A 60,757-nucleotide genomic window follows, 5' to 3' on the forward strand; every position below is an offset into this window, starting at 1 on the left:
TATCGCATTCTGTAGCATGAACAGATGAGTCTGTGACTCCCCCTGGACAGGATGCCAGTCAGACTCAGGTTCCTTCCCCAGCCAAGATCATACCCATTTACAGCTGGGTGAACTGGGGCACCCATGACAAGGTCCCGGATAAGTGGTTGAACATGAGTGAGTGAACCAGGGCAATGCTGATTAAATATCTTGGCCTAGAACACAGACAGGAAGCATGAGTGGGACTCAAACCCAGATCTACATATTGCCAGCCCAACTCCTTATCCCACCTATCTACCTGCTCTGCACCTGACATGATTAAAGTAGAAAAAAAAAAAAAGAATCTACAGAATGACTCAAAGTCCTACACATAAAAACTGACAGTGTGAGGCCAAGAATATGTGAAGAATTTGGGCATTTATTTTTCTATGTCACTAACATGACTACGTTCATATGAACGGTCATATTTTAAGGGTAAATCAGTACTTTTTGGTAAACATTCATAATTACACATTCAACATTATTTATGCAACAAGAAGTTGCCAGGATAGCCGAATATGCAATAGAATATTGTCCTTACTTGCTAACATTGGCTGGCCCAACACATAGACTTTGGAGAGTCACAGTTTAGTGTGGATTTCTTTTTATCCTGTTGGATTGTTTTGGCAAAGTCAGTCTTCACTCAGATTTAAGATGCTGCTCCTCCACCTGATGCTCAGGTTCAATCAGTGAGACGGGGGATTGCGCTACAGTGAGCATCTCTTTGGAATCCACACCCTCAGAGTCACCCATCGGCTTATCAGTGGGATCAGAGACCGCGTCCGTAGGAACAGGAGATGAGGAACTGGGTACAGATGACTCTGTCAATTCCTTTTCAGAAGAATCTTCAATAATCATTTCTTCAGAAGTGGCATCCTGATTCTCAGCTACTGATGACTTTTCTGGCTGATCAACAATACGAGCAAGTGTATCACTTCCAGGTGTAACCGTTTCAACCGGTGTCGCGTTGATTTCAGTTGCAGACTCACCCAATGTCTCAGCATCCAACTCTATTGGTTGGTGCTCCACAATGACATACCTGCAAGAACGTGCCAGTAAACACTGTAAAAGTCTATTTTACATTTGTATCCATCATTTAGCCAGATGTAAAACAATTTGCTACATGACAATATCTGGAACTGGAACTAAAGCAATTTTTACTTGGTCCCCAAGGTTTAACACAATAAAAACAAAATGAGTGCTTTTATCTGGTCCATTGTCAAGTGTTTTTTTTTTTTTTTTTTTTAACAGCTCAGAGTGTGTGTGTGTTCTGTGTTGGGGGGTTGAGAGAGTATGGACAGCAGTTTCTACTTACTGAGGTTTGGTTTTAGCACCTGGTGGGTCAGGAGACAAAAGACAATAAAAAATAAATACATTTAAAAGAATAGCAACAACAAAAACTTTTCAAACATTTGTTGCTAACTCAAATACAGTGGGGGGGAACCAATACCTTTCTCGTGAATGACTCTGCATTGGTGATTTGGTCTCTCAGTTAAATGTTTGGTCATCACGTCACCACCTGATGCTTTCACACGGAGCTTACAGTTAAGACACATTAGGGTACACCTGAAGAAAATTGGTGAAAGTTACCTCAAGAGCTTGAATTTAGTAACAATACTGTACTAAAATGGCAATTCATTCAGCTTGCTTACTTGAATGTTGATGGATTTCTCCGATTTTTTACTTTTAAAAATCTGTTTTTAGGTAGCGTATTATGAAACCTAATGAAGAAGAAAGAGTTAGTGAACAGGTAACAAAACGCGCACGCACGCACACACACACACACACACACACACACACACACACACACACACACACACACACACACACACACAATGTTTAACTCACCTTATCATGTGATTCCCAATGGAAATTTTGCAACTGGTGCGATATTTGCATGCACCACAATTTGAAAGAATTGGAAAATGAGAAAAGAAGTCATCAATGCGTGTGTCACACTCTACACATGTGTAACGTCCACTTTCGATTCTGAAAATTGAAAATGAGACATGTTACATCTTCTGGCACAAACACAGAACTAGCAAAATTTGTTCAATAATGAGCTTTTTTAGGTTTTCTTTTTTTAACCATTACATTCTGGTTAGCTGCATCATGGTGGATGTTTGTATTGTTTTTTTGTTTTTTTTTTAAAAGTGCAAGTCACTGACTGAACTTAATGTAACTTAAAGAAAATTGCCTGCTGACAGACTCACAGACTACCGACAGTTTTGAATTAGTGTGAAAGACAAAACAATCTTGAATTTTTAATTAGAGTACACTTAATAGCAGATCATGTAAGTGCATATTTCAGGGAATAGCTCAAAAACAAAAACTGGCATGATAATGCTACTCCTCTGGTATAAATTTGGGGAAAAAAAAAAAAAAAAAAAATCACACTAGAAAACTAAAAACACAAGACAATTCCACAATTTTGTCACGATGACCACAATTTCAGTCCAAAAATATTTTGTCAATAAAGTTTGACAGGGAAACCTGATTAAGTTACATTGACATCACAGAGACAGAGCAGACTTTGGAAAAAAAAGACAAGAGTACTCTGACAGCACAATATCCCCTGCTGGCAAATGCTACTTTTGTACAAGTGCTTGCTACATTCTGAGAATATTTCAATGAAACTGGCAGTGTCTAGGTTTGTTAATCAAGGCTATAACTCTTGCCAAAATGTGTCAATCTTGCAAAATATTACAATATACGTATTACCAACCTATAACAAGGAATTTGTAGAAAGTTTCTCAAAATGTGAGAGATGATTTCAGAACGCAGGCATCCACTCATGAAACTGGCAGTCTAGATTTGCTTATCAAGGGCCATAACTGGTAAAAATGGGCCCAACTTGAATGATATCATAATAAGTGGATTACCAATCTATAACAAGGACTTGTACCAAGTTTCACAAGATTCCTCCTAAAAGTGTGAGAGTTGATTTCATAATGCTTATACCCTGGGAGGGACGGACGGACTGACATAATCATGACATAATTCCCCTTCAGGCCTTCGGCCAGTGGGGGATAAAAAGTTTAAAAATATATGTTTGTACAACTTGACACTCTGCTCTTTGCTCACTGTGTTGTCACCGTGCTGTGAGACATCTGCACTCACACACACCAGGATGACCCACCACCCCCGCTCCCCTTCTGCAGAGTGCAGACAGGACACAGAAAAACAGACATATGGACTTGCTGCGGGGTGACAACAAAACAGACATTCTAAAAATCAATTTTTGAAAGTGGCACACATGTATCCCGGGGATGCGGTAAATACTATTTATCTTGCATCCAGCCTTAATTTTGCATCAGGACGGTGTCAGCGCAAACCCCAACTTTTGGCAGCCCAATTGACGGAAATCGGTCACAGCAACAGCAACTTTAATCCCTGGCTATATCAAACCTCTCCATACACCCCTTTGACATTTGCTTCATTCCCAGGAAAGCCTTTTTTGAACAATTAGTTTGAAAAAGAATGAAAGCATCAAAAGAAGTAAGATTAATAATTGGGCATATTAAACATTGTGTCAAATGTACTCAACAACATGAAAATTAAAGGCGGTGATAATCTGAACAATGGGCAGCTAGTGTCTATGAAATCTGGGCCAATTATGCAAGTCTGCATAATGGAGGTGCCATCCTAGTTTAAGCTGTTTTGACTACTTAAGTATATATGATTATTTTTGTGCAAAAAACCCAGGAAATGTAGTCACCAATCTTAAAAATGTATCTCGCCTAATAGTCAGTGAGTGCAGTGTAGAAAACCTGAGATCCTTGAGTGACAGGTTGTGCACTTTCGATCTGGATGCGCTGTTGAGAAGGATCTTGGATTTTCTTGCTCCAGAGGTTTCTGATTTTGCCTTTGATACACCCATCAGAGAGGACTTTGCCTTTCCTGCTCCAGACTTCAGAAGATTTATTGGAGGAAATACTTTTGGACTACACTGCATCATTTCTTGACTGACAAAACCAGAACGATCAGGAGAGTTGGGAAATGTAGGCATCTTTCCTATGAAAGAGGCTCGGATTGTCACCTAAAAAGGCAAAGGGAAAACAAAATGTTCAAGGTGAAATACCTTTCAAATGATGTTGCAATAGCGAAAATGTGTAAATAGTAAAGCAGAGTATATGCCTCCATCAAAGTACAAAATAATTAGTGTTGGAATAAAAATATTTCTATTAACATATCTAATCCAGCTTTTTATCCACATTTGCCCCAAAACAAAAATAATTAGACTTTTTTTTTTTTTTTAACTGGTTCAGTGATTATTGTGGATCCTGTGAAGACAGATGTGGGTGAAATCATAACGTTCTTTTGGACGTAATGAATTTGTAATGACAGGGTCGGACCTTTGTTCCTGGTGGAAGGCCCTCTAGGGCTTTGGGTTTTCTGAACGTCTTGTGGACATTATTATGTTCCACTTTTTCCCGGTACGTAAGGAAATTCAGTCTGCACTTTCCACATCGATGAATCCCTTTTTTCTGAAACACACACCCCAAAACATGATTAAGTGGCATATCTACAGGCTAACAGCCAAACTGTTTCATTAGGATTCACAGAAAACTACCGCAGCATCTACTGCTATTAAACCATATAGCATTTAATGTTACATACATCAAGCCCCTAAACATTGTCAGCATATTAGATAGTTTATTATTATTTTTATGTTCACATGAAAACGAAATCGTTTCACACATCCACCGCTAGTAGATCAGTGCACAGTAGAAAAAAAGTGCCCTAATGTTGCATATTGCAGTTACATATTCAGCAATCTAACAAATCAATCTAACCCCGAGGTTGTACCTCAGTGAAAAACGAGTTGAAACGTACAAACATACAGTGTAACATCTAAAGAAGTCAATCAGAAGTCACAAGAAGAAAAACTTCGACAGACACGTAACATTCGAAACGCAGCCGGAGTGTACCTGATGTTTCATGTAATGCTGCATGTACATATGACCACTTCTAATAACTTTGAGACAGAAAGGACACAGGAGATCTTTTGTGTTGTCATGAACACTCCGGAAATGTGTCTCAACATCAGAGAAGAAAGAGGACCTGTAATTGCACACCTGTGAAATCAGTAAGAAAAATACTTCCATTAGTCCTTGAGATCCAAACCAAATGTACCAGAGCTGCAAGTGAAACATGTGACAGACCTGGCAGACGTAAGGCATTTCCCCAGGCTTGTGGGTATCTTTCATGTGTTCCAACAGGACATGCTCCGACTCAAATGCTAATTCACATATCTTGCAGTTGGCTGGGGAGGAAAATGTGAAAAATTTCTAACAGACACTCAGAAAGAGTCACATAAAATTTATTAGCTTGGATGACTATGCTATACTTGAAGATTCAATTGGACTGTGAGCGCTCTCAATGTGGCACTGCAGCTGGAATGGAGTCAGGTACTGTCGGTAACAATGCTGGCAAGTTGTGTGGCTTTCCCAGCTTTCGCTATTCTGTTTTTCCAGCTCCAGATGGTGCTTCATATGGTTCATGAATCTGCAAAAACATATAGGACAACAAAAATGTAATTTCACGCTTTAAAAAAACATTCCCAAACACAAGTTCTTGGACCAGCACCAGGCCACAGTCAGGTCGGGCTTATAGTGCAGCAGATAACTGAAACAATCATGCAAATGGTGATAAAAGCATTGAATTCAGCAGAAATACTCCTTAGACACCCCTCTTTTGAAAAAAAACAAACAAACAAACAAAAAAAAAAACGACTGGCCACTTGAATTTTCAATCGGTGGTCAGGTGAGTGGTCAATTGAAGAATTACACAAAGGTCAAAATTAAAAGATGCTCCAATCATATTGAAAAATATTCCACATTATTTGCCTGATCATAAAGATTCCAAAAAGGTATAGTTTAGACAGTCTGTAACTGTCTGAAGTCTATGGAGTTATTGGATAAAAACAGCAAGAATGGTGACAAAGGTCAGTGTCAGTTTGTACAGGGTCAAAAGTTAAAACTGCTCCAATTTTGGTAAAAAGTGATGCAAATTATTGGTTGAGCTAATAGGATTAATAAATGGAATAATTTTGACAGTGTTGAATGCTTGGTCTCCAAAGTAAAGGTCAAACAAGGTCTACATCCATTGGATTCTATGACGTGACATATGTTACCCCATAACGTGATAACTAAGCATAATACATGGTCCAAACTATTCCTTTTTAAAACTGTGTTAACTCAACTAGTAATATGCATCACGTTTTACCCTCTCTCCTCTGTGGAGAGAGAAGGGCAAGCATCTCTACAACAATCCACCAATCAGACCTGCATCGTAAAGTGGCCAGACCGAAGCCACTCCTTAGTAAAAGACATATGCCAGCCTGCCTGGAGTTTGCCAAAAGGCACCTGAAGGACACCCAGACCACGAGAAACAAAATTCTCTGGCAAAGATTGAACTCTTTCGCGTGAATGCCAGATTTCATGTTTGGAGGAAACCAGGCACCATCCCTACAGTGAAGTATGGTGGTGGCAGCATTATGCTGTGGGGACTGGGGATGTTTTTCAGTAGTAGAACTGGGAGACTAGTCAGGATTGAGGGAAAGATAAATGCAACAATGTACAGAGACATGATGGAGCTCTGACAGAGTGACTATTGGGTTCTTAGTCATCTCTCTGATGGGTCGGTCACAATCAAGGCTATAGATACAAAATACAGATGTTATCATATCAGAAACACTAAATCGTATGTCATGAAGATGTACTTTTGCTTTCATCATTTGCATATGAAAAAAACTTCATGTTGCCAAAAAAAATGGTTTGATTAATCCTAATATTTAACAAGTTATGACCAGAAATGTGGTGCACTTTTAAATGAAATTAGACGTTATTCTGTCACTTTAAAATTGATGCAGCATGTTTTATTGTATAACAATAAAGGTGTGGTAGTCTTTTATGCAAATGTTTTTCTATGATATAAACAAATATCTGTTTTCTATTTTCAGAAAATTTCATCAATTTCGGGTGATCCGAGAGACAGCTACATAGTTTTACAGAAATGAGTTACACCGTTGTAAAATTTCATTTTCACGACAATATTGAATGGAAATGCTGAATGAAAACAATAAAAAGTCATCCTTTGGTCTTTAAATAATGTTATTTGAAGTCTCAAGGGTGTCTAAAAAAAAATAAACAAAAAGATTTAATGCGGCCAGAACAATATTTTGTTTTTGGCGATGATCGCACTGCATGGTCTCAGATGTTCAGAAAATCCTGTAGAGTCTGTGACATACCTATATTTAAAAATAATAGCATGGTGAATGTAACTTAGGTAGTTTTATTGTCCTATGTTAGGATAATTAGAGGATATAAGTTGAATGGAATAAATAATTAGGTCCTATACCTGTTATGATGAAGGCTATAGTTAGCACCGTGTCACGGACTCACCCCGATCACTCAGTTAATGGTCCAGTCACACGGCACAAGGGTGACGAAGCCCTGACGAAACAAGAAATCTGGACTTTCGTTGACTGTCGTTGGCATCGTTTAACCTTCGCGCAGCCTCGTTCCTGCAGCTGGCGCTTCGTCAGGATTTTTAAACTGTTGAAAAATTTGAACGAAGGGCAATGAAAACCTCAGTTCGTCTGTGTTTCGTTTTGCTGTCGTTCTTGACATTTTTTTTAATCGTTTGTGTAGTTTTTGTAATGTTATTGTTTAATTTGACTTCGTTGGAGCAGCTGAACGTTTTCACACAGCACAGAAGCCAGTTTGTGAGCGCTGAGCCTGCTGCTGCGTTCATGTACCGTCGGAAATTACAAGGCAAACTCAGCCTGCTTGCTTGGATTTTTTTTTATCTGTGTGTGTGGGGGGGGGGGGGGCAGCTTCAATGGGCTCAGGCACCTTACATAGGCCAGAATTAATCTTTTGTGTGGATATAATTAATTATTTTGCCACAAACTGTTGAATTTGAAACAATGAAAAAGTTGTGTAATTTCCGACAGTACTTGAATGCAGCATCAGCGGCAGCAGGAGCTCCTGCATGCGCTTATTATTTTGTATTAAATATAACAATATGAGTGTAGGAATGACAATCCAGTCCTTCTGTACATGTGGCAACGGGTAGATGAATCAAAATGATTATATAAAGAGCTGTTCTGGAAGGAAGAATTCACGTTGTGGATCAGTGATCAGCTGGTGGAATAACCGCACATGAGAGTCAATGCACGCATTCACACGCACTGATTAATTACTGCTCTGATATATTCAATCAACTTTACACTTATATTTATATTTATTCTCCCTTTTGACAGTTTTCTGTTATAAATCAATATATATGGCTTAGAACATAATACAGTGATACAGCAGTGACCACGGCACACTTTTTTTTTTTTTTTTTTTAAATTGGAGCACGACGGAGCGCGCAGAGTGTCGACAGACAGTGTGGATTCTGATGATGATCCCTCTTTTGTTCTGGACGAGGAACCAGAGCAAGTGGTCCATCGACATGCACACAGATCTCCACAGATTCTGTTTGCAGTTTCTCCAGGACTCAGGCGCTATGAGCTCCGTCCCAGCGCCGAGTGCTGGAGCTGACACACACTGCTCCAGCTGTGGCTCCAGGCGCGTTTCGTCGAGATCGTGAGCTTCGGTTTTGTTAAGTTCCTCTTTCGTCCCTTTTGTGCTCTTGCTTCACAGACTGTTCGGTGATAAAAGCTCTTTCGTCCACCTTTTCTCAATAAATTGTGACTTTTTTTTACTTTTTCCCTTCATTCAGGAATCGTTGTGTGCCGTGTGACCGGGCCATTAGATGGGTGACCAGCTCTAGGAAGAATCCTGGTTTTTTCACATTGTCATTATGGGGTATTGTGTGGAGAATTTTGAAGGAAAAAAAAAAAAAGAATTTCATCCATTTTGGAGTAAGGCTGTAACATATCAAAATGTGGAAAAAGTGTTAAGCACTGTCAATACCTTCCGGATGTACTGTAGATATAAGGTACATTTACCTGGCACGTGTGTCCATCACACAGCAGGTAAATGTACCATATACACTCTTGCTATGGTGGCCAAGTGGTTAGTGCACTTAGTTTCAGTGTGGAAGGTTCCTGGTTCAAACCCCACCCCTGCCACATTTCTCCATGTAACATGGAGTTGCTTCATGAAGGGCATTCAGCGTAAAACTTGTGCCAAATCAACATGCAGATCCACCTTAGACTTGCTGTGATGAGTGAAAACAAGGGAACAGTCCAAGGGATTTTCTTACACTCTTGCCATGGCTGGATGCACAAGTAAAAATATTAAGTCCTGTATTTTGCAGAGTACAGAGTGAATTTTATTTTTTATTTTCTTATTTTTAAATTGGGATGTTCTGCGACTTGCATTTAAAGCACCTTTTGTCAAAATAGAGGTGTAACATACACAAAACCCATGGTACGCTTTTAGTACAGCGGAAGATTAAGAACTTTTTTATTATTATTCTGAAATGTTAAAAAAAATAAATAAATGTGACTTAAGACTCTGGTGTGACATATACGTTTTTCCCTATTCCTGATGCATGTTATGACAGATGTGACTTATACACTTGAAAATATGGTCATGACACTTTTTTTTGTAGAGCTACTGATTAAAAAGCCTGTGGATGGTGCATGCAGACTGCAGTCTAACTCCTACAGGGTATTAAGACAGATGAAGTACTCTTCTTACACCTCACTTCCTAACCATGCATAATGGCTGCCATAATATCAGCAATTAGCAGATTTATTTTCCTAATGATTAAGTTCTCTGTAGCTGCAATAATCACCTCCATAGATACCTGCCATTGTTGCCCTGACATGGCATGGCCCATTTTTCAGACTATACGTTCTGCTACCTCAGCTCCCCTAACAGAAAATTTTATGTGGCTGCACTATGAACTCTGCTGTGAGTACAGCTGCAGTACAAATGTGCTTCCCCATTAAAAGCGGCTTACAGCTGGGCATGTTTATTTTTTTTATTTTTTGTGTGCAATGTTCTGAAGCAGCATTACTTAATCAAAGGAGCAGTTCTTACGCCGCATAAACTACTAGTCATTTTTCATTTTTAGACCCATGAGAGAAAAGTGTCTGATAGTGTCATCCATCTGAGATCTGAGAAGACCACAGATGACATGCAGTTTCTTTATCAGGAATGGACACATTCCGTCTCCGCAAGATGTACAAGTGTAGCTCCGTATGCGTAAAAAAGGAAGTGTTTTCAGGGCAATGAAATAATGGCACAGCAATGAAGCTGCACAATATTGGAAAAAAACTGACATCGCATTATTTATTTATTTATTTTTGCCAACTGTGATGTCTGAATATCTTGCAGGATTTTTCAGGATGCACTGAAAACGGCTCAAAACTCTGTATATAGTAAGTAAGTAAAGTTCATTTATATTGCACCTTTCAAGAAACAATCAAAGTGCTTCACAGTAAGATTAAAATAAAGACAAATAATAACAATAAAAACACAACACTAAGTAAAGTAAAGTAAGTAAAGTAAAGCAATCTTGTATAGTTGAGTCTTGAGCTTCTTAAAGCTCCAACAGAGTCTGCCGAGTGGAGATACAAAGGCAGTGCATTCCATAGCTTTGGGGTTATCACTCCAAATGTACAGTCTCCCTTGGTTTTCAAACTTGACCTCAGCACGACCAGCAAGTTCCGGTGTCGCAGACCAAACGGCCCCCCCTAAAAATCGGTCCACCCTGCCTTCACTGCGCATGCGCCATCAACCACAGATCACGGATTATCACCTCGTTTCTACTTCAAACTGCACATCAGTCGTCATCTGTCTCAGCGACAGATATCTGAAGGTTTTGCATCCACAATCATTTCCACATATATTCAGCATTATTTCATCATAGAAGATGGAGGAAGTGATCAGAGGGCCACGGCTACACAAGCTGCTAGCTGTTGCGTTCACTGCGCGTCAGTCTTTTCAAAGCATCACCGATTATCACCTCGTCTGTCTCCTCCAGGTGTGAGGAGACAAAGGCATGGACAATCATCTCCAGCTCGACTCTGGACACAATACTACTAAGGCGAGTAATATTCTGAAGGTGGAAGATACAGGATAGAACAAGACGAGTGACCAAATTGAGAGCATGGTTACACGTAACACTCAAATTTCTGACTACTGAACGAACAAAGGAGGACAAAAGACCAAAGTTCCGAATCACTAAGGGACAAAATCCTCAGGGGCAGGACTGCAGGATGTATACCCTGGTAACATTTTGAGGAGAAAATGAAATCTACAACTGGATGTCATCTGCATAACAATGATATGAGACTTCATCAAATGATCTCAAAACGTGTTAGAGTGGGAGCAAATACAAAGCAAATAAAATAGGTCCCACAACATAACCCTGGGGCACACCACAGGACAGGAAGGTAGAAGAGGACATATAAGTTGCTGCAGCAACTGAGAAACTCCTGTTTGAAAGATAAAAACCAATCTTGGGTCCACCCAGAGATGCTCACCCATGACCTTATTCTCTCAATTAAGACAGCATGATCAACTGCATTGAAAGCTACAGATATTGATATTCTGATGACATCTGAATGCAAAAACTCTTACTTGTTCACTCAGAACAGCTTCAAGAATTTTGGCCAGCACTGACAGATAAGATATTAGTTTATAATATTTCATACCAGGGGGATTTAAATGAAGATGACGAGTGTAAGCTATTCAACATAGCAGCAAACGCTACAACTTCCCAAAGTGGCACACTGAATAAAATAAATCCTTTTAAAAGAAAGAGGGTCTCCGCTGATCACCTGAAGCAGACTTATTGCATATTTAAAGTGAAGCAGTGTGTTCATATATTGAAAAAACAAACAACAATAACAACATGTTGATGTGTGTTAATCCACTGCCTGATCAACTCACAGAAGATAAAGGATGTGCACATTAAGTGAATCAAGTTTAACTATTAAGTAATGTGAGTGCTGCTTGGGGAGGAAAAAAAACTGAAATTTTTTTTTTCATGATGTCAGGTCTATAGCACAAAACACAATTCATCAAGAAAAGGTCGATGACTGAGCTTTTGACTTTTCCCATCACCGAACAGCCTGCGAATCGAGAGCGCAAAAGGGACGAAAGAGGTACATAAAGAAACCGAAGCGAACGTTGATCTCCGTGCTGCTGGAACACTGTGTGTCTGCATCTCTGCGTTCCAGGACTCGGCGCTGGGACGGAGCTCAGCTGCAAACAGAAGCGCGTGATCCGACCCACTGTGAAGGGTGGATCCACCTGCTCTAGTTTCTTGTCCAGAACAAAAGAGGGATCATCTCCATTGTCAGAATCCTCACTGTCTGACGACACGCTGGGCTCAATTTTGCTCCCATTTAAAAAAACAAAACAAAAAAAAAAAAAACCCTGAAGCGCTTGTATAACATTCATACAAAAAACAACAAAAAACCACCACCACACCACATACTAAATATGCCACCAAAATTATACACACTGCAAAAAGGACTGCTTTTTTGCATTTACGCAATATCTCTAAAATCAGAAAGGTCTTGTCTCAGAGTGATGCTGAAAAACTAATTCATGCATTTATTTCCTCTAGGCTGGACTATTGTAATTCATTATTATCAGGTTGTCCTAAAAGTTCCCTAAAAAGCCTTCAGTTAATTCAAAATGCTGCAGCTAGAGTGCTGACGGGGACTAGAAGGAGAGAGCATATCTCACCCATATTGGCCTCTCTTCATTGGCTTCCTGTTAATTCTAGAATAGAATTTAAAATTCTTCTTCTTACTTATAAGGTTTTGAATAATCAGGTCCCATCTTATCTTAGGGACCTCGTAGTACCATATCACCCCAATAGAGCACTTCGCTCTCAGACTGCAGGCTTACTTGTAGTTCCTAGGGTTTGTAAGAGTAGAATGGGAGGCAGAGCCTTCAGCTTTCAGGCTCCTCTCCTGTGGAACCAGCTCCCAATTCAGATCAGGGAGACAGACACCCTCTCTACTTTTAAGATTAGGCTTAAAACTTTCCTTTTTGCTAAAGCTTATAGTTAGGGCTGGATCAGGTGACCCTGAACCATCCCTTAGTTATGCTGCTATAGACGTAGACTGCTGGGGGGTTCCCATGATGCACTGTTTCTTTCTCTTTTTGCTCTGTATGCACCACTCTGCATTTAATCATTAGTGATCGATCTCTGCTCCCCTCCACAGCATGTCTTTTTCCTGGTTCTCTCCCTCAGCCCCAACCAGTCCCAGCAGAAGACTGCCCCTCCCTGAGCCTGGTTCTGCTGGAGGTTTCTTCCTGTTAAAAGGGAGTTTTTCCTTCCCACTGTAGCCAAGTGCTTGCTCACAGGGGGTCGTTTTGACCGTTGGGGTTTTACATCATTATTGTATGGCCTTGCCTTACAATATAAAGCGCCTTGGGGCAACTGTTTGTTGTGATTTGGCGCTATATAAAAAAAAAATTGATTGATTGATTGACATGCCAAATATTTCTCAAATACCAAAACTCTAATCGCTGTCTGTACACCCGAAATACGCACGTACTCCTACACATTTGATACAGTATATTGATATCGACAACATTCTACTGAAAAATGTGATTATGCTAAAGGGTTAAATGAAAAACTTTCTGAATAGGTTTCAGTTTCCTTTCCGTGGTGCACTCTAGCTGCCTGCTCCCCCCTCTCTCTCTCTCCCTTTGTCTCACTCTCAATCATGCTCCAGACACTGAATGGGGCACCAGGCTCTTCTGTCTGCAGAGATTTGAGGACAGCAAGCCCTTCAGATCTCATGGACAGAATGCTGCAGCTCCGGCCGGACTTTTTGTGCAGCAACTCTCCTCATGTGCGCAGCACTGGCCAACACCACAATCACGGGCTGCCATGCACAGGCGGAGAGGCCGACAAATTCTTCCTGGCCAGCCAGCACCATGGCATGACCGGCAGCACTCACCACATCACATGCAGCCCCACACCGCACACACAGCAGCACCACCGTGCTCCTCCGCAAAAGCACCCACAAACCGGCTTTTGTACTGTGTGAAATCATTCAGCTGGTTGAATGAAGTCAAATTAAACGCTAATGTTACAAAAACTAAGCAAACCGTCAAGAACTACAGCAAAACAAAATACCTACGAATTTAAGTTTTCGGTGGCATTCGTTCAAATTTTTCAACAATTTAAAAATCCTGACAAAGTGAGAGCTACAGGAATGAAGCTGCGCGAAGGTTAAAGGATGCCAATAAAAGTCAACGAAAGTCCAGATTTCTTGTTTCGTTTGGGCTTCGTTGCCCTTCGTTAAGTGCCGTGTGACTGGGCCTTTAGTCATAAATAGCATATTTTCCCACATTGGCAAGATGACAACTATAATCCACAGTCTGTCACATGGATGAGAATACAGTTTTATTACTATTTCATAAAACCACATTTTTGCATTGGATGGTTACTGTTCTATTGCAACATTTATCTAAATATTTGACTTCAGCAATTTGTGCTGAAGCGTCTTAACATTATTTGATACAACGAAAGCCTTGTTATAGTTCATTAAGTCACCAATATGACTAAGTTCTCAGTAACACTGACAAGGGTTGAAAGTGGATTCTTATACCCTTCTATAAATGGGAATGTTGCGACATCTCTGGTTCTGGACATCACAGCTGCAGAACACGTGCTGTGTTTTGACGGACACGCGTGTGTGCTTGCTGTCCTCACGTGGAAATGCATAAAAACATATATTGCTTTTGTGAGAAACGGACTGTCAGTTCATGTGGACATGCAGCAGGCGATCTGAATGTCACAAGCCAACAGTGTGACAAGTACACCACTTTCAGTCACGTATCGGCAGAAATATGCCGTAATAAACACCATTTGGCCAGTTATCACAGCGCTTTCCACTTTTTAAAAAAAAAATGTTTATCTGCTTGTTGATTTTAGCTATTTCACGCTCCTGTTATAAGACAGTGATTGTAGCGCAGTGGTAAAGTTTCTGTCTGGTAATCAGAGCTTTTGTAAATCACAGGTTCGAATCCCGCAAATGGCATTTATTTTTTAATTAACCAGGGTTATTTAACCGCTGGGTTCTGTATTGCCTCCCCTCTTATTTATTGTTTGTCAACCCAGTGACACTGACTAATTATACAGCTGGTTTTTATTTTATTGTTCTCCACATCAGTGGCGCGATGTGGTGCACCACGTCCCAGCTGTTTGCACTGTGTTCCTGCGTGCACGACACCGTCGCAGCGGGTTCGTTCACACCTGCCCGTTGGCTTGATGTTTTCGTGGTTCGCTCATACAAGCTGTTCCGCCTTGATTCGCCCTGATGTGTACTATGTCTGAAGGGGCCCTTAGCATGTTCTTCATGGAGGTGAGGCAAACAGGTCTCTGACTACGAGCCCAAAACCATCAGCAGCTTTCCTAATCGGGTGAAACCGTAAGAGAGAGAGAGTGTGTGTGTGTGTGTATATATATATATATATATACATATACACATATACAATCATACAATCAATCAATCAATCAATCAATTTTTTTATATAGCGCCAAATCACAACAAACAGTTGCCCCAAGGCGCTTTATATTGTAAGGCAAGGCCATACAATAATTATGTAAAACCCCAACGGTCAAAACGACCCCCTGTGAGCAAGCACTTGGCTACAGTGGGAAGGAAAAACTCCCTTTTAACAGGAAGAAACCTCCAGCAGAACCAGGCTCAGGGAGGGGCAGTCTTCTGCTGGGACTGGTTGGGGCTGAGGGAGAGAACCAGGAAAAAGACATGCTGTGGAGGGGAGCAGAGATCGATCACTAATGATTAAATGCAGAGTGGTGCATACAGAGCAAAAAGAGAAAGAAACAGTGCATCATGGGAACCCCCCAGCAGTCTACGTCTATAGCAGCATAACTAAGGGATGGTTCAGGGTCACCTGATCCAGCCCTAACTATAAGCTTTAGCAAAAAGGAAAGTTTTAAGCCTAATCTTAAAAGTAGAGAGGGTGTCTGTCTCCCTGATCTGAATTGGGAGCTGGTTCCACAGGAGAGGAGCCTGAAAGCTGAAGGCTCTGCCTCCCATTCTACTCTTACAAACCCTAGGAACTACAAGTAAGCCTGCAGTCTGAGAGCGAAGCGCTCTATTGGGGTGATATGGTACTATGAGGTCCCTAAGATAAGATGGGACCTGATTATTCAAAACCTTATAAGTAAGAAGAAGAATTTTAAATTCTATTCTAGAATTAACAGGAAGCCAATGAAGAGAGGCCAATATGGGTGAGATATGCTCTCTCCTTCTAGTCCCCGTCAGTACTCTAGCTGCAGCATTTTGAATTAACTGAAGGCTTTTTAGGGAACTTTTAGGACAACCTGATAATAATGAATTACAATAGTCCAGCCTAGAGGAAATAAATGCATGAATTAGTTTTTCAGCATCACTCAGACAAGACCTTTCTGATTTTAGAGATATTGCGTAAATGCAAAAAAGCAGTCCTACATATTTGTTTAATATGCGCTTTGAATGACATATCCTGATCAAAAATGACTCCAAGATTTCTCACAGTATGACTAGAGGTCAGGGTAATGCCATCCAGAGTAAGGATCTGGTTAGACACCATGTTTCTAAGATTTGTGGGGCCAAGTACAATAACTTCAGTTTTATCTGAGTTTAAAAGCAGGAAATTAGAGGTCATCCATGTCTTTATGTCTGTAAGACAATCCTGCAGTTTAGCTAATTGGTGTGTGTCCTCTGGCTTCATGGATAGATAAAGCTGGGTATCATCTGCGTAACAATGAAAATTTAAGCAATACCGTCTAATAATACTGCCTAAGGGAAGCATGTATAAAGTGAATAAAATTGGTCCTAGCACAGAACCTTGTGGAACTCCATAATTAACTTTAGTCTGTGAAGAAGATTCCCCATTTACATGAACAAATTGTAATCTATTAGACAAATATGATTCAAACCACCGCAGCGCAGTGCCTTTAATACCTATGGCATGCTCTAATCTCTGTAATAAAATTTTATGGTCAACAGTATCAAAAGCAGCACTGAGGTCTAACAGAACAAGCACAGAGATGAGTCCACTGTCCGAGGCCATAAGAAGATCATTTGTAACCTTCACTAATGCTGTTTCTGTACTATGATGAATTCTAAAACCTGACTGAAACTCTTCAAATAGACCATTCCTCTGCAGATGATCAGTTAGCTGTTTTACAACTACCCTTTCAAGAATTTTTGAGAGAAAAGGAAGGTTGGAGATTGGCCTATAATTAGCTAAGATAGCTGGGTCAAGTGATGGCTTTTTAAGTAATGGTTTAATTACTGCCACCTTAAAAGCCTGTGGTACATAGCCAACTAACAAAGATAGATTGATCATATTTAAGATCGAAGCATTAAATAATGGTAGGGCTTCCTTGAGCAGCCTGGTAGGAATGGGGTCTAATAAACATGTTGATGGTTTGGATGAAGTAACTAATGAAAATAACTCAGACAGAACAATCGGAGAGAAAGAGTCTAACCAAATACCGGCATCACTGAAAGCAGCCAAAGATACACACACACATACACACAGTGGTCCCTCGTTTATCGCGGGAGTTACGTTTTAAAAGTAGCCCGCGATAGGCGAAATACGCGAAGTGGCCAGCGTTATTTTTTACAATTATTATAGACGTTTTAAAGCTGTAAAACCCCTCACTACACACTTTATACACTTTTCTCAATCAGGCATGAACATTTTCTCACTTTTCTCTCGTGTGTAAACACTCTCAAAGTTCAAACCTGAGTAGAAAAATAAGACAAACCTGTTTTCAGGCCCAAACATTTGTCTGATAAATAAAAATAGAATGTTTTCCTATAAATAATTATGATGGCTTTTAGAACTAATGAATTTAATTTTAACGATCAACGTACGAGGTTGGACACATAAGAAATTATTAATAGTGACTGACCAGTATTTCACAGTTCCTCTGATCGCGCCTCTTCGTCCTGGCACCGCTGCGCTGTCACGTCTTTTTCCACTGACTCACACCTCGCTGCAGGTGTCTTTTTCCGAGTGTAGAACACAGTTATGGGTAGTTGTTGGCGCTTTTTTTTCTTCTGAGCGAGAAGATTCTTATAAACAGACACGCAGAACACAATGCGCGTGCTCTCCCTTCGCGGTGTCGCGACCGGCTGCTTGATGAGGCCGCGGAACACAATGCACTGTAAAAAAAAGCATGCAAAATTGGACTAAAAAAAATCCGCGAAACAGCGAGGCCGCGAAAGGTGAACCGCGTTATAGCGAGGGACCACTGTGTGTGTGTGTATGTGTGTATATTATATATATATATATATATATATATATATGGGAATATCAGACCTCTGTGTTTTTCGCACTGATCTCACAAGCACTCAGTCCGTACTTATACAGTAGTGTTCAGAATAATAGTAGTGCTATGTGACTAAAAAGATTAATCCAGGTTTTGAGTATATTTCTTATTGTTACATGGGAAACAAGGTACCAGTAGATTCAGTAGATTCTCACAAATCCAACAAGACCAAGCATTCATCATATGCACTCTTAAGGCTATGAAACTGGGCTATTAGTTAAAAAAAAAAAAAAAAAGTAGAAAAGGGGGTGTTCACAATAATAGCAGCATCTGCTGTTGACGCTACAAACTCAAAAGTATTACGTTCAAACTGCTTTTTTAGCAATCCTGCAAATCACTAAACTAGTATTTAGTTGTATAACCAGTTTTTCATGATTTCTTCACATCTGCGAGGCATTAATTTTGTTGGTTTGGAACCAAGATTTTGCTCGTTTACTAGTGTGCTTGGGGTCATTGTCTTGTTGAAACACCCATTTCAAGGGCATGTCCTCTTCAGCATAAGGCAACATGACCTCTTCAAGTATTTTGACATATCCAAACTGAACCATGATACCTGGTATGTGATATATAGGCCCAACACCATAGTAGGAGAAACATGCCCATATCATGATGCTTGCACCACCATGTTTCACTGTCTTCACTGTGAACTGTGGCTTGAATTCAGAGTTTGGGGGTCGTCTCACAAACTGTCTTGGACCCTTGGACCCAAAAAGAACAATTTTACTCTCATCAGTCCACAAAATATTCCTCCATTTCTCTTTAGGCCGGTTGATGTGTTCTTTGGCAAATTGTAGCCTCTTCTGCACGTCTTTTATTTAACAGAGGGACTTTGCGGGGGATTCTTACAAATAAATTAGCTTCACACAGGCGTCTTCTAACTGTCACAGCACTTACAGGTAACTCCAGACTGTCTTTGATCATCCTGGAGCTGATCAATGGGTGAGCCTTTGCCATTCTGGTTATTCTTCTATCCATTTTGATGGTTGTTTTCCATTTTCTTCCACGCGTCTGTTTTTTTGTGTGTCTATTTTAAAGCATTGGAGATCACTGTAGATGAACAGCCTATAATTTTTTGCACCTGCGTATAAGTTTTCCCCTCTCCAATCAACTTTTTAATCAAACTACGCTGTTCTTCTGAACAACGTCTTGAACGTCCCATTTTCCTCAGACTTTCAAAGAGAAAAGCATGTTCAACAGGTGCTGGCTTTATCCTTAAATAGGGGACACCTGATTCACACCTGTTTGTTCCACAAAATTGACAAACTCACTGACTGAATGCCACACTACTATTATTGTGAACACCCCCTTTTCTACTTTTTTTTTTACTAATAGCCCAATTTCATAGCCTTAAGAGTGTGCATATCATGAATGCTTGGTCTTGTTGGATTTGTGAGAATCTACTGGTACCTTGTTTCCCATATAACAATAAGAAATATACTCAAAACCTGGATTAATCTTTTAAGTCACATAGCACTACTATTATTCTGAACACTACTGTACCTCAGTCTGATATTTTCCCATACAAATCTCAGTCGATTAACAGTCCTTTATTATTCTGAACACTTGTATTTTCAGCTGGATTGATCATCACAGCCCGCAGAAAACGGTTAACAAAAGATGCCCTTGTTTTGGAAGACACCGTGTGGAAATACTTTAATTCCTTATCTTGGAAATTGCTTAAGAATAAACACAGTGTTTTTAAAGAAGTCCCCCGGTGTTACAGTGCATCCGGAAAGTATTCACAGCGCTTCACTTTTTCCATATTTTGTTATGCTGCAGCCTTATTCCCAAATGGACGAAATTCATTTTTTTCCTCAAAGTTCTACATAATACCTCATAATGGAAATGTGAAAACAGCACGAGACTTTTGCAAATTTATTGAAAATAAAAACAGGAAATCAGATGTACATGTACAGTATTCACAGCCATGAAGCTCAAAACTGAGCTTGGGTGCAACCCGTTTCCACAGATCATCCTTGAGATGTTTCTACAGCTTACTTGGAGACCACCTGGGGTAAATTCATTTGATTGGACATGATTCGGAAAGGCACACACCTGTCTACATATAAGGTCCCACAGCTGACAGTGCATGTCTGAGACAGGATTGTCTTGAGGCACAAATTTAGGGAAAGGTACAGAACATTTCTGCTGCTTTGAAGGTCCCAATGAGCACAGTGGCCTCCATCTTTCATAAATGGAAGATGTTTGGATCCACCAGGACTCTTCCTAGAGCTGGCCGCCCATCTAAACTGAGCGATCAGGGAAAAAGGGCCTTCTGTCAAGGACATGACCAACAACCCGATGGTCACTCTGTCAGAGCCCCAGCATTCCTCTGTGGACAGGAGAACCTTCCAGAAGGACAACCATCTGTGCAGCAATACACCAATCAGGCTTGTATGGTAGAATGACCAGACGGAAGCCACTCCTTAGCAAAAGAAGCATGGCAGGCCATGAGAAACAAAATTCTCTGGCTTGAGGATACAAAGATTCAACTCTTTGGCGTGAATGCCAGGCATCATGTTTGGAGGAAACTAAGCACCATTCCTACAGTGAAGCATGGTGGTGGCAGCATCATGCTGTGAGGATGTTTTTCAGCGACAGGAACTGGGAGACTAGTCAGGATTGAGGGAAAGTTGAATGCAGCAATGTACAGAGCCATCCTGGATGAAAACCTGCTCCAGAGCACTCATGACCTCAGATTGGGGCGACAGTTCATCTTTCAGCAGGACAGTGACCCTAAGCACACAGCCAAGATATCAAAGGAGTGGCTTCAGGACAACTCTGTGAATGCCCTTGAGTGGCCCAGCCAGGGCACAGACCTGGAGAGATCTGAAAATGGCTGTGCACTGTCGCTCCCCATTCAACCTGGTGGAACTTGAGGGGTGCTGCAAAGAGGTGATGTCTTAGTCTGTTGTGTTTAATAAAAAAAATAAATAAATAAAAAAAATAAAGTTTTGCAAGTTGTCATTATGGGGTGTTGTGAGAAGAATTTTGAAGTGGAAAAAAATTAATGTACTACATTTTTAAATAAGGCTGTAACTTAAGATGTGGAAGAAGTGAAGCGCTGTGAGTACTTTCCAGATGCACTGTAAATAATCTTGACACAGAGCTTGTTCCAAATGAAGGACCAAATGTTTGCCCTTTACTGTGCATGACTACTTGTACGCAGCAGAACAGAGATCATTTGTGCTCGTGTAGAACTACTGCTGATTACTGCTCTCATGGATGGACGTCACTGTTCTCATTTTAACATGTTTCCAGAAAAGATGACATAAAATGCTGAGCTTCTGTTATGTGAACAGAGGAGATGGATCTGCACTGGGTTCTATTGTGATATACGGCTGCTCCCGCAAAAAGTTGCAGACCAGCTCATTAATTCAATACAGCTGCTTGCTTATGCCTGGTTCACACAGCAAGATTTTAAAATTGTGAGTAGGTTTTCAATACCTGAGAGAACACAGACACGGTGATAAAAAAAAAAAAAAATCATAGCTATAGCAGTTTTGGTCGTACAGTATGTTGTGTGCAGCCACATAGTAAAAACACCACACCAGACACGGACAGATTTCACTCACAAACCCTCTCGAGATCAAAAATGACTTTGGAGTAAACAATTTTGGATTCCCCGCCATGCTTCTGTAACCCCACTTTCTGATTGACTACACTTCACACTCAACAGGTTGTGTGCTCGTTTGTGCTCGGGGAACACCCCACATGCTGGGATATTGGGCCAAGACAATCCAACATGCTGAATATTCATGATTTGAGGTAAGAGGGGTGCCGATGTCGTTCCAAGCAGACTAGAGCGCTCTTAACACACCGCAGGAATACGTGATAAGATTATCTTTAGCGCCATCACGATAGTCGTGCTGTCCTTAAGATTGTCGGAAGGGGAAGATCGGGTCAAAAAGCAGAATAATTATCTTGCTGTGTGAACTAGACAATGTGTGATACACAGATTATAATATTCCAATTCCGTGTCTCACCGAGATTTTTTTAAAGTATGTAGTAAAATACTACCAGACAGTGAATTAAGCATAAATAATTTCATATTAAGACAGTAACATTAAAACTTAAAATGCCACACACACTGTATTACATGCAATGCTGAATTTTTTGTGACAGCCTGCTATAAAATTAAACACTGTCGAATATGAATTTTCTATTTTTACCCAAGGCGAAAATATGGCCATCGGGTATTGCGTAGACTTTTCATCTGTCCGTCCATCTGTGCTCAGCACAAGTCCAGTCCTACTACTGTCACAGTCTTCAAATTCACAGGGAACATTCTTGGGACACAGACCGTAAACAAGCTCAAAGAATGTCAGTGCAGAAATGCACTAACAGTACACATCTATGCTATTCTATTCCAAATCTAATCTAACTTTTTATGGAGTTAAATTTGTCTCAGTCCCTGCAAATGCACAGCGGGTAATCTACAATTATTTCTTGATTTGCACAATGCCCGGCATCCGATCTTAAAACGTAAATTTTGTTTTATATTGATTGACAGAGGGGCTTTATTGAACATGGACAAATTGTACGTAAGACAATAGGATCTTAATTAAATGACTGCAAATTATAAAGAGCACAATGCTCATACGGCCGAGGGTATTTTAACATTGCGTTATTTTTGTAAACTATTAAAGACAGGCACAATTGTATTTTAAATGAGCCATGTCCATCGTAGAGTTGCTTAGCCACACCCTATTCCTCTCCCTCTAATAAACACATTTACAACACACCAAGAAGTGCACTGCATGTAAGAAGAATGCGAGCAATAATTTTATTTGTAATTTCTATTTCTTTCAGTGGATTAACTTTGTTTTGATGTCATCCTATTGCTGTTGCTGAGAAACCATAACTGTCCCAGGAGTTTCATCATGTCATCATTTCAACAGACATTGAAGCATAAAACACTTTTGAGGCATCAAAGAATGACACCTAGCTTAGAGGTTTAAATACAGCAGTGGGCCTAGCGTAACAGGAAAATGTGGCATACCTGACATTGTTTTTCAGTACTTTTAAACAGCTCTGGCACTTGAAAGTGGTGTTGGTCTTCTGCATGTCTTTTTTACTGGCATCGCCCTCAAATCGGCCATAGTAGAAGTCTGAGACCAGCATGACATGCTTGTTTGCACCAATATTCACGACTGATGGAAGGGTTGCCCGGCAACTCTAAAATACAGACGTTTTAAATTAATAGACAATCTACATCTCCTATGTATTTACACAAAGACACAAACATATCAAGCAAGGATCTCCATAATAATAAATGCATGATGTGAGAAGTCTATTTTGGCTGAATCACTACAGTAACAAATGTAAAAATAACCCTTAAAAATTCCTATAGTATTACTACCAAAAACTATGATTTCTGTCCTTTGTTGATGAGTGGTAAAGACTACTTTGTGCTACACTCTGAATTCCATTATTTTCAAACGTGTTGCGTGCTGTGCTGCAGCATTCTTTATTAAAAAATTGGGCATATTTATCAAGTTAATAGTTTACTTCACGCATGTTTGGTTCACTTTAGTTTGTATAAAGTTGTTAAGGTAGTCCAGTGCTTAAACAAGCATTTTGCTACAATAAGGCAGAAAATTCAGTAAACCTCACAAAGACATTTACCAGTCTTCATAAATTCATGAAAACATGCATAAATTCCACAGGATCCCAAGGAAGTGATGACTCTGCATTTTGACCACCTTAAACATTAGTAAATGTCCCTTTAGCTGAAACAACTTATCAGCCAATATGGTGCAAGGGTTGTGTTTTAGTAAAGAATCAAGTGGTTCAATTCTTAATGTAACTGATCAAGCATCTAGACCAATGGTGAGCAGCTTGTTCCAGAAAGGGCCAAGCGGGTGCAGGTTTTCTTTGCAGCCACTGATTCCACCAGGTGATTTCACTGATTAATAGATTCCATCTGCTCAAAGTGATAATCAGTGAAATCACCTGGTGGAATCAGTGGCTGCAAAGAAAACCTGCACCCACTTGGCCCTTTCTGGAACAAGCTGCTCACCCCTGATCTAGACCACATAGAACCAGATATTTTAAAAACAATCACAAATAATTAATTTGTGCCAAAAATATTTGTGAGATTTGTGTATAAACAAACGTAAAAACAATAAGCAATAATTAAGTTCAGCAAAAAAAAAAAAAATCTGTCCAGTCTACATGTTGTACGATAGCTCTGTCATGACAGTTGCTGTAAGCAGTGGAGGGCACGGCTAACCTAAAGGTTAGCTTCGATAACCACTAATCCGCTAACTGAAAAGTTAGCTTTTATGGCGCCAAACCAATAAACCGCTAAAAAATTTAGCAGAAGTTAGAGCTAACTGATAAGTCTTAGTATTGACTCGGTACACTGTCAGCTGCTGATAAGCCAGTTGAGTTTAAGCACTGCCGAGGCTTCTGAGTAAAATCAAATGCGAATACAAACCCAAAACAAACAACGAGCCAGAGCTTCTCTCTTTATGCGCCCTGTCTGCTGCTGTGAGGAAGTGACACTTACTTTTCATACACAACACAGACGTGTGGCAGGAGGCATGAAAAGCAAGGCACTTTTCACTTATGGTTTCATTTATAAACAAAACTATTTCCAGACAGTTTATCGACATTAACGCTGTCATTTTTACAAAGTGAAAATAAAGCACATATCTTTTAAAGTAATGTGCTAATTCTGAAGGTTTGAGCATTAACAGAAAAGCGCAGCAAAAGGCATTATAGGAAATGAGTCTCTCTCTGGCCATTTTTTTTTTTTTTTGACATGGGAAGATACCTAAAGCAGACCAGCCTCAGTGTGGTGAACATGCTTTGGCCAAACTAACAAAACAGAACAATACAAAAGTGCAACAAGGAAATGTCAAAGATGCAGAGATAAATATGCTGCAGCCAAGTAACCGTATACAGTCCAGTGATCACAAAACCATTGACTCAAAAGGAAACTAAGAGGTGAAGAGCAAAGCTCAAGTATAATGAACTACAACTGGCTACACAGTTTAAAAAAAGCAATCAAATTCACAAATGTTTTATTAAGGATAGTCTACTACATAACATTGTACTATCAAGTTTTCCTGATCACACATCTTTACTTGACCCAATAATTGCAGTAACCTACCATCATATGACTTTTCAAGTCCTCTTGTTGAAGAAACTCTAATTGGCACCTTGGGCACTTTTTCCTTATGATCCCATTTTCCACTGGTGCAGTTACTTTTCCTAGCTCTGCAGAAATACAATGTATACATGTTATAATAAACTAGCTAAAGCACAGAAACAATTATAACAACACCAACAAGACCACGAGTTCCCACCACCAACTGAGACAGCAGATTTAGGAGAGCGTAGAGACCTGTGATCAAGATCATAAAATGATATCCCCATCACCAACTCTGCCATAACAGTGACTTGCGTGTATCAGATATCAGTGGTAGTAAATCTTTTGTGAATTACCTGAATTACACTGGTCAACCTCTTTACATTTAATTGAAAAATATAAGTGAAATTTTTGCCTCTTGAAGATGCTGGACTACAAAAAAACATAGCATACATAGGCTTTAGTCTCCCATGTGTCTTCTAGCAAACTGCATGTGAAATTTCACATCTAATGTAAAACATACGAGGGCTGTCAAAGTATAGGTCCTTTTTTTTTTTTCAAAAACTATATGGATTTCATTCATATGTTTTTACGTCAGACATGCTTGAACCCTCGTGTGCATGCGTGAGTTTTTCCACGCCTGTTGGTAAGTCATTCGCCTGTGAGCACTCCTTGTGGGAGGAGTCGTCCTGCCCCTTGTCGGAATTCCTTTGAGAAGTTGCTGAGAGACTGGCGCTTTGTTTGATCAAAATTTTTTCTAAACCTGTGAGACACATCGAAGTGGACACGGTTCGAAAAATTAAGCTGGTTTTCAGTGAAAATTTTAACGGCTGATGAGAGATTTTAGTTTTAGTTAGTTTTAGTTTTTGAAAAAAATAAAGAGGACCTATACTTTATTGACAGACCTCATATAAGATCTATTACAGCAAAACATTCTAAGTTTTTTTTTATTTTTTTATTTCTGGTTGTCCTGATTAGTCATGACCAATAGGTAGAAATGGAACTGGTTTTTCATTTATTTTCTATACGCGCTTACTCCAATCAAGGGTCACAGGGAGGGGCTAGACCAGGCAGTCAGGGTGAAATGCAGGGTACACCCTGAACAGAATCCCAATCTATTGCAGGACCACACAGGCAGACAAGCACATTCATACACTCACACAAATTAGTCAAATTAGTCACAAACCACCTAATCTGCATGTCTTTTGGCTGTGGGATGAAGCTGGAGGACCCGGAGTGAACCTACGCAAAAAAATGAAAGCATGCAAACTCCACACAGAAATGACAGGAAAAGGGCCTTCCTGTTGTGAGGCAACAGTGCAAACCACTAATGCACCATTACAGTATAACTGCTACTAAAATAATGTGCATACAAAGACAACTAAAATGACACTCAAAATGCATCAGAAGTCACCAAATAGCACCCCTTTTTCAAAGTTTTCTGGGGCTGCATTACCCTGGACCCCCTTAAATCTGCTGTAGCTTCACTGCATGTGCCATCACGACTCATTTCAAAATGTTAGTTCAAAAAAACTAAAATCACATATACATAAGTATTCATGCCCTTTGCTCAACACTTTGTTGGTGCACCTTTGGCACCAATTACAGCCTCAAGTCTTCTTGAAAATGATGCCATAAGCTTGGTGCAACCATCTTTGTGTAGTTTTGCCCATTCCTCTTTGCAGCACCTCTCAAGCTCCATCAGGTTGGAAGGAGAGCACAGCCATTTTTAGATTTCGCCAGAGATGTTCAATCGGATTCAGGTCTGGGCTCTGGCTGGGACACTCAAGGACATTCACAGAGTTGTCCTGAAGCCACTCCTTTGATAATTTGGCTGTGTGCTTAGGGTCACTGTCCTGCTGAAAGATCAACAGTCGCCCCAGTCTGAGGTCAAGAGTGCTATGGAACAGGTTTTCATCCAGGATGTCTCTGTACATTGCTGCATTCATCTTTCCCTCAATCCTGATTAGTCTCACAGTTCCTGCTGCTGAAAAACATCCCCACAGCATGATGCTGCCCCCACTATGCTTCACTGTAGGGATGGTGCCTGGTTTCCTCCAAACATGACAACTGGTACTCACGCCAAAGACTTAAATCTTTGTCTCATCAGACCAGAGAATTTTGTTTCTCATGGTATGAGTGCTTCAGGTGCCTTTTGGCAAACTCCAGGTGAGCTGCCATATGCCTTTTAACAAGGAGTGGCTTCCGTCTGGCCACTACCATACAGGTCTGATTGGTGGATTGCTGCAGAGATGGTTGTCCTTCTGGAAGGCTCTCCTCTCTCCACATCCACAGAGGAATGCTGGAAGTCTGACAGAGTGACAATCGCGTTCTTGGCCACCTTCATAAGGCCTATCTCCCCTGATTGCGCAATTTAGACAGGCGGACAGCTCTAGGAAGAGTCCTGTGCCTCATGACAATGCACTTTTATGAAAATATTTTAATGAATCTTTATTGAATCTACCTTTTCATTTATCTGCTGGTATGGATTTTTAACTTTAAATAAAAAAAACGTCTGCATTGTATTATAAATGAGTGTAGCATGACCTGTCATCCATCCATAGAAACATAGCCATCAAGAAGGTGTGGTCGATCCTGGATGAGCCCAGTCACTCCTTGCGCCCAGAGTTCAAACTGTTTTCATGTTATATTTAAGTTTATGTACAACCCCAATTCCCATGAAGCTGGGACATTGTGTGAAATGTAAATAAAAACAGAATACAATGATTTGCCAATCCTCTTCAACCTATATTCAGTTGAATACACCACAAAGACAAGATATTTAATGTTCAAACTGATAAACTATTGTTTTTGTACAAATATTTGTTAATTTTGAAATGGATGCCTGCAACACATTTCAAAAAAGCTGGAACAGGGGCAACAAAAGACTGGGAAAATTGATGAATGCTGAAGAACACCTGTTTGGAACATTCCATAGGTGAAAAGGTTAACTGGAAACAGGTTAGTGCCATGATTGGGTATGAAAGGAGCATCCCCAAAAGGCTCAGCCGTTCCGTCATCTACAGTCATAATATAATCAGAAGATTCAGAGAATCTGGAGATCTTTCTACATGTAAGTGGCAAGGCTGAAAACCAACATTGAATGCCCGAGAACTTCGACCCCTCAGGCGGCACTGCATTTAAAACTGACATCATTCCGTAAAGCATCTTACCGCGTGGGCTCAGGAACACTGCAGAAAACCATTCTCAGTTAACACAGTTCGTCGCTACATCTACAAGTGCAAGTTAAAACTCTACCATGCAAAGCAAAAGCCATACATCAACAACATCCAGAAACGCCGCCGCCTTCTCTGGGCTCGAGCTCATTTGAAATGGACAGACGTAAAATTAAACAACTGAATGAACATCCTCCGAGGCCGGTGATTCCATAATTATTGACAGGGGTTGTAAATATCTTGTCTTTGTGGTGTATTCAATTGTATATCGGTTGAAGAGGATTTGCAAATCGCATTCTGTTTTTATTTACATTTTACACAACGTCCCAACTTCATTGGAATTGGGGCTGTATGTATGAATGTGTTGTCTCTGCTGGCTGCACAACAAATTGCCCCATTGGGGATAATAAAGACACCTTGTTATTTGAATCCTGTCTCGGAGGTCTACTTTTGCTGACATGCACTGTCAACTGTGGGACCTTATATGTAGACAGGTGTGTGCCTTTCCAAATCACATCCAATCAACAAAATTTTCCCAGGTGGACTCCAATTAAGCTGTAGAAACATTCCATGGATGATCAGTGGAAACAGGATGCACCTGAGCTCAATTTTGAGCTTCATGGCAAAGGCTGTGAATACTTATGTACATGTAATTTCTTCTGGGGTTTTTTTTTTATATATATATATAAATTTACAAAAAAGTTTTTTTTTTTTTTACATTATCATTATGGTGTATTTGGTGTAGCATTTTGAGGGGAAAAGGAACTTCATCCATTTTGGAATATGGCTGTAACATAACAAAATGTGGAAAAGGTGCAGCACTGTGAATACTTTCTGGATGCACTGTACCCTGCCTCACGCCTTGTGACTGTTGGGATATGCTCCATCTCCCAGTGACTCTTAATTGGAGTAAGCAGGTGAAAAAGATGAATGAATATTTAATCTGTCGAACACCCTGAGCAGACGTTTTTTTATACGTTGAGCTCAAGCATCAAATTGGATGCTACAACCCCTGGCAATAATTACGGAATCACCGGCCTCGGAGGATGTTCATTCAGTTGTTTAATTTTGTAGAAAAAAAGCAGATCACAGACATGACACAAAACTAAAGTCATTTCAAAAGACAACTTTCTGGCTTTAAGAAACACTATAAGAAATCAAGAAGAATAATTGTGGCAGTCAATAATGGTTACTTTTTTAGACCAAGCAGAAGGAAAAAAATATGGACTCACTCAATTCTGAGGAATAAATTATGGAATCACCCTGTAAATTTTCATCCCCAAAACTAACACCTGCATCAAATCAGATCTGCTCCTTAGTCTGCATCTAAAAAGGAGTGATCACACCTTGGAGAGCTGTTGCACCAAGTGGACTGACATGAATCATGACTCCAACACGAGAGATGTCAATTGAAACAAAGGAGAGGATTATCAAACTCTGAAAAGAGGGTAAATCATCACGCAATGTTGCAAAAGATGTTGGTTGTTCACAGTCAGCTGTGTCTAAACTCTGGACCAAATACAAACAACATGGGAAGGTTGTTAAAGGCAAACATACTGGTAGACCAAGGAAGACATCAAAGCGTCAAGAGAGAAAACTTAAAGCAATATGTCTCAAAAATCGAAAATGCACAACAAAACAAATGAGGAACGAATAGGAGGAAACTGGATGAAAGTCATATTCAGTGATGAATCTCGAATCTGCATTGGGCAAGGTGATGATGCTGGAACTTTTGTTTGGTGCCGTTCCAATGAGACTTATAAAGATGACTGTCTGAAGAGAACATGTAAATTTCCACAGTCATTGATGATATGGGGCTGCATGTCAGGTAAAGGCACTGGGGAGATGGCTGTCATTACATCATCAATAAATGCACAAGTTTACGTTGATATTTTGGACACTTTTCTTATCCCATCAATTGAAAGGATGTTTGGGGATGATGAAATCATTTTTCAAGATGATAATGCATCTTGCCATAGAGCAAAAACTGTGAAAACTTTCCTTGCAAAAAGACACATAGGGTCAATGTCATGGCCTGCAAATAGTCTGGATCTTAATCCAATTGAAAATCTTTGGTGGAAGTTGAAGAAAATGGTCCATGACAAGGCTCCAACCTGCAAAGCTGATCTGGCAACAGCAATCAGAGAAAGTTGGAGCCAGATTGATGAAGAATACTGTTTGTCACTCATTAAGTCCATGCCTCAGAGACTGCAAGCTGTTATAAAAGCCAGAGGTGGTGCAGCAAAATACTAGTGATGTGTTGGAGCATTCTTTTGTTTTTCATGATTCCATAATTTTTTCCTCAGAACTGAGTGATTCCATATTTTTTTCCCTCTGCTTGGTCTAAAAAAGTAACCGTTACTGACTGCCACAATTTTTGTTCCAGATTTCTTATAGTGTTTCTTAAAGCCAGAAAGTTGCCATTTGAAATGACTTTAGTTTTGTGTCATGTCTGTGATCTGCTTTTTTTCCTACAAAATTAAACACCTGAATGAACATCCTCCGAGGCCGGTGATTCCATAATTTTTGCCAGGGGTTGTACATCTTATATCCATAGGCCATCAGACTCCTGAACACAGACACTGACTTTTAAAGAGTGCCCAAACCAAACCAGAGTGTGCTTTATGGTGTTTGCTTGTTTTCCACACTTGCATTTTTATTTATGTTTATTATTTATAACATACTTGTTCTTTAAAACCATGTGCAATATTGTTTTCTAATGTGCAATATAAGAGATGTTCACCAATTTCATTGTGTAATTTCTTATACGATGACAATAAAGGCTTTTCCTCTTTATTCTATTCTTTAAAGAATGAATTTCAATGCAATAAGGTGACACTGATAAAAGTCCCCTAGTACTAAAACTTTAAATCAACTTTTATTTGCTAGACATTCATCTTCTGTGGTATCAGTGTTCAATTAACTATGCTCTAATGTTAGCAATTAAAGAAAACATTTGTATTTTAATCATTTAACTTATATATGTATGTTGAAGTGATTAAATGTGTATCAAGCACTTTACACAAAAAAAAAAAACAAAAAAAAAAACAACAACAACATATAATTACCTGCATTATGGCTGACGGCCTTAGTAGACACAGAAAAGGACTGATTAGACTGCGCTTTAGACCAGTTGGATTGCAGCTGGTTAGACTGCGTTGAATACACAGCTGGGCTCTGGACATTAGACAAAGTCACAACATTATTGCTGATTTGCTGCACCTGAGGTCTATGGACAACACCAGGCATCACTGTTGCTGGAGAGACTTGCTGGAACAATTGCTGACCGGCTGAAAATAGATCAAAGAGCATACAATCTTAAAGCAGACGCTTAACACTACATAAAAAACACCTCAAGATGAAATATTTACATTACATGATAAAATTGCTGACTGAGAGGGAAAATAAAATTATTTCTCAGCATTAATACTCCATTTTACCTGGTACAATTGTAAATGAAGTTCCAGGAGGATATTGTTTCCCAAGAGAGGCCATGAACTCTGGATTGCTGGCGAGTTGATTTGAAGCTACAATGAAGCCCTGGGATGGGGTGGGGGTGTCCTTGTTTTAACATTGTCGTACTTAAGGGTAGTTTTTATAATTTAGACTACACAATAAGTAATTTACAAAAACATTCACAACACATGAAATAAATATTCTCACTATACACTGTTCTGAAAATACCTGGTTATTGACAATAACAGGTTGTGGAGTTACGTTAGGTTTTGTAGAATTCACTGCATTTCCAGCTACACTCAGAGGCAGGACAACTGGTGAGGAGCCCATGGCACCCTGAGGAGCTGAAGCTTTTATTTCATGTCTTCCTGCACTGATCCGCTGCTGAGGTGTAGGGCTTTGCTTATCATCCTTTTTGTTTGTACCTGTAAAGAAAATCCAAAATACTTTTACAGTTCTTGTGTGCAAGGTACATGAATAGCTTCAGGATTATATGGAACTGCACACAGACATACTGGAAGGCTAACAAAATGTGAACTTCAACTCCACAACAATTGAAATGCATCTGCATGAAATGCTTGAAATTGACTAATTTTTATAAAATTGTGCTGTGACATACTGAGGACTCCAACAAAGATAGGTTCATCATCATCATCATCGTCGTCATCTATCAAGTGGACTTCTGGAGCTTTCCTCTGCCATGGCTCAAGCTCCTCTTCTACGCATTCCATAAAAAGTTCTGACATTGTTAACCTGTAATAAATAAATAAATAAATAAATAATAAACAATATTTTCCAGCCTATAAGTCATGTTTTTTTTTTTGTTGTTTTTACTTGCTTGGCTGGTCCTATAGCTTCAAAGTGACTCATGAGAAAATAATGCATTATCATCTATAGCAAAAAGATGACATCATCTACACCAAGCGGTAAGCTCTAGCTGTACAAAATGAATCACAGCATGAAGACGTTTGTACCCTGTCACACACAGAATCACGCAGAATGGTGTCAGAATAACAAATTGGCACTAATCCAAAAAGTGTTGGATTTCAGTTCCAAAACGTTGTGACAGCCATCTGTGGAAGTCCACACAGTTGGTCCAAATCAGCCGGTGGCCCCGAGTGTGACGCACATGTTCAAAAACCCTCCGGGCGCTGTTGAGATGGGACACCTATTCAACGGCAGTCCAGGTGCAATCTGAGGACCATCTGACCGCAATTTACATATTCAGATGGCGACAAAACATGATCAGAAACAATGTGAGCGCATACAAGGGAACCTCGAGATGGATCTGGCACAGTATGCCTGCCAGTATGACCTGCACGTGCCACATATAATAATGTCCACCTTCCAGAGCACTGAAATGTATGTGGCATGCTTCATCATGATAACAATTATAAATTATTATCATGTATAGTAAATGAACAGCGGCTATCAAACCAAAAGCACTGTGCACACACCGCCACAAATCTGAACTAGTGTTGGGCAATAATTTTTTGATGTTTTAGACTCTGTGAGTAAGGCTCTTGGGCCTCTTATGGACTTTACTGATGCCTTATCATCTGAGAAGTATGTGACTGTGTCCTGCCTGAAGACTACTTTGCATCTCTTCAACAGTGAGCCACTGTTGAGGAAAGAGGAGGACACACAACTCACACAGACAAAGGTTCAATAAATGCTTACCTGAACAAAAGGTACAGTGCACCAGAGATCCAAAACTTAACATGGCAACAGTCCTCGACACACATTTTCTCATTCAGTATTTGAGTCAAGAAGAACTCCTGGCCTTCAAATTCAGAGCTGTCACAGAACTGGAATCCATTGCTGCTACACCATCAAATTACATCAGCTCTACTACACCTATAGCTGACCCTGACACTGAACGTTCAGAAAATGTAGGGAATGCACAAAAGAAGCAAAGGAAAAGCCTGGGAAGCTTTTTCAAGATAAAAAAAAAACTGAAAAGAACTGTCTCTCTAACAGAGACAAGTTGGCTACAGAGTTAGACAGCTATTTGCAAGGGCAACTGCTGGTGGATGGTGAGACCAATCCTCTCACATGGTGGAAAATGCATGAAGTCAATTTTCCTTCAGTCAGTCAATTAGCCACTTAGCCATACCTGTGTATTCCGGCTATGAGTACACCATCAGAGAGAGTGTTTAGCTCTGGAGGTAATGTGGTAACTTGCCAAACCGAGCACAATTAATATGTTGATTTCTTAACCAAAAATCTTTAAACCAAGCCATAACTTTTTGAAACTCATGTTAAGTTCATGTTTAGAAGGTTCAGCATGATTTACATACTGCTTGTTTTGCACCTTTCTAACAGTTGGAAACTGTTAAATTTAAGTTTACAGAAAGTTTAGCATTTTACACGTTGCTCATTTTGCTCTGCTTACTTTGCACTGGTCATGTTTTGCATAAATAAATGGACTTTACATTTAGATACAAGTGTATTTATTTACATGGTTCAAATTTTTTTTATTTTTTTTTATTACCAGGCTCTTTTATATATAATTATCGTTATTTTTATCGTTATTGTGATACATTGTAAAATTTATTGTGATAAAGGCTAAGGTCAGTGTCGCCCAACCCTAATCTGAACAGGCTGTTATATTCACAATAGACCTTACAGTACAGATATTTGTCCATTCCTTCCCATTGGGCGATGTAAATAATATGAATATTGCCTCCATCATAACTGTATATAACACGGGCAGCTGCGCCTCTCTGTGGTGTGCAGTAATGCATCAGTGCGTGTCAGGCTCGGAGCAGAACGGCTCTCGCACTGTAATAAATGATCACCTTCTAACTCTGTAGGAGATATGACATAGAACAGCATTAATAAACACGAATCTCACCTCCAACAGCGGTCCAGGAGTGTTTCACAGCGCCAAAGTGGAGCCGGGACAGCAGCCTGCAGTTAAAATCCTCTCAACCAAATTAAAAAAATACATCCCATGTGATAATCCAATCATCGCGGTGTCCACAGTTGCGCTGTGCTCCTGCACGCGCTCTTAGTGGCTCATATATGCATACACACACAGACACACGGCTGAGTGATAATGACAGCCCTACGCATGTGCGTGTAGCGCGTGTGCACCACAGCGCTCCAGTCCCGTGTTTGCCATTCAGACATTTGGACATCGAGCAGTCTTCAGGGTCTTTTATGGCCATCTGACAGTAGTCTGTGTCATCTACCTGTTGTCTACATGCGCTTTGGATGCCATCGTGCAGGTGTGGACGAGGTACTCTGGAGGCATTCTGACACGGCTGACCATGCCTCTTTTCCTCCCGACTGCATCGGATTATGGCAATATTTGCTGTGTCAGGCATGGTTCCTGCACATTCTTGCTATGTGTGATGCAGTGGTGGGCACAGCTAACCAAAAAGTTGACTTTGATAACAGATAATCAGCTAACTGCAAAGTTATCTTTTATAAAGCTAAACCGATAAACCACCCAAAAATTTATCGGAAGCTACAGATAACCGATAACTTCCAGTATTGTCTCTGGTACACTTGCAACTACTAATAAGCTGATTTTGAGTTTTAACACCATGATCGCTTCTGGTAGCATCAAGGGCGACCACAGACCCAACTTGTCTGAGTGCCCTGCCCTCTGCTGGAAGCTCCTGTTTATTACATAGCTTACAGCAGAGATGCAGTTGAGAGGAGCAGTGAAGCTCAACTCTCTATTCAATAACAGCCTCGCCGTAAGGCGGAGGTCTTGGAAAATAAAGCAGTGCTGACTTATTGTTTGGATTTAAAAATAAAATTAATACAGATAGAATAACTCCATTAATGTCAATTCAGTCATTTGTACAGTTAAAATATAACATATCTTTTAATGTTAAATACGGCACTAATTCTGAAGTTGTGTAACAAACACAGACAGATATGAAAGGGACTATGAGTAAACTGTGCCTCTGCTAAACACTGATTGTTGACTCATTCATTCTATGTAAAAACAAACACGTTAACGTGAGGTGTGTGTTTGGTGTTTATATATATACAACCCCTGGCAAAAATTATGGAATCACCGGCCTCGGAGGATGTTCATTCAGTTGTTTAATTTTGTAGAAAAAAAGCAGATCACAGACATGACACAAAACCAAAGAAATCAGGAAAAAAAAAAATTGTGGCAGTCAGTAACGGTTACTTTTTAGACGAAGCAGAGGGAAAAAAAAATATGGAATCACTTAATTCTGAGGAAAAAATTATGGAATCATGAAAAACAAAAGAACGCTCCAACACATCACTAGTATTTTGTTGCACCACCTCTGGCTTTTATAACAGCTTGCACTCTCTGAGGCATGGACTTAATGAGTGACAAACAGTACTCTTCATCAATCTGGCTCCAACTTTCTCTGATTGCTGTTGCCAGATCAGCTTTGCAGGTTGAAGCCTTGTCATGGACCATTTTCTTCAACTTCCACCAAATATTTTTCAACTGGATTAAGATCCAGACTATTTGCAGGCCATGACATTGACCCTATGTGTCTTTTTGCAAGGAATGTTTTCAGTTTTTGCTCTATGGCAAGATGCATTATCATCTTGAAAAATGATTTCATCATCCCCAAACATCCTTTCAATTGATGGGATAAGAAAAGTCTCCAAAATATCAACGTAAACTTGTGCATTTATTGATGATGTAATGACAGCCATCTCCCCAGTGCCTTTACCTGACATGCAGCCCCATATCATCAATGACTGTGGAAATTTACATGTTCTCTTCAGGCAGTCATCTTTATAAATCTCATTGGAACGGCACCAAACAAAAGTTCCAGCATCATCACTTTGCCCAATGCAGATTCGAGATTCATCATTGAATATGACTTTCATCCAGTCATCCACAGTCCACGATTGCTTTTCCTGAGCCCACTGTAACCTTATTTTTTTCTGTTTAGGTGTTAATGATGGCTTTCGGTTAGCTTTTCTTTATGTAAATCCCATTTCCTTTAGGCGGTTTCTTATAGTTCGGTCACAGACGTTGACTCCAGTTTCCTCCCATTCGTTCATTTGTTTTGTTGTGCATTTTTGATTTTTGAGACATATTGCTTTAAGTTTTCTGTCTTGATGCTTTGATGTCTTCCTTGGTCTACCAGTATGTTTGCCTTCAACAACCTTCCCACGTTGTTTGTATTTGGTCCAGAGTTTAGACACAGCTGACTGTGAACAACCAACATCTTTTGCAACATTGCGTGATGATTTACCCTCTTTTAAGAGTTTGATAATCCTCTCCTTTGTTTCAATTGACATCTCTCGTGTTGGAGCCATGATTCATGTCAGTCCACTTGGTGCAACAGCTCTCCAAGGTGTGATCACTCCTTTTTAGATGCAGACTAACGAGCAGATCTGATTTGATGCAGGTGTTAGTTTTGGGGATGAAAATTTACAGGGTGATTCCATAATTTATTCCTCAGAATTGAGTGAGTCCATATTTTTTTCCCTCTGCTTGGTCTAAAAAAGTAACTGTTACTGACTGCCACAATTTTTTTCTTGATTTCTTATAGTGTTTCTTAAAGCCAGAAAGTTGCCATTTGAAATGGCTTTAGTTTTGTGTCATGTCTGTGATCTGCTTTTTTTCTACAAAATTAAACAACTGAATGAACATCCTCCGAGGCCGGTGATTCCATAATTATTGCCAGGGGTTGTATATAAATGTACTTTTGTAAAAGATGCCATTTTTTTTTATTTGTAAAAAAAAAAAAAAAAAAAAAAAAAAAAAGACATTTGCACGGAGCCCGCCTGGGACATGGTGGTTAAATTTATTTATTTTTGGCCAAGATTACTGCGTTCCCTCGCATTATTGCTGTCCCTCGCAATAGTTTTTGTGTTCCCTTGCAATAACCTAATATCATATTAAAGTTCATGCCTATCAGAGCACACAGTGAGTGGAATCAGGTGGGGGGAGACTGACTGCATATGCGCACGTGCACACGCACACACACCCACAGCAGACAGCAACAGGATTCACGACAGATAAGGGAGTAAGTTGCTACACCTTGCACAGCTGTAAGACTCTGTATGAAATATAGTTTATTTATAGAACAGTGGTAGTAAGCAGTAACACCTGTTAGTGTGACTTATGACCATTTATGTTGTCTTTTCTTTTTTTAATCATCCTCTCGTGAATCCTGTTGTCTGCTGTGTTAATATATTAGGTTATTGTGAGGGAACGCAAAAACTATTGCGTGGGAACGCAATAATATTGCAAAGGAACGCAAAAGGCACTGTGAGGGAATGCAATAATAATGCAAGGGAATGCAAAAGTATTGTGAGGGAATGCAATAATCTGGGCCAAAAAAAAAAAAAAAAAAAATTAACCACCATGTCCCCAGGCAGGCTCGGTACACACAAAAAGAAAAACAAACAAAAAAAGTCAAGTTGTAATTAAATAAACGTCTGATATAACTGGTGTCAAAATAAATAGAACACTTCCATCTCCTGACGTCCAGACGCTCATACTGCCATGAACACTACTGGCCAGTAGATAGCAGTAGAGACTGTGAAAACTTGCCAAAACAAAATTCCAGACAATCCATGTCTGCTATGTTAAGATGCGTACAAACACAATAACAACGTCTATAAACCCAGAGAATATATTCACGAGAGTTTTAGGTTTAATGCTGTTGTCCGTGTGGAGCCTGATCAGAGCGTCTCAAATGCATTTCTTCTGATGTGAATGTACTGAGGGCACCCATAATGCACCTCTCGCCACAGAATGTCCACACTAAAACCTTCAAAATTAGTGCATTACTTTAAAACTAAAACATATATCTGGTATTTTCACTTTATAAAACTTTAATTGACGTTAATTTAAATAACTTGTCAGAAATTAGTTTGGTCTTCTGGAACCAGCTCTCCACTGTTTGCAGAGAATAGAAGTGCACATCTACTACAAAACATTTAACAGGCAAGTACTCAACTGATTTTAGACTTAATAAATGTTTGTAACTATTAAGCTTTGTTTACCACGTCTGCAAAAACATGTTAGTGGTCTAAAAATTATCGGGCCAAAATGTATCTGAAGATAATTAGTCTGATGACAGTTTTCAAAGTTATCTGAAAAGCTAATCCAATAATGAAAACATTATCTTCGATAGTTAGCGGATTAGTGGAACTGTGCCCACCAGTGGTGTGACGGGGGCTTTAGAGTTTCTTGAGTAGCTGCTTGAGGCTGGCTCCAAATAAGAGCAGATTCCCATAGAAGCTCATGCTAAAATGTCCAAGTTTAGAACAGAAATAAACACATTTACAGCCTGGAAAAAATGCTTTTGGTCTCTATAGATAAGGGTAGTGATGGAGAAACAGAAGCTTTTCGTACCACTGAATCAATATGAAGCAATTGTGTTGAAATGGTGCAGTGTTTCGAAGCATTTGATACAATTAAATATGGCGACATCTACTGGCCAATCTTCAACATAGCACTTGCATGGAGCGATAAAGGGCAAGATCTCTTAATAATAAAGGTTCTATGTGCATCTTGAAATTTTTGACTACATTTTCATTTAAAGACATGGTATAAGCGGATTAAACAACTCGAAGCCGTGCATTATACGGTCTGAATGCACTTCGCAGAGTAACACTACTACACTTCACGTCTTGGTGTTTTAGACTCCGCATCGTGCATTCAAACCGTATAATGCACGGCTTCTCGTTGTTTAATCCGCTTATACCATGGTCCCACACAGTGAGCTAACACAAATATTTATTTAAGTTAACAGAACTTGATAAAAACGTGTAAGTATTTGGGACTATTTTATGCCAGTCTCAAGATATTTTACCTCCGATGCGCTTACCAAGTCTACGGGCTCGGTAAACGCCGCAGCGGCCACTCACACCACCCCCCTCTCTGCTGTGTGGAGCTGCGGCCAACTCCGGCACCACGCCCGTCTGGTGTATGGAGCTGCGGTCAACTCTGGAAACAGGTCCACAGACAACGCTCGCTGTTTTGATGTGGAGCGCTCTGGCAGCCCGCAAGGATAAACTTCTTGCGGAAAAATCCGCAGCGCCGCAGGGTCTCAGTATACCCCAGCCGCAGAGCTCCGTGGCCACTGAGAGAGGTTTGTACCTTTTTAATGACTTGGATTCTCTACGGGTCCCGCATCCGTACCCCACAACGGTAACACCAGAGGCAGTGTGAGCGGTGACCGTTCTCTTCTTCTTTCCCATCTTCAATCTTGTCCAGTTCGTCAGATGATCTTTACGCCGTTGCTTTGGCTGTTCTTCTCATTTGGCTCTCCTCTTCTTTGCAGTCCTCAAACGTTTTATTTTGGTCAAAAATATTAAAATTCACTTGGAAATCCATGTTTTATCGTGTTTCTTTCATTCACCTGTCAAAACACAGCTGATCTGCGCCAACTGATTTGCGTGTTGCTATGGTGACGACCAGAGCGGAGTGATTATAAGTGACTTAACTCGCCGAACTACGTGTGCGTATACACGAAAATAATGCACGCCAGTTAGACATGGAATTCTCCCTGACCATGGTATAAGTGTGTTATAATGTGACTGTGCCATCATAAAATACTGTATGTAATAGAGATATAAATTGGGAAATGCCTGTGCAACTAGGGACTGTTATGACAATAGTTAGGTTCTATTTTCAGATAAGCAGACTACCCAAGGCATTTTCTGTTAAAAGCAGACAGGCTGATTCTTATGTGTTTTGACCTGCTGAGCTCAAAAATTACTGTTGGCATTCTGCATCTTTACTCTTTCACCTTCTAATTTGCATAAAACAAAATGTCCGCCCATTTCGTAAAATTTCCCACAAGTTTACTTGTATTTGGTTTAGAAACTGAAATAAGAGTTCTATTCTTATGTATTTTGACCTGCAGAATTCAAATATTGCTGTTAGCATGCTGAATCTCTACTCGTTCACTGCCTAATTTGCATAAAACAAAAGGGCCACACAGTTTTTCATGTTTTTCCAAAGTTTGCTTGTTTTTACCCAAGAAAGGCAATGAAAACTCTTATCTTTGTGTTACTTGAACTGCTGAGTTCATAATTTCTTATTTTCAAGCTGTATCTTCTCTCCTTCATCCCTAATATGCATGAAACAACATGGCCACCTGCTGTTCTTCTAACCGATTGTCTAATCGTACAACGAGATCAATAAGCCCATCTAAATCCCGCGGTTCGTCCTTAGCCACCAGGTGCTCCTTTAGGACCAACGACAGTCCGTTTACAAAGGCGGCGCGGAGGGCAGTGCTATTCCAGCCGGACCTCGCAGCCGCGATGCGGAAGTCGACTGCATAGGCAGCTGCGCTCCGGCGCCCCTGTCTCATTGACAGCAGCACGGCTGAAGCGGTCTCTCCTCTATTTGGGTGATCGAACACTGTTCTGAACTCCCTCACAAACCCATCATATGTCTGAAGGAGCCGTGAATTCTGCTCCCAGAGCGCTGTAGCCCAAGCGCGTGCCTCACCGCGAAGCAGGTTTATTACATAAGCTATTTTGCTGGCATCAGTCGCGTACATGACAGGACGTTGTGCGAAGACGAGTGAACACTGCATAAGGAAGTCTGCGCACGTCTCCACACAACCTCCGTACGGCTCTGGAGGGCTTATGTATGCTTCCGGGGAAGGTGGGAGGGGTCGTTGAACGACCTGTGGAACGTCACTGTTACGCACAGGGTCGACAGGAGGGAGAGCCGCAGCAGCGCCCTGAGGGCGCGCTTCCACCTGCGCGGCGAGAGCCTCCACCCTGCGGTTAAGGAGGACGTTCTGCTCGGTCATTAAATCCAACTGAGCCGTGAAAGCGGTGAGGATCCGCTGCAACTCACCGATCATTCCTCCTGCGGACGCCTGTGCGCCCTGTTCTTCCATTGGCCATTCAACAGCCGGTTGACGCCCCTCGGGATCCATGACGATGGCCGAGATATCCTGTTGGGAAAGTGTAGGTACACGGACCCACAACAGGGGGCGCAAATGAACGGACAATGGAGTAGGTCAAATAACAACACTTTACTGTTGTGAATGTGCACAACAAATACAACAGATTACAACAATAGACAAGAGTCAATTCACAAAGGTGTCGTGTGGGCAGGCTCGAAGATAGGAGACGCCTGTCCAAAGCAGAACCGGAACCACACGATTTCCTCCGCCACCAGACCCCGGGAATACTGGAGCCGCCAAGTCCCGAACTCCCAGGTGGCCACTGCCTCCGCGTGTCGGACCTGGTACTGCTGGCGAGGAACAAAAAGCAATTAAATGAGGGCGCGTTTGCACCCAGGAATCCGTACGGCAGGAAAGCTACCTCCACCTCTCGTTGGAAAAGTAGTCCACAATACAACGCACAAAGTCACAAAAGAATACTGTCAAACAATCAGCTGAGGTACGTTACCTTCCAGGTAGAACGATATCTCGGCAAAGAGGTGGAGATGACGTCTTGCTGATATACCGATGCTGATCAGATGAGTGGTGACAGCTGTCATAGGTGATGAGTGTCAGCTGTCACCCCGGCTGCTCCTGTGAGGCGGCAGCGCCCTCTGGTGCCTGGAGCCCGCACTCCAGGCAGGGTGCCCTCTGGTGGTGGTGGGCCAGCAGTACCTCCTCTTCAGCGGCCCACACAACAAGTATGTCAACTTTAAATGTATGTACATGGAATATAAATGGTATTCACATGCCTGTTAAGCGGAGAAAGGTCTTGAATTATCTAAAGAGGGAACAGGTTCACATAGCCCTACTACAGGAGACACATTTGGACTCTATAGAACATTCTAAACTAGCTCAGGGAGGTTTTGGACATGTCTTTTTTTCATCGTTTACATCAAGGAGCAGAGGCACAGCGATTTTAATTAGGAAAAACTTACCATTTACACTTCTTGATTGTATAAAAGATACAGGTGGTCGATATGTGATTGTGAAAGGTGTTTTATATGGAGAAGAAGTTGCTTTTATGAATATCTATCACCCACCAGGTCACCCTGGGGACTTTCTGGTATCTGCTTTTACAAAGCTGGTAGAACTAAACGTTAGGAACTCTTTTGTTGGAGGTGATTTCAATTGTCATCTAAACCCAATTATGGATAAATCTCCTCAGGGTAAATCATATCTTCTACCCCAAGCCAAAGCTCTCTCCACTTTATGTGAGGAGCTGGACTACGTAGATGTGTGGAGGACACATTTAGTAGACAAAGAATTCACTTTTTTCTCCAGAGTGCACTCGTGTTATATGAGAACAGATAATTTTTTTTGTTCCAAACCGTATATTACCATCAATCTTGTCCAGCTCGATCGGTAACATAGTCATATCTGACCACGCTGCAGTCTTCATTAATTGTAATATCGGGAGCTTGTCCCCTCAGAATAGACGTTGGCATTTCGACTCCTCCATTTTGTATGATTACAAATTCATAACTTACTTTACTGAAGAATTCAAACAGTTTTTATTAATTAATATACCTTCCACAGATAATTCGTCATTACTGTGGGAGACATCAAAGGCTTATTCAAGAGGGCTTATTACTTCATATACAAAGAATAAAAGGCATAGACAGGCTGAACAGAGGATGATTTTAGAAAGTAAACTGAAATGTGCGGAAGAGGAATACCTTAAAAAATCCTCCGCATATAAACTTAAAGAAATCGCTGCTCTCCGTTCATCACTGGATTGTCTATTGACAAAGGAAGCAGAGACTAAAATTAGATTCGCAAGCCAAAGGTTATATGAACACGGTGAAAAGCCGGGGAAATACTTGGCATATCTGACAAGGAAGAAATCAGACTCCCAGGCTATTTCTTCAATTAAAGATGCAAATGGAAAACAATTTTTTGATACTGCCACAATTAATGACGTCTTTAAAAAATTCTATGAAAATCTTTATAAATCTCAAATACATATCAATGCTCCTGAGTTAATGGATGCCTTTTTTTCCTCTCTTAATCTTCCTAAATTGACTGAAGACCAGAAGTTAAACTTGGATTGTCCCATATCGAAAGAGGAGGTGCTGGATGTCATAAAAGAGTTGCAGGCAGGCAAAGTAGCTGGGCCAGATGGCCTTGGTGCTGAATTCTATAAAGAATTTCGAGATATACTAGTTGACCCATTGCTTAATATGTATAATGACTCTTAAGAAAGGCCTGCTACCTAGCTCTTTAAGAGAGGCAAATATATCCCTTATATTGAAAAAGGGTAAAGCGCCTGAAGACTGCACCTCTTATAGGCCAATTTCTTTACTGAACGTGGATTTGAAACTCCTTTCCAAAATTCTTGCGAGGCGTCTCGAACGTGTACTTCCATCTCTAATTAAAAAAGATCAAACAGGTTTCATTAAGGGTCGTAGTTCGCATAACAATGTGCGCAGACTGTTGAATCCAGTTTTTTAATCAAAAATCAGTACCTGGCATAGTGGTCTCGCTCGATGCCGGAAAGGCATTCGACCGCGTTGAATGGTCCTATTTGATTTTTACTTTGCGGCAATTTGGTTTAAGTGAAAATTTTATAAGTTGGATTAGGCTTCTGTATAGCAATCCCTGTTCAGCAATTCTTACTAATGGGTTGCGGTCCCCAAACTTTTGTGTTTTGAGGGGGACTAGGCAGGGCTGCCCCCTCTCCCCCTTACTTTTTGCCCTGGCAGTAGAACCACTAGCGGAGGCGGTGAGAGCCCGGAAGGACATTTACGGCCTGAGTCTAGGACAAAGACATCATAAAATCACTTTATATGCTGATGACATTCTAGTTGTATTGACCCAACCTGAAATATCTGTGCCCTCACTTATCGAGACCATTAACAAATTCAGCGACATCTCAGGTTACAGAATTAATTTTAATAAATCAGAAGCGATGCCGCTGGGCACTTTAAAAGAAAAACCTCAGGTCCCTTCTCCATTTCCTTTTAATTGGTCTCCAGAGGGCTTTGTCTATTTAGGGATTAAAATTCCACCTGCTTTTGATCAGATGTATAAATGTAATTTCACCTCTCTGTTTGAGTGCATTAAATTGGACTTGGAGAGGTGGAAAACTTTGCCTTTGTCCTGGCTCGGCCGAGTTGCTCTTCTTAAAATGAACATCTTACCCAGGCTATTATATCCAATTCGGATAGTCCCAGTTATTTTTTCACATAAGACTGTTAAGACTTTGAATGGCTGGTTTAGTGCGTTTATATGGGCGGGGAGAAAGCCTCGCCTTAAAATATCTACGTTATGCCTCTCATCTTCAAAGGGGGGGCTTGATCTCCCAGACATAAGAAAGTATCAGCTCAGTGCCCATATGTGTGTAGCGGCGGACTGGGTGGAAGAACCTGTTTCTCTCTGGCTTGATATAGAAAGTTCCATGTCCAACCTCCCTCTGAAAAATTTACCATTCCTGAAAAAGTAAAATTTTAAAAACATTCTGTAGTAACCCTCTCACTTTATGTACTGTCAGAGCTTGGCAAATAATTCAAAAGATGGAGGGTAGGTCTCACTTAACATCTCTCTTCACTCCGTTATGTGGCAATCCCCTTTTCTGGCTTGGGACTTTGGACTCTGGTTTTCCTGTGTGGGCAGAAAAAGGTATCTCTACCCTTTCTGATTTGATGGATGGATCAAATCTAATGTCCTTCGACCACTTAGTAAATAAATATGGAATTCACAGACATGACTTTTTTTCGGTACCTGCAAGTGAGAGATTATATCTTAAAGAACACAACTATACTTGCCAACCAAACTGTCACTGATTGTGAAAAACAACTATTTCAGCCTAAACTTAAAAGCTCTATTAAGACTTGCTATGGTTTATTAAGAGAATATGAAGGCTCTGATTTGACTCATTTCAAGGGGACATGGGAGAGGGAGCTAGCTTTGGTGATCAGTGACGAGGCCTGGAATGAAACTTGGGAGAACGCAGGGTCTTTGAGTGTTTGTAATAGGGTAAAAGCAATGCAACTTAAGATTTTGCATCGTGTTCATATATCTCCTTCTCAGTGTCACAGATTTAATTCAGACCTTTCTCCGCTCTGCCCTAAGTGTAAAACAGAGGTGGGTAACCTCACTCACTGTCTTTGGACCTGTAGGAAAATACAACAATTTTGGTTTAGTATAAAAGGTGAATTGGATAAGATCCTTTCTATTATTACTGAATGTAACCCATTGTATATGTTGCTGGGAATGACAAATAATAACATAAAGAAGAAATGTGAAAGACAACTTTACATGATGCTTACTTTCTGTGCTAGGAAATGTGTCCTCTCGAACTGGATTATAGACAAAGCCCCATCAAGAACACAGTGGCAGCGGACTGTTCTTGAATATATTTCATTGGACTTCCTAACAAGTAAGCTACATAATAGGGAAGATGCGTTCTATAAAATATGGGACCCTTATTTGTGGTATGTTGGTCTGGATTTGGCAGCTATTTTTTCGCGGGGCTTTCTGTGATGTACAAAGGTCATTTTATCAATAGTGGAATGCCCATGATTCTTTTTTAAATTGCATCTTTTTTTTTCTTTTTTTAATGAGATTGGTATTTTTGATTTTGAGCTGGGGTGTTGTTGTTATATATTTGGTTCTGTTTTTGTTTTGTGTTTGTGTAAAAATAAAAAAAAAGGAAGAAAAAAACATGGCGATCGCTCAGCTTTCTCTGGCAAAAAAATCAGAGTGAAAATCTGCGCCCTCTTGATGCATCTGACGTGACGTCACAACATAATGGGAGGCGTTGCCTGTAGGGCTGAAACGATTCATGTAATTTGAATAATTCGATTACAAAAAATGTTCGAGGCAAATTCTTTGCCTCGAGGCTTTGTTTAAAGCTGTAGTACATACGCCAAGCCTGTATGTGGCACTGTAATGCTCCCACAAAAAATACAGATGAAGACCATAGCGCTAATCAATGTAGCAGGCGATGCTACAAGTTTGCAAAGCCACTCGTTGAGTAAAATAAATCCTTTTAAGAGAAAGGGTACGCGCGGATTGTCTGAAACGGACTTACTGTGCATTTAAAGTGAAGCAGTGTGTTTGTATATATATATATATATATATATATATATATATTAAAAAAAAAACAAAACACGTTTTGCTCCACTAGCCGGTCTCCACCTCCGCAGATGAAGCGAAAGTTCGCGCACTTTAAATGAGTCATGTTTAATGATTAAAAAAAGCTTTAATTCAGATTTGGTAAGAGTTTTTATCAACAGGCAGCTTTTGTGGAAACACTGCAATCCACAGCCGTTTTTCAAAGGCTGTGTTATTCGCCAAGTATCCACAGAAAACAAAGAATTTGACAGAGCTACACTCTGTATGGCATGTATAAATATACACTAAACACTGAATAAATAACAGTAATAAAAATTGCAAATGAAATATGCAATAAGAAGGAAAAAAAGAATGCTCTGTCCGCAGACTGAAGATTTCACAGACTGCCCGGGCTTATGGTTTGGCAAAGCTCTAAAACTCTTAATATGAAAAAATGAATAACCCAGCAAAACAGAGAGAGGGAACACCCTAAACTTAAAAATCTGCATGATGGCACAGCAACATTGTGGCAGTGCTTAGGGAGAGCCCTGCCACTACTGATATTGTTTAAATACACAAAGGTACTTTTTATCTGATTACTCGATTAATCGATAAAATAATCAATAGAATATTCGATTTTGGGTCTTAGAATTAGAAGGCTTCATTTTAAAATATTAGACCTCCAAAATAATCTTGATAGTCTTTACAAAAGGTTAGAAACCTTAGTGGGGGAAAAGGCCCATAATAAGATCACAAAGTTCATAGTTAAAATTCAAATGGCTGAGCATTTAAAAGGTAAGGAGAGGCAAATCAGGAAGTTTCACAACCTTTTAGTGCAGAAAAGGTGTACTTTCAGTGGGAGTAGTTTTAAAGATACACCCAGACAAATTAGTGACAACAGGGAAAATTGGGTAAAGAATCTGTCCGACAGGGTTCTTACACAGACAGAAAAGGATGTGCTCACCAAAGGACTAAATTTCTCAGTGACCCCTAAACATATACCGACAGTAGATTACATCACTGCAGTAGAGTCAGCCATTAAACACAACAGTTTGTCAGAGTCAGAAGCTGGGGACCTCCGACTAAGAGTCACAGCAACGCTTAACAGTGCTAAGCCTCCTCCGTCCAACATCACAGGAGAAGAACAGAAAGCTTTGGCAGCACTGCAGAAGGACCAAAACATCCTTATCCTGCCAGCAGATAAAGGCAGATGCACGGTGGTCCTGAACACATCGGACTACGAGGCCAAGATCAACAACTTGCTCAATGACTCCAGTACATACGAACATCTGAAGAGAGACCCCACGAGTGGCTATAAGAAGAAAATCATTAGCTGCCTCCAAAACCTGGAGAAAGAGGGACTCATCGACAGGCAGACATACTACAGACTGTACCCGGGGGACGCCACTCCATGCATCTATGGACTGCCCAAAATCCACAAACAGGACGTGCCACTCAGGCCTATTGTATGTAGCACAGATTCCATCACAGACAATTTGGCCAAGCACCTCAAGTGGATTTTGGCTCCTCTAGTGGGTAACTCAGACCACCATGTGGAGAACACACAAGATTTTGTGAACAAAATCAAGGACCTGCAGCTGGAGGCAGATGAAACTATGGTGTCATTTGATGTGACTTCGTTGTTCACCTGCATCCCCACCGCTGAGGCCATCTCAGCTGTGAGGCAGAGACTGCTGGAAGATGTGTCTCTACCTGAAAGGACCAAACTCACACCAGACCACATCTGCCAACTCATGGAGATCTGTCTTAACACCACGTATTTCCTGTTTAGGGGGAATTACTACAGGGAGATCCATGGTTGTGCGATGGGGTCTCCGGTATCCCCCATTGTGGCCAATCTGTACATGGAGCGAGTGGAGAAGACAGCCTTGACGTCGTTCACGGGCATCTCTCCCAGTCACTGGTTCAGATATGTCGATGACACATGGGTTAAAATCAAGCAACAGGAGGTCGAGGACTTTACAGAACACATCAATTTGGTGGACTCGAATATCAAGTTCACACGTGAGGATGCCAGAAACAACCATTTAGCCTTCTTGGACTGTGATGTTACGATTGGAGAGAACAGGCAGCTCCAGACAGAGGTTTACAGAAAACCCACTCACACTGACCAATACCTGCTCTTTGGCTCAAACCACCCCCTTGAACACAAGCTCGGGGTGATCAGGACTCTTCAACACAGAGCCCTACAGGTGCCCACAACTGCAGAGGGAAGGGCTAAAGAGCAACAACTTGTACGGAAAGCCCTCACAGTATGTGGGTACCCACGTTGGTCCCTGGACAAAGTGCAGAAGTCCCAGAAAACAAAGAGACCAGATAGACAGGAGACGGAGACAAGAAGAAGAGGAGTGTCTCTCCCTTATTTAGCAGGAGTAGGGGAAAAACTACAGAGGATCTTCAGACAGCACAAAATCCCAGTTTACTTTAAACTAGTAAACACTTTGAGACAGAAATTAGTTCACCCTAAGGACAGGATCCCTAGTTACAAACAGAGCAATATAGTGTATCATATCAGATGTCAGGAAAACTGTAATGAACACTACATAGGTGAGACAAAGCAACTTTTACACAAGAGGCTATACCAGCACCGCAGAGAGGTCGCCAGTGGACCTCAGTCTGCAGTTCATCTCCACCTGAAAGACACTAACCACACATTTGAGGACAAGGAAGTTAAAATCTTAGCCAGAGAGAAGAAATGGTTTGAGAGAGGTGTCAAGGAAGCATTCTTTGTAAAACAGTTGAAACCCAGCCTTAACCGCGGAGCGGGTCTTAGACACGCTTTGTCCCCTGTTTACAATGTGGTACTCAGGTCAAAGCAGTTTCAGTCTTTTGTTCATGGTAATGACTCATTCACGTCATCAGGAGAGAGTCGTCAAGGGAGCCATCAGGGGAGGCTTCCGTCCTGTCAATAGGAGAGTGCTAACTACAGCACAATAGGTGCTAATTAGAGCTATTGTTTAGTCACTAGCCTATAGCAGTCAGCCTCTCGGTAGGTGGGGTCTGGTTAGGTTAAAAAAAACTCCAGATTTTGTTGGCTTCTGGTTTATTCTTCTCTACAAGAGTCAAGACAGAAGTCAAACTCCCAGAGCAAGAATTTTAGCTGAGGAAGCTTCTGTGATTTGAAGCGAAACGTCCTCACGTCAAGCGACCCAGTCCAGTCGAAGATTCAAGCTTCTCTACTATGGAAACCACCTGGACAACTGAGAGCCTACACAGAAACATTGTAAAATCTTCATATTAGTATAGGGTTAGCATTAGGTGTTACACTACAGAGGTGTTGTTTTCAATGTTCATGTTAGACTGTTTGCATTATGTATCAGGTAGTTTAATCTTCATGTTAGCCTTAAGGAACATTTGTATTATTTATGTAACCACACTATTACTAGATAGGATTAGAACAGTTTTACCCACATCTGACCTTTAGAGACATGCATATTTATCCAAGAAATGTGTTTCATCTGAAACTATCATTCTTTTACTTAATTTTGCTCATTTGCTTGCCTTGGTCAAATCAAAGATGACTTACTTTTTTAGCGATAACAATACCAGGCAGTCATTAATTTTTTTTTTTTTTTTTTTTTTGCTAATTATGGGGTGAAGGATTAGGGATACAGCTTTCCAACAACAATATTTAAATTCAGCAGGCCAAATTACATAGAAATCTAAGTTGTGTTTTCTCAACCAAATCAAGTAACACCACTCTTCTGACAAATTTGATGAAGCAGGCAGCCATTTTGTTTTATGTAAATTAGGGGTGAAGGAGTAAAGATACAGCTTGCCAACAATAACTGAACTCAGCATGTCAAAATACATAGAAATAGAAGTTTTATTTTCTCTTCTAATGCAAACACAATCAGACTTTTGAAAAGCTTCATGAAATGAGCAGCCATTTTGTTTTATGCAAATTAGGGGTGAAGGGGTAAGATACAGCATGCCAATAGCAATTTTTGAACTTGGCAGGTCAAAATGCACAGGAATCAGTCTGTTGTCTGCTTTTAGCAGAAAATGCCTTGGGCACTTTGGGCACTTTATACAAGCTTCTTTTCTGAAAATGGAACCTTACTAAAAGTTAAAGTTGCTCTAATTTTGGTTAAAAAAAAAGTGTTGCAAAATATTGGTTGAGCTAACAGAATTAATAAATGGAATAGTTTTGACTATACTGAAAGTCCATTGGATTCTATGACATGTCATGACATGCTACCCCATAAATGTGATAACCAAGCATGACAGATGGTGCAAATTATCCCTTTTTAAAACCCCATTAAGTAAACCAAAAATTTGCATCACTTTTTAACAAAATTGGAGCAAATATAACTTTTGACCCTCGCACACACTGAACATTTTTTTTATTTAACCCTTTTTAACCAGGTTAGTCCCATTGAGATCAAGCTCTCTATTACAAGGGAGACACGCACAATTCTAAGTTTCCAATTCACCTAACCTGCGTGTCTTTAGATGTGGGAGAAAGCAGGAGCACCCAGAGGGAACCCACACAAACACTGGGAGAACATACAAACTCCACACGGAAAGGCCATGGGGTGAATCGATCCCATTACCTTCTTGCTGTGGGGCAACAGTGCTAACCACTAAAGTCTTGGTCCCACCAAATAATGAAGGATGAATGAGCCATGCAGCATTTTTTGTAGTGGTGCCTGCTACATTGATTAGCGTTTTATGGTCTTCTGTTTTTTGTGGGAGCATTACAGCACCACCTACAGGCCTAGCATATGTACTACAGCTTTAAACGAAGCCTCGAGGCAAAGAATTGCCGTGAACATTTTTTGTAATCGAATTATTCGAAGTCGATTAATCGTTTCAGCCCTAGTGTGCACACTGACACAATGACCCATGCGCAAAATGAGCATTTAGGCACAACATCAGCTCGCAAAAGAGTGATTTTGCAGTCAATAATGGACTAACACAAAGTTAAAAGTTGGATCACAGTGTCAAAGTGGCTGTGTGTTTAAAGCCGTGGAAGAAATAATGCCAGTGAAGCCACAAGAAGGAGCGCAGAGCTGTCCAGGAACGCAGAACGAGAGCGTACAAAAGAGCTATGTTGCAGACATAACAGAAAGTTAAAAGTTGCATCATGGTGACTGTAAGCCGTGGAAAAAATAAAAAAACTATTTTTATTTTTTTTGGAAGTGATCCACAGTTGCAGCAGCACACACTCACTCAGTGCAGCATCTTTTTTGGGACCGTGTTTAAAAACTGTGACATCTTGAATGGACGCTGTGAATTGACAACCCACACTTTAAAAAGGTACCAAGTGTGGAGGGTTGGCCCAAACCCATGCCTAAACGTGCACCAACGTCACGTTATCATGGCGCTACAGAGATCATATGTGGCTTGACGTGGATCATATGGGGCAACATGAGCCACTCGAGGCTGGACAGGGCTCAAACGACAGGTCAGTCGCGGCTCACTAGAGGCACAGAGAGGCACATAGAGGTGCCTTAGTAGCAGATACTTGACAGCTTAAAACGTGGATAATTCTTCAAATAATCGCAGACAAACCCATGCGTGGCTCATCATTCGGTGGGACCCAGGCTTAATCCAAAGTGCTGCCCATCTTTTTTTTTTTTTTTTTTTTTTTGCTGCTTTTAACCCATAAATCCATAACATTCATTCAGAGATAGTCCAAATTATAGCTTTTATGAAATATTTATGGTCAGACAAATAATGTGGTATATTTCTCATTATTATCACTTTACCGGGGCGTTGCTAGGCCGGTATCATAGATTTACGTCAACGCTATCTGGCTATACCTGCCCGCTGTGCGTAAATCAATGACGTCATAGCGCGCAGGCAGCCCAAGAACTGTCCGTAGAGGGGGGGAAAAAAAAAAACTGTCCGCAGAGGAAAAGATGAAAATGCGAGAAGTATGTTTTGGTCCCAATATGGATATTCCGGATGATTTTCTCATGGATAGTACATCAATGAACAGCAGCTAAAGCAGCAAGCTTGATGAGGACAAACTGGCTAAATTGGAGAGCAGCGACACGACAAAAGTTAAGTGAGCCAACTTTTTATGTACGCATTACGTGTTGTGTATCTCAGTAAAAAGTGATAACAATGCAAATAACATGCTGTTGTAGTGCGGCATGCATTTTCTGAGTCCCTCCATTCACGGCCAGTCACCCGCAATGACAGATATTCGCCCATGTCTAACTCGGGCAAATATCTGTCATTTTGGGCAACCGGTCGTGAATATCAGGCCTCTGAAAATACATACCGCCCTCCAAAAGCATGTTACTGTATTATTATTATCACTTACTGAGGCGTTGCTGGGCCGGTAACATAGATTTACATTTACGCTACCTTTCCATACCTGCCTGCAGTAGCGGGCGGGTATCCCAATACCCACCCGCTGTGCATAAACTGATGACGTCATAGTATGCGCAGCCCAAGAACTGTCCGCAGAGGAAAAGATGAAAAGGCGAGAAGTGTGTGTTGGTCCCAATACGGATATTACAGATGATTTTCTCATGGATAGTCTGACAATGAACAGCAGCCAAAGCAGCCAGCTTGATGAGAACGCAGTGGCGAATGTGGAGAGCAGCGCGTGCCAGCCAACACAAAACTTAAAGTGAGCCAACTTTTTATGTACGCATTAGCTGGTTGTCGTGCGTTTTGAAATGACATTAAATATTGTTAATGTGACTCCATGTGTTGTGTATCTCAGTAAGTGATAATAATGCAAATAACATGCAGTTGTTGTGCGGTATGCATTTTCTGAGTCCCTCCGTCCATGCCCAGTCGCTCAAAATGACCGATATTCGCCCGAGTTAGATGAGGGCAAATATCTGTCATTTTGAGCAACTGGGCATGGATGTCGGGCCTCTGAAAATGCATGCCGCCGTCCAAAAGCATGTTATTGTATTAATATGCTTGAAGAATTTTGCTGTCATGGGTGACATATTGAAAATTCATGTTGGCCCAATATCCAGTTTTATTTGGAATACCTTTGGCTATATGTATTCTAAAATTCTGTGCTTTTACCACAAAATGCACAATTGTTATGGAAATGTTAACTAAGCTGCACCACCAACAGGGAAAGGGCGGAAGGAGAGTGTTGGGATCGGGCCACTGTTTTGTTCTCGTCACTGTACACACATCTCAATTTTAACCACAATGTAACTCTCAGCTAACATTCCTTTTCAACTCTTGATAAAATGTTACACTAGCTGACAATTAGCCACCTTATTATTTCGTACGCTCCTTGTTTAGCATACTTAGCTCGCTAACGCGTGTTCCCAAAACACATTTAAACCATTGTGATGCTTCGGTAAAACATTTGGCATAATTCACTTTTAGAAGACTACACTAATATTATATTTCCGACATATAAGATGAAAGACGAATCAGCCACTGATCACCTCTGCTGAACATTAGCCAGTTAGCCCGCTTTGCTAATTCTCAGTGCTGCTGCTACTGGGTGATGCTGTCGGGACAAAGACGAGACTGCAAAGAAGAGGGCCGTTATAAAAACCTTTCCACTCACCTCTGTTACACAAAGCTTCTTAAAATCAATGCAAAGCAGTATGGAAACACAAGGTTCCATACACACCTGGCCCTTTGGAAGATTTGGACCCACTATCACGGATTTGCTTTGAAAAACCGACGCGAAAAAGTGTCCTGCGCTTTCCCCGCGGCGTAGGAAACTGTGCACGAGCCAATCAGGACACACGCGTGGGTCACTTCTACTTCCTGGTGTTACAGTCAATAATGTGACCCCTTACATTTTGTGACTTGACTGGACGTGCAGAAAACAGTTTTCTGCCAAAATTGGAAATGTTGACACCTACAGGCAAATGTGAGAAAAAGTTGGCAAATGGTCTGTCAATTTGGGTGTGCTGATTCCAAATCTGCCATTTGCCAAACTGTATCTGTCCTCTGGTGACGTTGAGAGGTCATCGAACTTTGTACCAGTTGACCCCACTACAAATCCCACTTTGAGCATGAATTATCAACTTGAGCTCATTCAGAATCCACAAAATGCCTACAAAATTGTCCAGTTTTCTAGATTGAATATTTCGAATTCTGATTACCAACTTAATAGGATTAATAAATTGAATAGCTTTGACTGTGTTGAATGCTTGGTTTACAGAGTAAATGTCAAACAATGTTGACGTACATTGGATTCTATGACATGTGACGTATGTTACCCTGTAACGTGACAACTAAGCATGACACATGGTGCAAACTATTCCTTTTTAAAACCCTATTAACTCAACCAATAATTTGCATCGCATTTGAAAAAAATTGGAGGAACTTTAACTTTTGACCCCTGGACAAACTGAAACTGACCTTTCTTACAATTCTTGCAGTTTTTACCCCATAACTCCATAACATTCAGTCATAGATAGCCCAAACTATACCTTTTTTGGAATCTTTGTGATCAGACACAATGTGGTATGGCTTTCAATATGATTGGAGCATTTTTAAATTTTGACCCCTGTGTAATTCTTCATTGACCCCTACCTGGCCGTCATATTGGATTTTCACGTGGCCAGCAGTTTTTTCCCCAAACACTGGTTTATGTAGAACATTCATGACAAATCTGATGCTTGCATAACCATGTGAACAATTGGCCAAAAGTCATACTTATCTGCTCCACTATGTGACCAGCTAGAAATGATGTGGTGTCACAACCTGTGATAGCATGAAATGGTGGAAGTACACTGAGTACATCATCTCCGAGACTTGCTGCTAGTGCATGAATGGGGATGTACTTTAGTTTCTTCCTTGTTCCCGTTTTCATTCAAACCTTCTTGCAGGACATCTTGTTGAAGTGAGTGAGTGAATGATGCAACAACAATTTGAATATGAGATATACAATGCTATATATTATAACCACCAGCTATTCACTGTATGACGTGCATATAAACAAAACCTAGCTACCAATATTTGTATTTACATATGTACTGTACTGGACAGAATACCCACACTACTACAGCAGAATGAAAATCACAGACCCATTTTGACTAGGCCATTTCTCATTTCTACTATTGTGAAAGATTTATGTATATATACATACAATGATATATATCATACATACCAGCTATTTACTGCACAAATTACTAACAAAGCCTTAATACTAGCATACTTATTTACATATGAAGAGTACTGGAGGGAAATATCCACAGTACTACAGCAGAATGAAAGTCACACAACCATATAGGCCATTTGTCATTTCTACTATTATGAAAGACTTTGGTCTAGCTATGAAGTGATAATCAAAAGCCCATCTGAACTAGGCTATTTCTTAGCTACTCAGTGAAAGCAGTTACCATGCATTACCATGTACATTTTGGAAAATGTTCAGAGCAGTTGAGCCCTCGTGGTGTGCCCACAATAGCAGCAGAGAGAGCAGAGAGAATTTTCCAGAAGTGACCTTATGGTGCACAGGAAGGTAAACGTCTGTGATTATTTTGCTGGTTACTACAAAGTCCCTGCATTGACAAACAAACAAATATTGCAATTTAGGACAGGACAAAAAAGTTTTAATGTTCTGTTTATTAGTTTGATGTTCCACAGCAGTGCAGTCACAAAAGGTCATTCACCTCTTCCTAAAGATCATGTGCAGAATAACATTTCAGTGATTGGTTTGTGAAATACCTAAATATATAAATAAAACAAAGTTCTAGAAAAGTCCATTGCACAAGGATTCAGATTGAAACACATTGAAAACACATTGAAAACATGGTCAAGCCTGGATTAACAGTCATACCTGCAGGACTAATTTTGTAATCATTCAAGGTCACAAAAGGTCAGGTAAGGTATTTTTCATAGACATGATATTTAAAACTAGATATTATCTAAACTTGATTCACACTTTGAAAAATGAAACATTTTAATTGATAATGAAAAAGGTCTCTGTGTCAACTCAAAGTTTAACAGAGCGATCTGAGAGGTCAATGACCTCTCAAGGTCACCAGAGGTCAAGCACATCCTGGAAAGATGGTGATTTGAATTCGAAATACTCAAATGTAGAAAATTGGACAATTATGTAAGCATTTTGTGGATTCTGAATGAGCTCAAGTTGATAATTCATGCTCAAAGTGGGATTTTTAGTCGGGTCAACAGGTACAAAATTCAATGACCTCTCAAGGTCACCAGAGGACAGATACAGTTTGGCAAATGGCAGATTTAGAATCAGCACACTCAAATTGACAAAGTAAGACCATTTGCCAACTTTTTCCTCACATTTGCCTGTATTTCTTTAAATAAAGCCCTTTTCTCATTTTGGCACCAGTCTATTATATTTTAGTAGCTATTCTGAAAAACCTCCCCCTCTAGCTGCCACCTTATCGTGGTGGGGGAGTTTGCGTACCCGGATGATCCTAGGAGCTATGTTGTCAGGAGCTTTGTGCCCCTTGTAGGGTCTCCCAAGGCAAACAGGTCCTAGGTGACGGGTCAGACTAAGGGCAGTTCAGAACCTCCATGACCAGTAAAAAATCAAGGACCGAGATGTCGCCCGGTATGGCGGAGCCGGGGCCCCACCCTGGAGCCAAGCCTGGGGTTGGGGCTCGCACGCAAGCGCCTGGTGGTCAGGCCTTAGCCCATGGGGCCCGGCCGGGCTCAGCCCGAAAGAGAGACGTAGGATCGCCCTCCTGTGGGTTCCCCACCTGCAGAGGGGGCCATGGGGGTCGGATGCAAAGAGGACTGGGTGGCGGTCGAGGGTGGATGGCCCGGCGGCCCGGTCCATGCTCACAGCCCCTGGCTGTTGGGACGTGGAATGTCACCTCTCTGGGGGGGTTGGAGCCTGAGCTTGTGTGGGAGGTTGAGAGACACCGACTAGAGATAGTCGGGCTCACCTCCACGCACAGCTTGGGCTCTGGTACCCAACTCCTAGAGAGGGGCTGGATGCTTCAATTTTCTGGCGTTGCCCACTGGGAGAGAGCTGGGATCGCATTGCTTATTGCTCCCCAGCTCAGTCGCCATGTGTTGGAGTTCACTCCAGTGAAGGAGAGGGTCGCGTCCCTATGCCTTCGGGTCGGGGACAGGCCTCTCACTGTTGTCTCGGCCTACGGGCCGAGCAGCAGTGTAGAGTACCAGACCTTCTTGGAGTCCCTGGGAGGGGTACTAGATAGCGCTCCGACTGGGGAATCCATTGTTCTCCTGGGGGATTTCAACGCCCACATGGGCGGCGACAGTGAGACCTGGAGAAGTGATCGGGAAGCACGGCTTCCCTGATCTGAACCCCAGTGGTGTTCAGTTGTTGGACTTCTGTGCTAGTCACAGTTTGTCCATCACGAACACCATGTTCGAGCACAAGGGTGTCCATAAGTGCACGTGGCACCAGGACACCCTGAGCCGGAGGTCGATGATCAACTTTGTAGTCGTATCATCTGACTTTCGGCCACGTGTCTCGGACACTCAAGTGAAGAGAGGGGCAGAGCTGTCGACCCATCACCACCTGGTTGTGAGTTGGATCCGCTGGGAGGGGAGGAAGCCGGTCAGACCTGGCAGGCCCAAACGTATTGTGAGGGTCTGCTGGGAACAACTGGCGGAACCCTCTGTCAGCGAGGTCTTCAACTCCCACCTCCGGGAGAGCTTCTCCCAGATCCCGGGGGAGGTTGGAGACATGGAGTCCGAGTGGACCATGTTCTCCACCTCCACTGTCGATGCGGTCGCTCGTAGCTGTGGTCACAAGGTCTCTGGTGCCTGTCGCGGCGGCAATCCCCGAACCTGGTGGTGGACGCCAGAAATAAGGGATGCCATTAAGCTGAAGAAGGAGTCCTACTTATCTTTGTTTGTAGGTGGGACCCCGGAGGCAGCTGACAGGTACCGGCAGGCCAAGCATGCCACAGCCCATGCGGTCACAGAGGCAAAAACTCGGATCTGGGAGGAGTTCGGGGAGGCCATGGAGGAGGACTATCGGTCGGCCTCGAAGAGATTCTGGCAAACCGTCCGAATCCTCAGGAGGCAGAAGCAGCTCTCCACCAGCACTGTTTATGGGTGCGGGTGGGGAGCTGTTGACCCTGACTGGGGATGTTGTCGGCGGTGGAAGAAATACTTCAAGGATCTCCTCAATCCCATCGTCACGTCTTCCGAAGAGGAAGCAGAGACTGGGGACTCAGAGGCGGACTCATCCATTACCCAGGCCGAAGACACCGAGGTGGTTAGAAAGCTCCTCGGTGGCAAGGCCCCTGGGGTGGATGAAATCCGTCCTGAGTACCTTAAGTCTCTGGATGTTGTGGGACTGTCTTGGCTGACACGCCTCTGCAACATCGCGTGGCGATCGGGGACAGTGCCTCTGGATTGGCAGACCGGGGTGGTGGTCCCTCTGTTTAAGAAGGGGGACCGGAGGGTGTGTTCCAACTATAGGGGGATCACACTCCTCAGCCTCCCCGGTAAGGTCTATTCCAGAGTACTGGAGAGGAGAATTTGACCGATGGTCGAACCTCGGATTCAGGAGGAGCAGTGTGGTTTTCATCCTGGTCGCGGCACACTGGACCAGCTCTACACGCTCCATCGGGTGCTCGAGGGTTCATGGGAGTTCGCCCAACCAGTCCACATGTGTTTTGTGGATCTGGAGAAGGCGTTAGACTGTGTCCCTCGGGGCACCCTGTGGGGGGTGCTCCGGGAGTACGGGGTCCGGGGTCCTTTGCTAAGGGCTATCCGGTCCCTGTACGACCGCAGCAGGAGCTTGGTTCGCATTGCCGGTAGTAAGTCAAACCTGTTTCCAGTGCACGTTGGCCGCCGCCAGGGCTGCCCTTTGTCACCGGTTCTGTTCATTATTTTTATGGACAGAATTTCTAGGCGCAGCCAGGGTGTAGAGGTTGGTTTGGTTTGGGAACCACAGAATCTCGTCTCTGCTGTTTGCGGACGAATTGGTTCTGTTGGCTTCGTCAAATGAGGACCTTCAGCGTTCACTGGGGCGGTTAGCAGCCGAGTGTGAAGCGTCCGGGATGAAAATCAGCACCTCCAAATCCGAGGTTATGGTTCTCGACCGGAAAAAGGTGCTTTGCCCTCTTCAGATTGGTGGAGTGTCCTTGCCTCAAGTGGAGGAGTTTAAGTATCTCGGGGTCTTGTTCACGAGTGAGGGATGGATGGAGCGTGAGATCGATAGACGGATCGGTGCAGCATCTGCAGTGATGCTTTCGCTGTATCGGACCGTCGTGGTGAAGAGAGAGCTGAGTAGGGGGGCAGAGCTCTCGATTTACCAATCGATCTATGTTCCGATCCTCACCTATGGTCATGAGATTTGGCTCATGACCGAAAGAACGAGATCATGAGTACAAGCGGCCGAGATGAGTTTTCTCCGCAGGGTGGCTGGGCACTCCCTTAGAGATAGGATGAGGAGCTTGGTCACTCGGGAGGAGCTCGGAGTCGAGCCGCTGTTCCTCCACGTCAAAAGGAGTCAGTTGAGGTGGCTCGGGCATCTTTTCCGGATGCCCCCTGGACGCCTCGCTGGAGAGGTGTTCCGGGCACGTCCCATTGGGAGGAGGCCCCGGGGAAGACCCAGGACACGCTGGAGGGACTACATCTTTCGGCTGGCTTGGGAACGCCTTGGGGTTCCCCTGGAGGAGCTGGGGGAGGTGTGTGTGGATTGGGAGGTCTGGGCGGCTATGCTTGAGCTGCTGCCCCCTGCAACCTGACTCCGGATAAAGCAGAAGAAAATGGATGATGGATGGATGGATTCTGAAAAACGGTGTCTCCACCATGTCAACAGTGGTGACATGGTGGATTAGTGGTTAGCACTGGTGCCTCACAGCAAGCATTGATTCCTGGCCTTTCTGTGTGGAGTT

The 60,757-nt window shown here is 41.4% G+C and overlaps 1 protein-coding gene across 4 annotated transcripts; it reads right to left on the reverse strand.

Moving 5' to 3' along the window:
- Positions 1-379: 379 nt before the first annotated feature.
- LOC117527480 (zinc finger protein 280C-like) lies at positions 380-54,672 on the reverse strand. 4 transcript variants are annotated; one of them, XM_034189873.1, is made up of 17 exons: positions 54,505-54,672; positions 32,663-32,796; positions 32,305-32,468; positions 32,028-32,127; positions 31,656-31,877; positions 25,433-25,539; positions 23,315-23,490; positions 5,369-5,526; positions 5,184-5,284; positions 4,950-5,096; positions 4,374-4,505; positions 3,789-4,057; positions 1,867-2,007; positions 1,671-1,739; positions 1,469-1,584; positions 1,334-1,352; positions 380-1,057 (listed from the first exon to the last, which is right to left on the reverse strand). In XM_034189873.1, the coding sequence occupies exons 2-17, from the start codon at positions 32,787-32,789 to the stop codon at positions 658-660; spliced, it is 2,448 nt and encodes an 815-aa protein (XP_034045764.1). In that variant the 5' UTR covers positions 32,790-32,796; positions 54,505-54,672; the 3' UTR covers positions 380-657. The 4 variants fall into 4 exon arrangements, with proteins under 4 accessions (XP_034045764.1, XP_034045739.1, XP_034045746.1 ...); XM_034189848.1 differs by having other exon boundaries at positions 32,028-32,148; positions 32,251-32,468; XM_034189855.1 differs by having other exon boundaries at positions 32,028-32,148; positions 32,272-32,468; positions 54,505-54,671.
- Positions 54,673-60,757: the final 6,085 nt, after the last annotated feature.

The sequence above is a fragment of the Thalassophryne amazonica genome, chromosome 2, assembly GCF_902500255.1.
Source record: "Thalassophryne amazonica chromosome 2, fThaAma1.1, whole genome shotgun sequence".
NCBI lineage: Eukaryota > Metazoa > Chordata > Actinopteri > Batrachoidiformes > Batrachoididae > Thalassophryne > Thalassophryne amazonica.

Bases quoted from the DNA above. Each gene is read 5' to 3' on its own strand.
- LOC117527480 (XM_034189848.1), bottom strand. From the start codon at position 32,789: ATGTCAGAACTTTTTATGGAATGCGTAGAAGAGGAGCTTGAGCCATGG. The intron at 32,149-32,250 runs GTGAGAATATTT...TGTTAAAACAAG, and splicing joins TATTTTCAGAACAGTGTATA to GACACCCCCACCCCATCCCA. The intron at 5,527-23,314 runs GTATGCCACATT...ATGTTTTTGCAG, and splicing joins GTACTGAAAAACAATGTCAG to ATTCATGAACCATATGAAGC.